The sequence below is a fragment of the Lolium rigidum genome, chromosome 1 (genome assembly GCF_022539505.1).
Source record: "Lolium rigidum isolate FL_2022 chromosome 1, APGP_CSIRO_Lrig_0.1, whole genome shotgun sequence".
NCBI classification, from domain to species: domain Eukaryota; kingdom Viridiplantae; phylum Streptophyta; class Magnoliopsida; order Poales; family Poaceae; genus Lolium; species Lolium rigidum.
The window spans coordinates 183,690,291-183,762,379 of NC_061508.1; the positions used below are offsets into that span (position 1 = coordinate 183,690,291).

The 72,089-nt window shown below is 47.1% G+C and overlaps 1 protein-coding gene across 1 annotated transcript; it reads left to right on the forward strand.

The window, feature by feature from the left end:
* Positions 1-52,748: 52,748 nt before the first annotated feature.
* On the forward strand, positions 52,749-55,251 carry LOC124653631. Its single transcript, XM_047192701.1, has one exon. It carries the CDS (start codon positions 52,991-52,993, stop codon positions 54,233-54,235), a length of 1,245 nt encoding a protein of 414 aa, XP_047048657.1. The 5' UTR covers positions 52,749-52,990; the 3' UTR covers positions 54,236-55,251.
* Positions 55,252-72,089: the final 16,838 nt, after the last annotated feature.

Sequence of the window (72,089 nt, forward strand, 5' to 3'; positions counted from 1 at the left end):
CCGGTCCGTTTTGTTTTTTGTTTTTCTTTTTCTTTTCTCTATTACTTGTTTCTTTTATAAAATGAGTTTCGTAATTCCGATTTGAGTGAAACGAAATTCTGCGAGTTTGTAAAATTATATTGCTCAGTATAGGACAATAAAAGGATTTATATTTTATAAATTGTTATTTTATATTATTTTATTACTATTATGTCATTATGGCTATGTGTGAATAGTTTCAACATACACATACCAAACAAGTTTATAAAAATTTGTAAAAATCAAAATAGTGTTTTAGGATAACAAGGAACCTATTTAAAAACCATTTACGAAAAATAAATTAATAATTATTTGCACTTGGCCTAAATGGCAACTTGGCAATATTTTGCAAATAGAGTTTTCTAACGTTTTGTTTTCTCAAATAAGAATGCATTAAGGATTTTGAAAACCTTGAAACAAAGATATATTTGATTTTGAATACTTTGAAACCAAAGTTTTTTTTTGAAAACACTATTTTGAAATTAATTAGTAAATAACTTTAAAAAGTTTTAATTCTTTGTGAATTTTCAATCAAGTTCAATCAATCAAGCATTAAATTAAATTTTATTTTACATTCCGAAATTTAGAAAATTCCGGGATGTGACAAGAACAATAAAGGGAAGCTCGGTAAATTTGAAACTAGAACTATTGAGGGTACATTTGTTGGATATGCGGAGAACTCCCATGCCTATAGATACTACAACAAGTCCACTGGGGCTATTGAAGTATCTTGTGACGTGGTGTTCTTGGAGGATAATGGCTCCCAAGTGGAGCAAGTTGTTCCATGCGTTGCAGGTGATGATGATCCTTCTAATGCCATCAAGCTTATGGGCATTGGACACATACGGCCCACTGAAGTTCATACTGATGATCAAAGTGATGAAATAGAAGTATCAAGCTCAGCCCAAGTGGAGCCTAGCTCAACTCAAGCTGAACCATCAAGTGCAACTCAAGAACCATCCTCCACTCAAGATGAGTCACATTCTGAAGAACAAGAAGAAATTCCTCATCCCACTGAGCAAGACCATGATGATGATCAAGAAACATCCTCAACTCATGATCAAGCTCAAGTGGCCCGTCATGATCAAGTACTAGCAAGAGATGAATTCATTGATCATGAAGGAACCATTCGGAAGATTAAGGATGCTACAAGGGCAAGTGACATGAAAGTAGATCAAGTCCTTGGTAGCATCTCAAACGGAGTGGTAACTCGTAGACACCATGCATTACTTATCACTTATTGTCAACACCATGCCTTCGTGTCTAGTTTTGAGCCACTCAAGGTACATGAAGCCTTGGTTGATCCGGATTGGGTAATTGCCATGCAAGAAGAATTGGAGTGTTTCACTCGTAATGAAGTATGGTCTCTAGTTGAGAGACCCAAGGATCATCGCACCAATGTTATTGGGACCAAATGGGTATTCAAGAACAAGCAAGATGAGAATGGAATTGTTATAAGAAATAAAGCAAGGTTAGTGGCGCAAGGGTTTTCCCAAATAGAAGGTATGGATTTTGAGGATACCTTTGCGCCGGTACCCCGTCTTGAAGCTATTCGTCTTTTGATTGCATTTTCATCTTTCCACAATTTCAAATTATATCAAATGGATGTGAAAAGTTCATTTTTGAATGGTCCCCTAAAAGAAACTGCATATGTAGCTCAACCCCCGGGTTTCGAAGACCCATGCCGACCCAACCATGTATACTTACTCCATAAGGCACTCTACAGTCTCAAGTAAGCTCCACGTGCTTGGTATGAGTTCCTTAGGGATTTCTTACTACATGATGGGTGTTGCATGGGAATGGTCGATTCCACCCTTTTCACCAAACGGGTTAAAGGGGGTGGCTTATTTTATATGTCAAATATATGTTGATGATATTATATTTGGTGGAACTAACCCCAATCATAACAAAGCTTTTGAGCTATTGATGACTAGGAAATTTGAGATGTCCATGATGGGAGAGTTGAAGTTCTTCCTAGGCTTCCAAGTGAGGCAACTTGCACAAGGCACCTTCATCTCTCAAGAAAAATATGTGAAGGACATGCTCAAGAAGTTTGACATGACCAATCCAAACCCAATGAAGACACCCATGCCCGTAAAGGGGAAACTTGGATCATGTGATGGTGAGAAGGATGTGGATATAAAGGTATACCGTTCCATGATAGGATCCTTGCTCTGCCTGTGTGCCTCTAGGACGGATATCATGCTAAGTGTAGGGATGTGTGCTTGTTTTCAATCCGCTCCTAAGGAGAGCCATTTGATGGCGGTCAAACGGATTCTAAGATACCTTGTTCTTACTCCTACTCTCAGGCTATGGTATCCAAAGGGGTCAACCTTTGAACTCATTGGCTATTCGGATTCTGATTGGGCCGGTGATAAGGTTGACCGGAACTCTACCTCTGGGGCTTGCCAATTTATTGACCCGTCATTGGTGAGTTGGTCATCCAAGAAACAAAACTCCACCGCTTTATCCACCGATGAATACATATCCGCGACATCTTGTTGCACTCAGTTGTTGTGGATGAAGCAAACCTTGAAAGACTATGGTGTGTCTCTTGGTACGGTGCCTCTTCTATGCGACAACGAAAGTGCAATAAAGATCGCCAATAACCCAGTTCAACATTGTCGCACCAAACACATTGACATTCGCCATCACTTCCTACGTGACCATGTTGCTAATAGGGACATTGTTCTCACTCATGTGGGGACAGCGTACCAATTGGCGGATATTTTCACTAAGCCTTTGGATGAAGCCCGATTTGTGAACTTGAGAGGAGAACTTGGTATTCTTGATCCTAAAAACTTAGATTGAATAACTTCTTGCAGTATATTCTTGCATTTATCTTGCTATCTAGCTTAGAGGTGCATCACATATGGGGATAGTCATCCTACCATGTCTTGGTATGATGCATACCTATGTGTGCAACATTAATATGTCAAAATATGGACCCAAGCATGTCTCTTCGAGGTCTCATGACATTTGCACTTTCACATAAGGGGGAGAAATTCCCCGCCCTGTTATTTGCCTCTTATGCATCTTAGCCTACTCATCCTTTGAGGCCATTTGATCTTAAATGCCATATCTTATCTCCTTGGTTTATGCTCAATTCGAAACCATGCTCATTGTTGCTATTTGATTCTCTCTTGTTGAGCAATGAGCGTGTATAGAATCTAAAACCTCCTCTAATAAAACCTACTCTATTCTTCATCTATGTATGTGCATGCCCATGTTGAAAATTTATCAAAAGAAGGTCATTTCATATTTCGTTATTTGACCCGGTACACCGGGTGCTATGTAACATCCCTGTTTTGCTAAACCTAGATTAGGGTTTGATTGTGCATCATGAGCATCATGATTTTGTTTCTAAGAAAATTGCATCAATGAATTGTTTTGGAAAAAAAACCCTAATGTTGGTTTGAATCTCTCTCAAATTCAAATTCTCCAAAGTGTTTTCAAAAGTTTTCAAACAAAATACATGGCCATAAGTATATTTTGAAGGCCATGGATAGTTTCCAAAGTTTAAAGAAGTTTCAAACGGTTTTCAATATAAAAAAACAGTTTTTAGAAAAAGAGAAGAGAGAAGAAAACCTCCCTCTTTCTGTTTTGGGCCGCAGCCCATCTCTCCTCTCTTCTTCTCTCTCTGCGCGGCCCACAGGCCGGCCCAGCAGCAGCCAACTCAGCCCAGGGAAACCCCCAGGGGGGTTTTTGCAAAACCGCCGTCGTCCCCGCGGCTCCAAGCAGCTGCCTGGCAGCGCTGCGGCCGCCCGATGGCCGGCGTGCGCCAAGATCGCCGCCGCCCCCAGAGGCCTACAAGACCCCCTCCGCCGCCGCACTGGGAACCCTAGGCCGTCCAGTTCGTCTTCTCTCTCGCTCTCACTCGCAATCCCGCGTGAAACCCTAACCAGAGCTCGCAGATGTCGCCGTCCCCCGCCGCTCCGGCCACCCCCGAGCTCGGCCAGGCCACGCCATCCTCTCCGCCTCGTCGCCACGACCCTCCCCGTCGAAGGAATTGACGCGAGGTGCCCCGAATCGGCCCCGCCGCGCCCTTCTTCTCCGAGTCCGGCCGCCGGCCAACGGCTTATCACCGGCGCTACGGACCTCCCCCGAGCTCGCCGACCCTACCATGGGCTTCCTGGTGAGCTAGTGGTCCTCCTGGACCCCATCTCCGTCTCCCTCTCGCCCTGTACCGCCTCCGCCACGAGCGCCTGCCCCGGCTGCCGGTGCAACTCGCTGCCGGCGATGCTCCGACATGCAATCGACGCCGGCGCCGCTCTCTTCTGGCTCCCCGCGGTGACGCGCGTCCAACACGCTCATCGGCGCGTCCGGGGCGCGCTCTAGCGCCGCCTCTGCGTGGTCATCGGTGCGGTCCGCCGGAGTTGACCACGGCGGTTGGCCAGTCGTGGGACCCGCACCCTTTTTCCTTTTCTAATTCTTTTATTTTACGTAAATGAAAATATATTGACAAGTGGGTCCTCTTGTCGGATATTTAATCTTTTCTAAATTATTAAAACCCTGACATGTGGGTCTAGTACTGTCGAGGCTTTTATTATTTTCCGGGATTTTTCGAAATGATTTAAAATGAATAAAACTTGTAAAATTCATAACTTATTCATTTTGAATCGAGAAAAATATGTATAATATATCAAAATTTTCAGAAAAATGAGATCTACATTTTGGTTACACAATCATGCATTGTTAAACAACTTTGAATCCTAGTTGTTTTAGAAGAACTAATTGTACCCCTACGAGGGCTCAGGAGCAGCTAACCCTAGTTACGTCGAACCTCAATTAAATTGATGACGTCTTAGGGTTATTCAGTACCTAATTAACATGGCATATCATCATACTTGTATGCGCATTGCATCGATACCATGTGTTGATTGTTTTTCTACATTTCTGGTGTTTGCTTCTTCGCGATCGATAGAGCAAGTGCCCGAGACGATGAAGATCGACAACGACGAAGATCAATATTTTTCCATCGACGAACAAGTCAAGCATGGGATCATCGAAGATCCACATTGGTTTGTCAGGGACAAAGGCAAGCCCTAGCCTGGTTCATATTATGATTTCGAAATGTTTTTACTTCTGGTTCCTACATATTGCATTCCATTCCAATATGTTTTATCGGCGAGATATAGTTATCCTATGTGTTGTATTTACCATCCTTGTAGCCTAAATTACCTGATCTCATTGCTCCCAGCAAAACTAGGTTTGAGCTCGTGTGCATCGCTAGAGCCATTATATCGAATATGCTTAGCCATGCATAGTTAACGAATTCTGATCCATCCGGTTGATGAATCAGAGCTGCGAATGAACCTAGTATGGCAGGATGACGTGGTAAGATCAGTGATGATAATTAAACATGCTTAAAGGCTTGGATGGGCCACCACATGGGGATGTGGTGATTTGACTCGTTCTCGCTGATACTAGGGCCTGAGTTCTCGCCTTCGGAACCAAGACTAAGCGTACAGCCACACGGGGCCCATGGGAACCCCTTGGCCCGAACTTGCCTAGCTTACCCATGAGTCAATTAGTTTGCGAGTTCCATTTGGCATTCTGCATGGCGAAGGCGTGGAAAAGGTTTTCAAAGGTGCATCATACAGGGAAGTGGCTAGGGTGAAGGATGTTGTAGGCATTGAACTGGATCCCCCGCGCACAATGACCGGGACCGCCTCGGAGAATGGCTACCTACGATGACGGAGTTCCCCAGTTAGATTGACTCATGGAATAGGCGAAGCAAGGGAAAGGTTTTGGTCGACCACCCTCTGCCGGCACACCAAGGAAGTGTGTAACGTACGGCGCTAAGAGTCGGTCGGTGCGTGCGGGTAAAGTTGTACACCCCTGCAGGGTAAATCTTTTCGAAAAGCCGTGTCCACGGTTACGGACGACTTGGTGATGGATTCTGTGATCATAGACAACTTGAACCTAATCGTAAAACTTCGAATCAATGTGTGATAAGGATCCCTCCTTAGGGTATCGAGGGGGTGCTCCTAGTTGATAGGTTCAACTGATGATGAAGATTCGGTGGATTCAATATGATGATCAGTAGAGCTAGAGATATCGCTCTCTTATCCCTTTTTAAAATGGTCCGAATAGACGAGCTTCACGCTCTCTCTTGTTTTACAAAGGAAAACTGGCTTTCTGCAAAATAAGCTCCACATAAAGCCTTGCATACCAGCTTTGCTAACAGGTTGTACTAAGTCTTGCTGAGTCCCTGTACTCAGCTTCGCATGCTTTGTTTCAGACGAAGACGCTCCAACAAATGGTGGTTTCTAGGTCGACATCGACGAGTAGCTTGGGATTCCCAGGTGGCAGCCTGGAATCTATGGGCTGGGACGTCGCCGTTATGCTACTGGCCTCTTAGACCTTTTGCTATCTTGCTATTTAGAATAGCATAACTTTGCTTCCGTTGATTGATGAAATGTCAGGTCAGTGACCTCTACTTGTAATACTTTGGTTTTTCGCTCAGTTATGAGCTTGTATTACTCTTTGAGTCATAGAGTCACTGTTATGTTACCGATTCTCACCCTGTAGGCCCTAGAGATCTAGGTTAGGCTTATGCCAGATGCAGATCTGGGTTTGTCTAGCCTACGACCTCCGGGGTCGCCACAGGTTTTGGTATCAGAGCAGGACTGTCTGTAGGAAACCCTTTCTACTGGTCGATGTTGAGTCTAGTGTTTGTGAAAACTATTTGAAAGCTAAAAATATTTGCGAAAGTCTGATTAGGATTCTTTTTTCTCCTTATCTGGTATCGCTCTAATTCAAAGTCACACCTTACCTTGTGTTGATTTGAATAAGTTTTACAATCTCTTCTGGTCTTTCAAAACTTAGATGCCTCAAGGGCAGGTCGTTTCTTAACCAGTTGACCTAGTGTTGAGTTCTCTAAACTCTTATGTGTTCTTTGTTATCTATTTGTTTCGTTTCAATCGAGAGATTTCCTTCCATCATAATCTCTCTTCTTTGTGGGTTCCACATCATTCTGTTCTAGGCTTCGAGGTTTCCTTTCACCTTGAATGCCTCCTTTCATTTTTATTGGCTACTTCTGAAGCTATCTATGGCTTCTTGAAGCTACACCATGATTACTACCTCGTAGTGCCCTTTGTTTCACTTAGTTAGTAGTTACTCCTTTCTCTGTGTGTTTAACCCTTGGACTTGAACCGAAGGTCCCGGATTGTGCTGGGTTCTTTTGAACCTCAGTACATGATGCTGACCTTTAACCCAAGATCCATTCTGTTGATTCCTGTTGTTGATGGTTGAACCTTACATTAGGATGTCCAACTTGAAAGTTATCCTTCAAACTTGTGGTCCTTTGTCGTGATTGAATTACGACAACAACACATCTTTCCTACCATTAGCTATGGCAGAGGTTCTTCCCTAGAACCAAATGGATCACGACAACAGTGCTCTTTGTGAGTCTCACATATATGTCTGTGACTCTGCTGCACCTCTCTTTTCAGCATGAGTTTCACAAGAGTGCTATCTTGTGCACCTACATCTCAGGATTTCCATCCTATTCATGTTTCTCCTCTGTTCATGTTCTTTCTCTTAGTTGCTTTCCGACCTTTGTTTGCTAGTTAGCAGCCAAGTTGTAATTGTGCATTGGAATCTTCTAGTGCATGTTACCCTTGTGGTCCGTCAAGACATTTCACTTCGAGATGTCAGGAGAAACAAACTCCAGTACCTCGTCCCTTTCTAGGACTTGGTCAAAGCGTTGTAATCCACAGATTAAAAGGCTTATGTAGCTTCTAGTATGTTCTACCTTTGAGTATCACACTCTTCTATATCTATAGGTCGTGCTGAGTTTCATGGCCTTATCGATGAAGTGATGTTCTTACATATCTGTACTTGCCCTTCCTCCGAGCTATCCGTGCTTCGAAATGTTGGGATGTTTGTATTGATGTGGCCATCCGAGATTCTAAGTAATTCTTATTGCTTTGAAATCCAAGGACGTTTGTGTCATTCTTAGCATGATTGTTAACCAATCACTAAGCAAAGTTTGACTGTGCTCCCAAGTCCGTTGTTCAGGTGCACCTTCTTCGGTCAAAGAGTTAGGTTCGTGACGAAGCTCTCAAGACCATATCTCTTTCCTTATAAAGCAAGTTCTCTCTCGAACTCAGTGACATATCGGTGGTTCGTGATATTCTGGATGTCTTTCTAGAAGTATCGCCATGCTGACACATGACCGTGTTGTCAAGTTCATGAGTAAGTTGGTTCTCTGAATCACTATTCTCCAGGAAACTGTACTAGATACCCTGGAATAGTTGGTTGAGCTTAAACAACCACTTGGAGAGTTGTAAGACAAGAGCTCTATCCGACTTGGTTCTTCTCAAAGGGATGTCTAGTTTTGTTCGTATTGAAGTTAGGAAGTATCTCCTTTATGGAAATGCTGACATCTCAATCTTGGATTTGAGCTTGGGCTATCGTCAAATCAAACTCAGTCCTAAGCACTATCTTGATGGTGTATTTACTAATGGTGTTTCACACGAGTACATCTTCATATCCTTTGGTCTGACCAATATTTTTGCCTTGTTCATGCAACACATGAGTCTCTCATTGGAGTATCTTAATAAGTTTGTTGTTGAGCCCATCAATGACCTTCTTATTTTCTCCATGTCTAAAGAGGTTCATATTGAACAGTTCACACTAATGTTGGAAACTTTTAAGAACCATCTTTGTGTTATCACGAAGTATGCGTTCTGGATGCTAGAAGTGATCTTCTCTAGTTCACGTGCATTTGCTGAAAGATGTCGCCGTGGATCCGAGAAGGGTTCCCTTTTCTTTCCTCGGGAATCATCGCAAGTCGGTCATGCTTGTGCAAAATATTCTTGAGATGGAAGGTCGTTACCTCCATTTGCTTGAAAATTTCCTTTGTACACACCAAGCCACTGATTGGTTTGTTCAAGAAAGAGAAGAAGATTAATAACTTCATTATCTTCTTTGATGTCTCCACAAGGACTCAATCGTATTACATTGCAAGTTCATGTGCACGCAATTTCCTTTGGCAGTCGCAACCACATGGTTTACGCAATCTGGTTCAATCTTTTGGAGCTTAGCATTGTAGTCTATATCTTGAGAATCTATCAGCTTTACCTTGGTGGTAGTTGTTCCAAATTTCTATCTGGACATGCTGGATCTCAAATATCTTTACACCTAACCTAAGCTGAATCTCAAGCAGCAGTGATGGTTAGTGTTTCTCAAGGATCATGACATAGGTCTCTTTGTAATTCCGGCAGGATTGATGTTGTAGTTAACATAATTAGTCGGAAGACTTAATGCCATAATCTCCTGAAACAGCAAGAATAACCACTCTCCATAAGGATCTTATGTGACTTATTCTAGGAGTTGCTCTTATGATGTCTTTCTAATCCTGAAGTCTGACCTTCACTTGATGACGTGTTGAAGGCTATTTAGAAGCCTGATATTGGTGTCTAGAACATCAAGGAGAATATTAGAAGTAGAGTAACTAAATGTCTGTTGGTCAATCCCTTGAAACCATTTCTCCCGTGACAACAAATCCATCAGGAGAAAATTCACTCCCCGGTGATCCTGCTACGTCGTTCAACAATGCTTTCTCCCTTACTTTGGATTTTTACTTCAAGTTCTCTTTAATTCACACATTGTGTGAATTCGTCAACCTTATGTGACCCCAGTACTTCTGAGCAAGCTTTAACCGAATGACAATCCTCTTGTCCTACTCAAAGCTGAAATCCTGGGAGAAGTATCCTTTCTTAGGGTGCTAAATATCCGTTGTCTATTCGTTCAAGTAGCATGAAGTAATATCATGATCCTTGGCATTTCAGTAGCCAATGCTCTTCCCCGTCTTATGTTGGTACCTGAAGTTCCAATCAATTCACACGTTGTGTGAATTCGTCAGTCATCTAGGGCCCAGTCTCCTGAATACATTTCAATCGTTTCATGTATCCTTACCCGAAGAGTGACTATGAATTTGAAACCCAAAGTTGCTCTCGTTGTATAATCCTTTGTGCTTCTACGAGTCACCCTCTCTAAGAGTGCCTCGTCATGGTATAAAGGCAGTTTAACTCCTCGCTACCTTGTCCCTTTGTATTCTTGTCAAGCGTGGATCAATTGTCTACCAAAATTTGAAACTTCTTCCGTCTCCTTCGTTACCTTGATGTGTTTCATGTTTGTCAGCTCAAGAGTTGTTGCTAAGCACTCCTTCTATGAGTTACCCATGAGATACTCGATCTTTGTAAAGATCCACCGTCCAGTGTCATTCTCTCTTTCCTTTAGGGTGAAGAAAGCCAAATGATGAGCTCTTCATGGTGTTATGGATCAACTTCTTCATGATGTTGTGCATCAACCTCATCAAGAAGGAAGACCGTCGTGGTATCGACAAGATTATTGAAGACCGGTGTAGTCCTTGTTACTTTCTCTATTCCTACCTTGGAATCTCGGGACGAGATTCTTTTAAGGGGGGTAGATCTGTAACATCCCTGTTTTGGTAAACCTAGATTAGGGTTTGATTGTGCATCATGAGCATCATGATTTTGTTTCTAAGAAAATTGCATCAATGAATTGTTTTGGAAAAAAACCCTAATGTTGGTTTGAATCTCTCTCAAATTCAAATTCTCCAAAGTGTTTTCAAAAGTTTTCAAACAAAATACATGGCCATAAGTATATTTTGAAGGCCATGGATAGTTTCCAAAGTTTAAAGAAGTTTCAAACGGTTTTAAATATAAAAAAACAGTTTTTAGAAAAAGAGAAGAGAGAAGAAAACCTCCCTCTCTCTGTTTTGGGCCGCAGCCCATCTCTCCTCTCTTCTTCTCTCTCTGCGCGGCCCACAGGCCGGCCCAGCAGCAGCCAACTCAGCCCAGGGAAACCCCCAGGGGGGTTTTTGCAAAACCGCCGTCGTCCCCGCGGCTCCAAGCAGCTGCCTGGCAGCGCTGCGGCCGCCCGATGGCCGGAGTGCGCCAAGATCGCCGCCGCCACCCCCAGAGGCCTACAAGACCCCCTCCGCCGCCGCACTGGGAACCCTAGGCCGTCCAGTTCGTCTTCTCTCTCGCTCTCGCTCGCAATCCCGCGTGAAACCCTAAGCAGAGCTCGCAGATGTCGCCGTCCCCCGCCGCTCCGGCCACCCCCGAGCTCGACCGACCACGCCATCCTCTCCGCCTCGTCGCCACGACCCTCCCCGTCGAAGGAATCGACGCGAGGTGCCCCGAATCGGCCCCGCCGCGCCCTTCTTCTCCGAGTCCGGCCGCCGGCCAACGGCTTATCGCCGGCGCTACGGACCTCCCCCGAGCTCGCCGACCCTACCATGGGCATCCTGGTGAGCTAGTGGTCCTCCTGGACCCCATCTCCCTCTCCCTCTCGCCCTGTACCGCCTCCGCCACGAGCGCCTGCCCCGGCCGCCGCTGCAACTCGCTGCCGGCGATGCTCCGGCATGCAATCGACGGCGGCGCCGCTCTCTTCTGGCTCCCCGTGGTGACGCGCGTCCAACGCGCTCATCAGCGCGTCCAGGGGCGCGCTCTAGCGCCGCCTCTGCGTGGTCACCGGCGCGGTCCGCCGGAGTTGACCACCGGCGGTTGACCGTCGTGGGACCCACACCCTTTTTCCTTTTCTAATTCTTTTATTTTCTGTAAATGAAAATATATTGACAGGTGGGTCCTCTTGTCAGATATTTAATATTTTCTAAATGATTAAAACCCTGACATGTGGGTCTAGTCTGTCAGGCTTTTATTATTTTCCAGGATTTTTCAGAAATGATTTAAAATGAATAAAACTTGTAAAATTCATAACTTATTCATTTTAAATCAGAAAAATATGTATAATATATCAAAATTTTCAGAAAAATGAGATCTACATTTTGGTTACACAATCATGCATTGTTAAACAACTTTGAATCCTAGTTGTTTTAGAAGAACTAATTGTACCCCTCTGAGGGCTCCGGAACGGCTAACCCTAGTTCCGTCGAACCTCAATTAAATTGATGACGTCTTAGGGTTATTTCAGTACCTAATTAACATGGCATATCATCATACTTGTATGCGCATTGCATCGATACCATGTGTTGATTGTTGTTCTACATTTCTAGTGTTTGCTTCTTCGCGATCGATAGAGCAAGTGCCCGAGACGATGAAGATCGACAACGACGAAGATCAATATTTGTCCATCGACGAACAAGTCAAGCATGGGATCATCGAAGATCCACATTGGTTTGTCAGGGACAAAGGCAAGCCCTAGCCTGGTTCATATTATGATTTCGAAATGTTTTTACTTCTGGTTCCTACATATTGCATTCGATTCCAATATGTTTTATCGGCAGATATAGTTATCCTATGTGTTGTATTTACCATCCTTGTAGCCTAAATTACCTGATCTACTGCTCCCAGCAAAACTAGGTTTGAGCTCGTGTGCATCGCTAGAGCCATTATATCGAATATGCTTAGCCATGCATAGTTAACGAATTCTGATCCATCCGGTTGATGAATCAGAGCTGCGAATGAACCTAGTATGGCAGGATGACGTGGTAAGATCAGTGATGATAATTAAACACGCTTAAAGGCTTGGATGGGCCGCCACATGGGGATGTGGTGATTTGACTCGTTCTCGCCGATACTAGGACCTGAGTTCTCGCCTTCGGAACCAAGACTAAGCGTACAGCCACACGGGGCAATGGGAACCCCTTGGCCCGAACTTGCCTAGCTTACCCATGAGTCAATTAGTTTGCGAGTTCCATTTGGCATTCTGCATGGCGAAGGCGTGGAAAAGGTTTTCAAAGGTGCATCATACAGGGAAGTGGCTCGGGTGAAGGATGTTGTAGGCATTGAACTGGATCCCCCGCGCACAATGACCGGGACCGCCTCGGAGAATGGCTACCTACGATGACGGAGTTCCCCAGTTAGATTGACTCATGGAATAGGCGAAGCAAGGGAAAGGTTTTGGTCGACCACCCTCTGCCGGCACACCAAGGAAGTGTGTAACGTATGGCGCTAAGAGTCGGTCGGTGCGTGCGGGTAAAGTTGTACACCCCTGCAGGGTAAATCATTTCGAAAAGCCGTGTCCACGGTTACGGACGACTTGGTGATGGATTCTGTGATCATAGACAACTTGAACCTAATCGTAAAACTTGGAATCAATGTGTGATAAGGATCCCTCCTCGGGGTATCGAGGGGTGCTCCTAGTTGATAGGTTCAGCTGATGATGAAGATTCGGTGGATTCAATATGATGATCGGTAGAGCTAGAGATATCGCTCTCTTATCCCTTTTAAAATGATCTGAATAGACGAGCTTCTGCTCTCTCTTGTTTTACAAAGGAAAACTGGCTTTCTGCAAAATAAGCTCCACATAAAGCCTTGCATACCAGCTTTGCTAACAGGTTGTACTAAGTCTTGCTGAGTCCTGTACTCAGCTTTGCATGGTTTGTTTCAGACGAAGACGCTCCAACAAATGGTGGTTTCTAGGTCGACATCGACGAGTAGCTTGGGATTCCCAGGTGGCAGCCTGGAATCTATGGGCTGGGACGTCGCCGTTATGCTCCTGGCCTCTTAGGCCTTTTGCTATCTTGCTATTTAGAATAGCATAACTTTGCTTCCGTTGATTGATGAAATGTCGGGTCAGTGACCTCTGCTTGTAATACTTTGGTTCTTTTGCTCAGTTATGAGCTTGTATTACTCTTTGAGTCATAGAGTCACTGTTATGTTACCGATTCTCACCCTGTAGGCCCTAGAGATCTAGGTTAGGCTTATGCCAGATGCAGATCTGGGTTTGTCTAGCCTACGACCTCCGGGGTCGCCACATGCTACTACCGGAATTTCCGGTAGTCAGCCCGGTCGACCGGGATGGGTACCGACCTGGTCGGTAGGTGGTCCGGTACTACCGGGCTGTGTACCGGGTTCATGCGGGAAAAGGGTATTTACCAACCCTAGGGAGTTAGGGATACCCTTTGGATCCCCTTTCTTCCCCATCTCATCTCTCCACCATAGCCACCATTGCCACACCTTCCCCACCTCCAAGTGGTTGATTCAACCCTAGGATCTCCAGATCCATCCACTCCACTTGCTCCTATCTTCATCTGGAGCATCTCCACCGAAGGGATTCAAGATTGGTCAAGCCATTTGGGAGGACTTTGGATTTCCACCCACCAAAGCTTTCTCCATTAGAAGATCTTCTCCGCCAAGTTAGGGCAAGGAGATCATGTCTTCGGGTAAACTCATCTTGGCTTCATCCCCCTCCTCAAGTGTTCTTCCTTCTTGTTACCCAATATGTGAACTTGAGGATTTAGGGTTAGAACTTATGCCATCAGAGAGTCAACCACGTGCCATTAGAGAGTCAACCACGTCTATTCATGACTCTCACTTCATCATAAGTTAGTTTTGCAAAAGTACTTGCGAAATTTTTGGAGAAAACAAGGGAGAGAAAAATTGGGGATTTTCTCTCGAATTTTCCGGTAGGGGACCCGGTACACCGGATTACCTGCCGAGCTGCCCGGTACCTGACCCGGTACACCGGGTGCTGCTACCGGGTAACCCGGTATCTGGTCCGGTGTACCGATCTCTCTACTGAGTCATTCTTGTTACCTCCAAAACTTCACTTTTGCAAAAATTTCTTCACCTTTACATCTATTTTTTGGGCATGTACACTTATCCTTGCTGCTCCTCTATGCTCTCTTATTCACATGTGATGAGGGAAGTGACTCAGATTTTGTTCCTCCAGAAACTAATAGGGGCAAAGGTCCCATGAGTGAGACAGGTGGCAGTCGTGGTACTGGCCGTATCAAAAGGAAAGCCAAGAGAAAGAAGGCCTCATCCTCTAGACATGGTTCCGAGGAGGATGCATATGCAGAGTTTGCCCACGAAGTTGAGCATCATGATCCAAACTATGTTCCCAGTTATGATCTGAAGACATGTGAGCTGGTGATTTGGACAAACCTGTGGCAGGACAACCCATATGTGAATGACGAACAACCATTCACCGAAGATAGGCGCTTTTGGACAAAAGCCCAATTTGCCATGTGGGAGCAGTTTTATGAGCCAGCTGTGCCAGAACCAGCGGTGAAGCCCAGACGTCTCAATGTTGAATTTCATGATATGTATAAGCATGATGACTTCAAGTATGCCAAGAATCTCATGTCAGCAAGGCGGTGCACTATTGTCAGCAAGGCGGGTGACTTTCAGGCTTGTCGTCGGTATGCCAAGAATCTCATGTTCTACACTCATCCTAACAATCAGCAGAAGATTGATGTGCCTGATTATTGAGTTGAAGAGAGCTGTGGAGAAAAGGATGTTACCGAATTATGCTCCCTACGTCATGTGTTTGCTCTATAAGGCCGCTCCTGCCTCTGCGTTGGCCGGGCGTCGTGAGCGGCATGCACTTCTTGACTTGCCACTTCGCGGTGACACACCTGAGCCTCCATATATGCACCCTGCTGCAGGTTCCTCGGGGCCCGCCAACAGGCACCGTCCTGATCCCTTGATGGCCTCTAGCTCCAGCTCTGTGCAACCCAAGAAGGGGGCTGCCAAGTTCTTCAAGTCTCTCGTTCAGATGTGCAAGCGCTCCTATGATGTGAACTCCAAGGCTCTTCGGTTGGCTCAAAGCAACCATGAGCTTATTAGAGAGGATTTCCGTGCTCGTGGACTTGAGTTGCCAGAGGATCCACCTGAGATGGCACCTATTGCTCACTTCAACTATCATATGCCACCTCTTGATGATGCCATGTTTGCCGGATATAGTGGAGCTAACATTCAAGAAGAAGAAGAGGAGGAAACGTCCGAGGAGTCCTAGTCTCTATCTTGGTCACAGGCGCAGCTGTTCTTCATTTGGGATGCGCTAGTACCCATCTCACTCCGTCTTCCTTTTTGGTGTTCCGATGCCAAAGGGGAGAACTGAGTAGAGTCTTAGTAGGTTCATGGTTCCTTGCCGGGGTTTTCCGGGGTTTCCGTATGCACAAGCCCTTGGTTATTTCATTTGGTTCTTCTTGGCTTGTGCTACTATTTGCTACTTTTCATTTGGAACAATTTATGCTTTAAAATTTGTGTGATGGACATGTATGACTTATGCTATGTATCTTGGATATCTATCTATGCTATCTACGTTATGCTATATCTCTATATCATAGATATCTTAGCTTTATCTTGTCCATACCATGCTTGTTTCATAAGATATTGGGGGAGCTTCTCATATGCTATATTGTTGCACCTTGTATTCAAATGCAAATTCTCCAAGTGCATACATTATGGGGGAGCTTGCCTAATATCTTACATGGAAACAATTGTTTAACTCCATCATAATATTTTTGTATGCTCTAGCTCGGTTTGTCATCGTTAACCAAAAATGGGGAGATTGTCAGGGTATTTTACCCTTAACCATCATTTTGGTTAACAATGACACCGGTGCTATTGTGTGGACTAATAGTATGTATAAGTATGTACACAGGTTTTAGTCCACATATGGGAATGCAGGGCGGCAAGAAAGCTCTTGTAGTCGGACACAAGGATGCGAGGTGAAGAGAGACCCCCCAATTGTTTCTTTCAACTTATAATGGTGTGTTGACCGCTTGTCTCTAAAAGAAGTGCTTGCCAAAGCCACATATACACATAATCTGCACACCAAAAATACTAAGAGGAAGAAGTGCCGAGAAGACAAAGTCATTTTGAAGCTCCAGGAAAAGTCGGTAGCCAGCCCGGTACACCTGGTGCTGCTACCGGAAAGTTCGGTAGTCAGCCCCGTACACCGGGTGCTGCTACCGGACTGAGAGGAGAAGCTGAAGCGAGGAGTTTCCGGTAGCCAGCCCGGTACACCGGGTGCTGCTACTGGAAATGTCGGTAGCCAGCCCGGTACACCGGGTGCTGCTACCGGACTGACAGAAGATGCCGAAGAGAAGGGAACCCGGCAGCCAGCCCGGTCTACCGGATGCTGCTACCGGGCAGTGCGGTACGTGGCCCGGTATTACCGGGTCAGCTACCGGGTGGCTCGAGTCTGAAGTGGAAAACGGCTAGAAACGTCTACTTTTCCGGGACACCTATATAATGTTGGAGATATTCCCAAGAGGCAATAATAAAGTGGTTATTATAATATATCTTTGTGTTTATGATAAATGTTTGCATACCATGCTATAATTGTATTAACCGAAACATTGATACATGTGTGTTATGTAAACAACAAGGAGTCCCTAGTAAGCCTCTTGTATAACTAGCTTGTTGATTAATATATAACCATAGTTTCGTGATCATGAACATTGGATGTTATTAATAACAAGGTTATGTCATTAGATGAATGATATAATGGACACACACCCAAATAAGCGTAGCATAAGATCACTTCATTAAGTTCAACTTGCTATTAGCTTCCGATACATAGTTATCTAGTCCTTCGACCATGAGATCATGTAAATCACTTATGCCGGAAGGGTAATTTGATTACATCAAACGCCACTGCGTAAATGGGTGGTTATAAAGATGGGATTAAGTATTTGGAAAGTATGAGTTGAGGCATATGGATCAAGAGTGGGATTTGTCCATCCCGATGACGGATAGATATACTCTGGGCCCTCTCGGTGGAATGTCGTTTGATTAGCTTGCAAGCATGTGACTAGGTCACAAGAGATGACATGCCACGGTACGAGTAAAGAGTACTTGTCGGTGACGAGGTTAAACAAGGTATCGTGATACCGATGATCGAACCTCGGACAAGTAGAGTATCGCGTGACAAAGGGAATCAGTATCGTATGTAAATGGTTCAATCGATCACTAAGTAATCGTTGAATGTGTGGGAGACATTATGGATCTCCAGATCCCGCTATTGGTAATTTGTCGGAGAGAAGTCTCAACCATGTCTGCATAGTTCACGAACCGTAGGGTGACACACTTAAGGTTTGATGTCGTTTTAAGTAAATATGGAATATGGAATGGAGTTCGAATTTTGTTCGGAGTCTCGGATGGGATCCAGGACATCATGAGGAGGTCCGGAATGGTCAGGAGAATAAGATTCATATATAGGAAGTTACTTTCCAAGTTTGGAAATGATCCGGTGCATTTATGGAAGGCGCTAGAATGTTCTAGAACCTTCCGGAAGAAATCACCATGGAAGGTGGAGTCCCGGTCGGACTCCACCAACCCTAACCAGCCAACCAAGAGGGAAGGTGGAGTCCATGGTGGACTCGACCATCTTGGTCGGCCAAGAAAGGGGGAAAGGGAGGAGTCCCTGTACCTCTAGGTTTTGTCCATATGGAAGTTTTTGAATTGGGGTCTTATTCGAACACTTTGGGCAAACCCTAGGGATTCCACCTATATAAAGAGGAGGAGAGGGAGGGGGCCGGACACACCAATCCAGCCGCACCCCCCAAGGGCTCCCAGGCTGGCGCCCCCTGTCCCCAAACCCTAGCCGCCTCCCTCCTCCCAATTCTCCCGTAGAGCTTAGGCGAAGCCCTGCCGGAGATCTCCACCGCCACCGACACCACACCGTCGTGCTGTCGGGATTCCGAGGAGGATCTACTACTTCCGCTGCCCGCTGGAACGGGGAGAAGGACGTCGTCATCAACACCGAACGTGTGACCGAGTACGGAGGTGCTGCCCGACTGTGGCACCGTCAAGATCTTCTACGCGCTTTTGAAAGCGGCAAGTGATCATCTTCAGCAACAACGAGATCTAATCTCGTAAGCTTTGGAAATCTTCGAGGGTTAGTCTCATGATCTTCTCGTTGCTACCATCTTCTAGATTGGATCTTGGCTTGTTGTTTGTTCTTGCGGTAGGAATTTTTTCTTTTCTATACTACGAATCCCATTAGTGGTATCAGAGCCTTGTCTATGCATAGATTGGTTGCACGAGTAGAACACACTGGTTTTATGGGCGTTCATGCTTTTGTTGTCTTTAGTTCGTGTACTTTGCATCTTGCGGGATGGTGGGATGAAGCGGCTCGGGCTAACTTTACATGACCGCGTTCATGAGATTTGCTCCACGCTTGACATGCAACTTGTATTGCATAAGTGGCTTTGCGGGTGTCTGTCTCTCCCACCATAGTGAAGATTCAATCTACTCTTTCTATTGACAACACTAGTATCACCGTTGTGGTTCATGTTCGTAGGTAGATTGGATCTTACTCTAAAACCCTAAACCACGTAAAATATGCAAACCAAATTAGAGGCGTCTAACTTGTTTTTGCAGGGGTTTGGTGATGTGATATGGCCATGATATGATGATGAATATGTATGAGATGATCATTATTGTATTGTGGCAATCGGCAGGAGCCTTATGGTTGTCTTAAAATTTCATGTTGAAGTATTATTTCAAAGTAGTTGTAATAGTTGCTACATGGGAGAACAACCATGAAGACGGCGCCATTGACCTTGACGCTACGCCGACGATGATAGAGATCATGCCCGTTGATGATGGAGATCATGTTCGTGCTTTGGAGATGAAGATCAAAGGCGCAAAGACAAAAGGGCCTTATATCATATCACATATGAATTGCATGTGATGTTAATCCTTTTATGCATCTTGTATTGCTTAGATCGCGACGGTAGCATTATAAGATGACCCCTCTCACTAAATATCAAGATAATAAAGTGTTCATCCTTAGTATGCACCGTTGCTAAGACTTGTCGTTTCGAAGCATCACGTGATGATTGATACGTCCAATTTGCATCACTATTTTATATCATAATTTGCTGTTATTCATTGATATATTTCATATTTGGAGATGATACTTATGTTATTTCATCTATTTTGCATGTTTCATGATTATTGGAGGATCGCGCACCGGAGCCAGGATTCTGCTGGAAAAAGCACCGTCAGAATGCAATATTTCGGAAGATCAACAATTGACGGGAATTATACGAAAAATCCTATTTTTCCGGATGACGAAGGGAGCCAGAAGGGGGAGCCGAGGAGGGCCGCCATGGGCCCCCCTCACAGGCCGGCGCGGGCCCTGCCCTGGCTGCACCGCCCTGTGAGGAAGGGGCCCACAGCCCCCTCTCGCCTCCTTTTCTTCGCGTACTCCTTCGTCCCGAAAACCTAAGCTCCAGGGGTACGTCGTGAAGAGCCACAGCTGCCTCTGTGGGGCGGAGAACACCAGAGAGAAAAGAGCTCTCCCAGCAGGCTGAGATCTCGCGGGGAAATTCCCTCCCGGAGGGGGAAATCGACGCCATCGTCACCGTCATCGAGCTGGACATCATCTCCATCACCATCATCATCATCTTCATCATCATCACCGCCGTCTCCACCGCTGCACCTCGTCACCGCTGTAACAATTTGGGTTTGATCTTGATTGTTTGATAGGGGAAACTCTCCCGGTGTTGATTTCTACTTGTTATTGATGCTATTGAGTGAAACCGTTGAACCAAGGTTTATGTTCAGATTGTTATTCATTATCATATCACCTCTGATCATGTTCCATATGATGTCTCGTGAGTAGTTCGTTTAGTTCTTGAGGACATGGGTGAAGTCTAAATGTTAGTAGTGAAGTATGGTTGAGTAATATTCAATGTTATGATATTTAAGTTGTGGTGTTATTCTTCTAGTGGTGTCGTGTGAACGTCGACTACACGACACTTCACCTTTATGGGCCTAGGGGAATGCATCTTGTACTCGTTTGCCAATTGCGGGGTTGCCGGAGTGACGAAACCCGAGCCCCCGTTGGTATATCGATGCAGGGAGGGATAGCAGGATCTCGCAGTTTAAGGTCTGTGGTTAGATTTATCTTAATTACTTTCTTGTAGTTGCGGATGCTTGCAAGGGGTATAATCACAACTATGTATTAGTCCTAGGAAGGGCGGTACATTAGCATAGGTTCACCCACACAACACTTATCAAAACAATGAAGATTAATTAGCCGTATGTAGCGAAAGCACTAGACTAAAATCCCGTGTGTCCTCGAGAACGTTTGGTCATTATAAGTAAACAAACCGGCTTGTCCTTTGTGCTAAAAAGTTTGGGCCACTCGCTGCAATTGTTACTCTCGCACTTTACTTACTCGTACTTAATTCATCTGTTACATCAAAACCCCCTGAATACTTGTATGTGAGCATTTATAGTGAATCATTCATCGAAACTGCTTGTAAACACCTTCTGCTCCTCGTTGGGATCGACATTCTTACTTATCGAAGATACTACGATACACCCCCTATACTTGTGGGTCATCAAGACTATTTTCTGGCGCCGTTGCCGGGGGGAGTGAAGCGCTATTGGTAAGGGAAATTTCTACTGTTCGTACTGATTTTATTTCTGCCTGCTGTTATAACTCATTATGGAGAGATCTTCTCTTGAGTGTTTATTTGGGAAATCTACTACTACTGCAAAGGTAGTGGATGAGGCGCCAGGTAAGGAAGAAATACCATACAAAATACTTATGAAAATTATTGAACGTGTAGTGGGTAACCGTTATACGTGGGATGGAACTGTCCACCCTGGAGATCATTTATTGTTCTTACATGAATTATGCGGTTTATTCAAGTGTGCAGGTATTGCTATGGATGAAGTGAGGAAGAAACTATTCTCTGTATCGTTGTCTGGTAAAGCGGCGCATTGGTATAAATTACTGGATAATGGGGATTCTCTTGAATGGAATGATATTGTGCCCCGGTTTTATTCTAAGTTCTATCCTCCAAGTGAGATTCACAAAGATCGGAATCGCATATATAATTTTCGGCCTCATGAAGGTGAGAGTATTTCCCAAGCGTGGGGGAGATTGAAGTCTTTAATGCTCAAATGCCCCATTCATGAGCTTCCTGGTAATATTATTATTGATAATTTCTATGCAAGACTTTCTTTTCAAGACAAGACCTTGCTGGATACTTCTTGTTCTAGATCATTTACACGCAACAAGGAAGAGTTTAAAAGGGACCTTCTTAATCGGATCCAAGAAAATACCGAAGGATGGGAGAACGACAAGGATAGAGAATCAGGTATAAATTATGATTATAAATGCATTGAAGCTTTTATGGATACTGATAAATTTTGTAATATGAGTGATACTTATGGTCTTGATTCTCAAGTTGCTGCAAATCTTTATAAAGCTTTTGCTTCTCATTATGAATTGCCTAAGAAGAACTTTGATAAGTATCATGAACCGTATAAAGATAAAATTGATTCATCTATAAATAAATGTGTTGTAGTTGAAACTGTTGATCATGTTATTCCTGAAGCTTATATTGAAAAACTCCTTTCCCTGCTAAAATGAAGGAGTACTCTGTTATAAATAGTGCGGTTCATAAAAGTGAAAAGAAACCTATAGAACCTGAAGAATAAATAAAAGTTGAACCTGCTATTGCAATTGTTAAAGATCTTGTAACTGAAAATGTGGAGGATGGTCATATTATTTTCTGTGAAGATGCCTCTAATATTGTTTCGCATCCTAATAAGTCTAGGAAAGCTAGTGTTCCTATGCTATCTCGTTAGAATTGGTGATCATTGTTATTATGGTTTATGTGATATTGGTGCAAGTATTAGTGCTATTCCTTATGAGCTTTACACGGAGATTATGCACGAAATTGGGTCTTGTGAACTTGAAGATATTGATGTGGTTATTCGGCTGGCTAATAGAGAAACTATCTCTCCAATTGGTATTATTCGAGATGTGGAAGTTCTATGTGGTAAGATTAAATATCCTGCTGACTTTTTGGTACTTGGTTCTGCTGCTAGTAAATATTGTCCTATCATTTTTGGTAGACCTTTTCTAAATACCTGTGGAGCTATTATAGATTGCAAGAAAGAGAAAATTTTGACCGAATTTGCTGGTGAATCTTATGAGTTTAACTTCTCTAAATTTACCAAAACTCCTTATAAAATTGATTCGCCTAATAGTGATTTTAAAGTTGAACAGTGTGCATCTATTGCTCTTGCTCCTAGTAATCCTTTGCAAGCAACATTTGGAGAATAGTGAGAGTGAAGTTTTTAGGGAAGAAAGAGATGAGCTTGATGAAATTTTCCTTCATCAACCTATTCTTAAGCATGATTTACCGGTGGAAGATTTGGGTACAACACCACCACCAAAGGAAGATCCTGTCTTTGATTTAAAACCATTGTCTGATAATCTTAAATATGCTCATATTGATGATAAGAAAATATATCCTGTTATTATTAGTTCTAAGATTTCGGAGTTTGAAGAAGAAAGGTTATTGGAAATACTGAAGAAACACCGAGGTGCTATTGGCTACACTCTTGATGACTTGAAGGGGATTTCTCCCTCTATTTGCCAACACGCCATTAATATGGAAGATGATGCGAAGCCTCGTTGTTGAACCTCAGCGTCGTCTAATTCCTAAGATGAAGGATGTGGTAAGAAATGAGGTATTAAGACTCCTTGAAGCTGGTATTATATATCCTATTGCTGATAGTAGATGGGTTAGTCCTGTGCATTGTGTTCCTAAGAAAGGAGGAATGACTGTTGTGCCTAATGATAATGATGAGCTCATACCTCAAAGAGTAGTTGTAGGTTATAGAATGTGCATTGATTATCGAAAAGTTAATAAGGTTACTAAGAAAGATCATTACCCTTTGCCTTTTATTGATCAAATGTTAGAAAGGTTATCTAAAAATACTCATTTTTGCTTTCTTGATGGTTATTACGGGTTTTCACAAATTGCTCGTTAAAACTAAAGATCAAGAGAAAACCACTTTCACTTGTCCCTATGGAACTTATGCTTATAGGCGTATGCCTTTTGGTTTATGTAATGCTCCTTCTACTTTTCAAAGATGCATGTCTGCTATTTTTCATGGCTTTTGTGAGAGTATTGTAGAGGTATTCATGGATGATTTTTCTGTCTATGGGAATTCTTTTGATAGTTGCTTGCGGAACCTTGATAAAGTTTTGCAGAGATGTGAAGAAACTAACCTTGTTCTTAATTGGGAGAAATGCCACTTTATGGTTTATGAAGGAATTGTATTGGGACATAAAATTTCCGAGAGAGGTATTGAAGTTGATAGAGCTAAAGTTGAAGCCATTGAGAAGATGCCCTATCCAAGGGATGTTAAAGGTATTCGTAGTGTTCTTGGTCATGTCTGGGTTTTATAGGAGATTTATTAAAGACTTCTCTAAGATTTCAAAGCCTCTTACTAATCTTCTTCAAAAAGATGTACCTTTTGTTTTTGATGATGATTGTAAGGAAGCTTTTGAAACTCTAAAGAAAGCCTTAACAAGCTGCCCCTATAGTTGAACCTCCTGATTGGAACTTACCATTTGAAATTATGTGTGATGCTAGTGATTTTGTCTGTAGGCGCTGTTCTTGGACAGCGAGTAGATAAAAAACTGAATGTTATTCATTATGCTAGTAAAACTCTTGATGCTTGCTCAAAGAAATTATGCTACTACTGAAAAAGAATTGTTAGCTGTAGTCTTTGCTTGTGATAAATTTAGATCTTATATTGTTGATTCAAAAGTTACAATTCATACTGATCATGCTGCAATTAGATACCTTATGACAAAGAAAGATGCTAAGCCGAGGCTTATTAGATGGGTACTTCTTTTGCAAGAATTTGATTTACATATTGTAGATAGGAAAGGTGCTGATAATCCTATCGCTGATAATTTGTCTAGATTGGAAAATATTGCTTATGATCCTGTTCTTGTTAATGATAGTTTTCCAAATGAGCAATTGGCTGTAATAAAGGTGAGCTCGCGAGACAGTCCTTGGTATGCTGATTATGCTAACTTTATTGTTTCCAAGTACTTGCCTCCAACCTTTTCAGCTCAGCAAAGGAGGAAATTCTTTTATGACTTGAGGCATTATTTTTGGGATGATCCACACTTATATAAAGAAGGAGTGGATGGTATTCTGCGAAGGTGTGTTCCCGAATATGAACAACAAGAGATATTGAGTAAATTTCATGGTAGTGCTTATGGAGGACATCACGCCGGAGATAGAACTGCGCAAAAGGTTCTACAATCAGGTTTTTATCGGCCAACTCTCTTCAAAGATGCAAGGAAGTTTATTTTATATTGTGATGAATGTCAAAGGGTTGGTAGTATCTCCAGACGCAATGAAATGCCTATGAATTATACTCTTGTTATCGAACCATTTGATTGTTGGGGATTTGACTTCATGGGACCTTTTCCCTCTTCAGAAGGTAACACTCATATACATGTTGCTGTTGATTATGTTACTAAATGGGTGGAAGCCATACCTACAAAAAGTGCTGATGGTGAGACCTCTTTAAGAATGCTTTTAGACATTATTTTTCCTAGATTTGGAGTTCCTAGATATATTATGACAGATGGAGGTTCTCATTTTATTCATGGTGGTTTTAGAAAAACTCTTGCTAAATATGGTATTAATCATAGAATTGCTTCCGCTTATCATCCTCAAACTAGTGGGCAAGTAGAACTATCAAATAGAGAAATTAAATCTATCTTGCAAAAGACTGTTAATAAAACTAGAAAGAATTGGGCTAGTAAATTGAAGGAAGCACTATGGGCTTATAGAACTGCTTATAAAAACCCCATGGGAATGTCACCTTATAAAATGGTTTATGGAAAAGCTTGTCATTTACCTTTAGAACTAGAGCACAAAGCTTATTGGGCTGTTAGAGAACTAAATAAAGATCCTAAACTAGCTGGTAATAAGAGGTTGCTGCAATTAAGTTCTTTAGATGAATGGAGAAGTGAAGCTGGTGAAAATGCTAAACTCTTTAAAGAGAAAGTTAAGAAATGGCATGGTAGAAGGATTATCAAAAGAGAGTTTAATATTGGGGATAAAGTCCTATTGTATCGGTCTCGTCTCAGATTCTTTGCAGGGAAATTACTCTCGAAATGGGAAGGACCATATGTTGTTGAGGAGGTGTATCGTTCAGGAGCAATTAAAATTAGTTCTCTCCAAGGCAATGCCACACAAGTGGTGAATGGACAAAGACTCAAGCATTATATCTCAGGTGATTCTTATAATGTAGATGTTGATGTTATTCGAGTGGAAACAGCGGAGGCTTTCATCAAAGGTCAAATTGACAGTCCGCCAGAACTCGACTTTGAATAGGTAACAGTACAGGTAATAAAAAGTTCACGATTTACTTTCCGAACAATGTTTTTGCTGTTTTTGGAAAATATGAAAAATTACGAGATCGAAACGGAGTGGAGGAGGTGCACGAGGAGGTGCCCCCACATGCCGGCGCGGGTCCCAGCCTGGCCGCGCCGCCCTATGAGGACACCGCCTCGTTGTCCCTCTCCGACTCTGGTTCGACCTGGTACTTTCCGTTTGTTGTGAAAAATTTTGCTATATAATCCCCCGGACCCCTGGAGGTCCGTATATCGTTTTCTCGTCGTGTTTTGTTTTGAGCTGTTTCTGCCAGGATTTGCTTCGGATCTAGAGGTATCATGTCTTCGTCAGAAACTCCGAAGGACAGCTCCTGCAAGGACGTTGACAACTTGTACATGAACGAGCTGAGGATGCATCCCAAGGAGTTGCTGCTTGTTGATGGGGAGCTGCAGATCAAAGATGTCCAGGGTCCTAAAGGAGAAGGAAGCTTGGAAGACAGGATGGAGAAGCTAGAACAAGAGGTCTTCAACTACAAGAAGATGGCTGAGCGTGATGTGGATATCTTCCACAAGATTGTGTCTGAACTCATTGCTGATCACGAGAAGGAAACTGCAAGGCTATGGGGCGACATCCTCTCACTTCACGACACCACCAACAAACTCCAAGCTCAACTCTATGACGTTCAGAATCAGAACTGTGAGTATGAAAACAGGTTTAAACATATAAGCCATGTTGCTAGTTTCAGGATTCCCGAGACCAAGATGTCGTTTGTTGATGGAGAGCCTCTTCCTTGGAAGTCTGATGAGAGGAATTCATCACCACCATCGCCAAAGGAGTAATTCATCATCGGTATTGGCATCCCCTTGGTTTGTTCCAAGCTTGGGGGAGTGCCGCGGTATCACATCATCAGTACCTTTTACTTTTTACTATCAAGTAGTGTCATATCATGAGTAGGGAAGTTATCATATAAGATGGGTTGCAGTGTGGAAGTATCTCTCCTTTAGTTTGTCTATGTATCCCTTGGTGTGAGTTATCGTTATGAAATATTAATGAGAAGTCTTATCATTTACATATTGCACACCTTATTTTAGTTTGCAATTTCTATTATATGATTGATCTTGATTTTAGTATTGGTACCACTTTGGGAGCATTGAGTAAATCTATTTGGTTTTGGCAAACTTAGCATTGGTCAATAGCAACAACACCTTGAGGTTTAAGTAGAAAAGAGAAATACATATAGTTGTTTCATTGTCTTCCTCTTGTTAGCTCATAGCTTATTATTCTGAAGTTAAAATTGTTTGTGCTTGCAAGAAAGATGCATGATTGTTTCTATCACATGTATATTCGTTTGTTTCCCTCAAATCTTATGCTTGCTAATTAACCTTGCAAGCCAAAGACCTGTACTGAGAGGGAATGCTTCACGTGCATCCAAACGTGAACCCAAACCTATGCCATTTGTGTCCAGCATATCTACCTACTGCATGGTATTTCCTGCCATTCCAAGTAAATACTTCATGTGCTACCTTTAAACAATTCAAAATTTATTACTTCTTATTTATGTCAATGTTTTATAGCTCATGAGGAAGTATGTGGTGTTTTATCTTTCAGTCTTGTTAGGCAGCTTCCACTAATGGACTAGTGGCTTCATCCACTTATCCTATAATTTTGCAATAAGAGGCGGCAACGGGGTTCCCAACCCCAATTAATCAACTTTCATTAATAATTCTCTTCACATGTTTTGCTCTGATTCATCAGTAAGCAACTTAATTTTGCAATAGACACTCCTCCATGGTATGAGATTGTTGGAAGGCACCCGAGGATTCGGTTAGCCATGGCTTGTGTAAGCAAAGGTTGGGTGGAGTGTCATCCGTAATTAAACTAAAGTACATGTGTAAACAAAAGAGAAGAGGGATGATCTACCTTGCTGGTAGAGATAACGTCCTTCATGGGAGCCGCTCTTTGGAGGTCTGTTTGGCAAGGGGGTTAGAGTACCCGCTACCAGTCGTTGACAACAACAAACACCTCTCAAAATATTACTTTTATTCTCTTTATATGATTGCAAAATTGAAAAAAGCTCTAGCACATGATTTAATCCCTGCTTCCCTCTGCGAAGGGCCTGTCTTTTACTTTATGTTGAGTCAGTAAACCTATTTCCCTCCATCTCAAGCAAGCATTTGAGTTGTTGTGATCAAACTATTATATTGTGATTTATTTCATCATGTCTTTTATTCTTCCTTGTTTAGTACAAGTTTTATCTGAATGAATATAGCTTTGAAAGTTATCAATGATTACTATGATTGAGTATGCAAAATGAGCCATATAAACTTTAACATGAGAGCGCTGCTCAATAGATAAGTATAATCTGTTAACTGTTCTCTGACCAAGAACAAAGTTTGCCATCACCAATTATGATTCCTTATGCACCTTTATTTGTGATTACCTTATACTTATTTCAAGTTGAGTTATATGAGGAAGTTGTTTACTAGAATGTCTTGTGTGAATGAATATGATGCTTCTTGTCCGTATTTGATTTATCGACTCTTCACTCCATAAACATGTGGTCCTGTTTACCGAGTTCAGTTTCGCTTGGGGAAAAGCGAAGTCTAAGCTTGGGGGAGTTGATACGTCCAATTTGCATCACTATTTTATATCATAATTTGCTGTTATTCATTGATATATTTCATATTTGGAGATGATACTTATGTTATTTCATCTATTTTGCATGTTTCATGATTATTGGAGGATCGCGCACCGGAGCCAGGATTCTGCTGGAAAAAGCACCGTCAGAATGCAATATTTCGGAAGATCAACAATTGACGGGAATTATACGAAAAATCCTATTTTTCCAGATGACGAAGGGAGCCGGAAGGGGAGCCGAGGAGGGCCGCCATGGGCCCCCTCACGAGGCCGGCGCGGGCCCCGCCCGGCCGCGCCGCCCTGTGAGGAGGGGGCCCACAGCCCCTCTCGCCTCCTTTTCTTCGCGTACTCCTTCGTCCCGAAAACCTAAGCTCCAGGGGTACGTCGTGAAGAGCCACGGCCGCCTCGCGGGGCGGAGAACACCAGAGAGAAAAGAGCTCTCCGGCAGGCTCAGATCTGCCGGGGAAATTCCCTCTCGGAGGGGGAAATCGATGCCATCGTCACCGTCATCGAGCTGGACATCATCTCCATCACCAATCATCATCTTCATCATCATCACCGCCGTCTCCACCGCTGCACCTCGTCACCGCTGTAACAATTTGGGTTTGATCTTGATTGTTTGATAGGGGAAACTCTCCCGGTGTTGATTTCTACTTGTTATTGATGCTATTGAGTGAAACCGTTGAACCAAGGTTTATGTTCAGATTGTTATTCATTATCATATCACCTCTGATCATGTTCCATATGATGTCTCGTGAGTAGTTCGTTTAGTTCTTGAGGACATGGGTGAAGTCTAAATGTTAGTAGTGAAGTATGGTTGAGTAATATTCAATGTTATGATATTTAAGTTGTGGTGTTATTCTTCTAGTGGTGTCGTGTGAACTTCGACTACACGACACTTCACCTTTATGGGCCTAGGGGAATGCATCTTGTACTCGTTTGCCAATTGCGGGGTTGCCGGAGTGACGAAACCCGAGCCCCCGTTGGTATATCGATGCAGGAGGGATAGCAGGATCTCAGAGTTTAAGGATGTGGTTAGATTTATCTTAATTACTTTCTTGTAGTTGCGGATGCTTACAAGGGGTATAATCACAAGTATGTACTAGTCCTAGGAAGGGCGGTACATTAGCATAGGTTCACCCACACAACACTTATCAAAACAATGAAGATTAATTAGCCGTATGTAGCGAAAGCACTAGACTAAAATCCCGTGTGTCCTCGAGAACGTTTGGTCATTATAAGTAAACAAACCGGCTTGTCCTTTGTGCTAAAAAGGATTGGGCCACTCGCTGCAATTGTTACTCTCGCACTTTACTTACTCGTACTTAATTCATCTGTTACATCAAAACCCCCTGAATACTTGTCTGTGAGCATTTACAGTGAATCCTTCATCGAAACTGCTTGTCAACACCTTCTGCTCCTCGTTGGGATCGACATTCTTACTTATCGAAGATACTACGATACACCCCCTATACTTGTGGGTCATCAATGATCGGGTGTGATAGATTCTACATGTGCATACAACGGGTGCAAGCCAGTTTTGCACACGCGGATACTAAGGTTGCCTTGACGAGCCTAGCATGTACAGACATGGTCTCGGAACACGGGATACCGAAAGGTAGAGCATGAGTCATATGAATGATATGATGAACACTTTGAGTGTTCGCCTTTGAAGTTACATCTTGTCTCATGATGATCGGACTTGGTGTAGTGGATTTGGTTCGTGTGATCACTAAGACAATGCGAGGGATGTTGTTTTGAGTGGGAGTTCATACACATGTTCATAACATTGATGCTAAGCGAATTAAATTTAATGATAATTCTACTTATGTGGCACTGTCGTCTTGGTCATATTGGAGTGAAGCGCATGAAGAAACTCCATTCTGATGGACTTCTTGAGTCACTTGACTTTGAGTCACTTGATAGATGCGAAGCATGTCAAATGGGAAAAATGACTAAGACTCCATTCTCTGGTACAATGGAGCGAGCTATAGACTTGTTGGAAATCATACATACCGATGTGTGCGGAATAATGAGTGTAGCATCGCGCGGTGGTTATCATTATGTTCTAACCTTCACGGATGATCTGAGTAGATATGGGTATATTTACTTTATGAAACATAAGTCCAAAACTTTCGAGAAATTTAAGGAATTCCAAAGTGAAGTAGAAAATCAATGTAACAAGAAGATTAAGTTTCTGCGTTCTGATCGCGGAGGCGAATATCTGAGTTATGAGTTTGGCATGCATTTAAAGAAATGCGGAGTACTTTCACAGTTGACACCGCCGGAAACACCATAGCGCAATGGTGTGTCCGAACGTCATAATCGAATTCTCTTAGATATGGTTCGTTCTATGATGTCTCTTACTGATTTGCCGTTATCGTTTTGGGGTTATGCATTAGAGACAACCGCATTCACTTTAAATAGGGCACCATCGAAATCCGTTGAAACGACACCGTATGAATTATGGTTTGGGAAGAAACCTAAGTTGTCGTTCCTTAAAGTTTGGGGTTGCGAAGCTTATGTAAAAAAGTTACAACCTGACAAGCTAGAACCCAAAGCGGAGAAATGCGTCTTCATAGGATACCCTAAAGAAACAATTGGGTACGCTTTCTATCACAGATCCGAAGGCAAAATCTTTGTTGCCAAGAACGGATCCTTTCTTGAGAAGGAGTTTCTCACTAAAGAAGTGACTGGAAGGAAAGTAGAACTCGACGAGGTTAATGAACCTTCTCTTGTAGATCAGAGTAGCGCAGTACCGGAAGATGTTCCTGTGCAGCCTGCACCGATAGGAGAGGAAGCAAATGATAATGATCATGAAACTTCGAACGAGGAAGCTACTGAACCTCGCAGATCGACGAGGGAGCGTACCACTCCTGATTGGTATGATCCCTGTCTAAATGTCATGATTGTGGATAACAATGATGAAGACCCTGCGACGTATGAGGAAGCAATGATGAGCCTAGATTCCAACAAATGGCAAGAAGCCATGAAATCCGAAATGGGATCCATGTATGATAACCAAGTATGGACTTTGATAGACTTACCTGATAGCCGCAAGGCTGTTGAGAATAAATGAATCTTCAAGAGAAAAACAGATGCTGATGGTAATATTACTGTCTATAAAGCTCGACTTGTCGCAAAGGGTTTCAGACAAATTCAAGGAGTTGACTACGATGAGACTTTCTCACCTGTAGCGAAGCTAAAGTCCGTGAGGATTTTGTTAGCAATAGCTGCATTTTTCGATTATGAGATTTGGCAGATGGATGTCAAAACTGTCGGGGGGAAGACCCCGGGTAGGGCAATGGACGCGGAGCAACCGGCTGACCACTGGCCGGCTCGCGGCAAAGGCCGGCTGAGGAGCAGCCGGCTGGCGCCGTGGCCGGCTGGTCGGGAAGCCGGCTGGCTCTAGGTCCTAGTCGGCCTGGCTACGGCCGCCAATGCTGTAGCTGGGCCGGCTTCTACAAGCCATATCCGAGCGGGGGTCCGTACCTCGGACCGACTCGAGGCCGGCGAGTCTTGCACTCGGAAGGAACCGGGTTGGTGATCCGGGTTCCCAAAGTCCACGCTGACTTCATCTTCCGTAAGCGCGGGGCACGCGTGGAGCAATAGTGCCACGCGCCGGACAGGCCATCATGGCTTACGACGCGCCGTACGAGGCTACGGTGGCCGACGGCGACAGGGACGCTTCCTCTCCATACCGGCTGACCGTGGCAGCCGGATGGGACAGGCCATGACGCCTCAACGGCTCCCGACGTCACCACCTCGGGAAGGAGCGGAAGCCGAAGCCGGCCCGGCCGGCTAGTAGACTATAGGGTCTTATATGTAAAGTGCCGGTGCCTATATAAGCCGCACTACCCCCTCTCGTGCGGGGACGATCGATCACTTATTGCTTTCACCTACCTACGGCGCTGCCCGTGAGAGAGACCTTCGTCTCCCTTAGCCTCCCGGGGCCAGCCGGACACGGCTCTAGGAGCACCATTGTACTCGTGTGATATCATATACACTCTAGCGAGGAGTAGGGGTTTTACCTCCACCGGAGGGCCTCGAACCCGGGTACGTCGCCGTGTCGCTCGTGCCCATACCCGCTTCCGGATACCGCCGTGAGATCTCTCGAGGAGCCCCTTCGATTAGCCACCCTATGGCATATGCCGTGACGATACCACGACATTTGGCGCCCACCGTGGGGCCTTCGAGCATCCTCGGCCGGTGTCTTCATCCGGACGGGCCTCACCATCACCACCGGCGAGCGAGTCGCTTCGAGGCTTGATCCGGAGATTCGGCTCCCTCGACCGCGTCGGCCGACAACGCTGGCTGCTTCGCCGACCGGCCCTTCCCGGCCGGCGGCGGCGTCATCTCCTTCGGCGGCCACGACGTCTACGTCGCCACCGTCGCACCGCCGCGCTACCCGCGGCGGGTGCTGCGCTGCGCCAGCCCTCCTCCGCGAGCCGGCAGCGGCGCTCCCGTCGGCCCCGCCGTCGTGCAAGTCATGATGGCCGGTGAGGAGCTCCCCTCCAAGAACCCGCGCACCCGCGGCCCCAACCTCGGAGCGCAACGTCGACCCCAACGCCTCCGGCTCGGGCCCAAAGGCGCCACCACCACCGTCCCGGCTGGAGCAAGTCCGGGCAAGCCGAGCACCCCGCTCACCACCGGCGCCGGCACCGACGCCGCCGCCGTCGAGGCAGACACGGAGGCGCACCGCGTGCTCCTCCTCAAGCAGACCGAGGAGCTGGCTGCTGCTAAGCGCCAGTGGGACATCACCCAGCGCGAGTACAACTGCGCCCACGGCCTCACCCCAGGCGGCGATAACCCCAGTCGAGCCGGCCAGATCCGCCGCCGAGGCCGCGACCTAGGCGCCGAGATCGACCGCGACGGCGCGGACGAGCCGGCTCCATCCATGGAGCTGCCCATCTACAACACCCCCGACAAGAACATGCTCGCGGCCGAAGCCGCCGCAGAAGAGCTGCACCGCCTCGAAGGCGAAGAGCTACGCCGCCAGACGGCGCGGGTGGCTGATTTGGTGAAGGCTGCCAACAGGCAGTCGAAAGACCCCAGGTACGCCCGAGACCCTAGGGCTCCTCACGCTCGTGGTGCCGCAGGCAATGCCGGGGACACGGCCGAATCCGCCTCCCCAGCACCAAGCCGGCGCAACGACTCCCGCGCCACGCACGCAGCCTCAAGCCGGCCGAGCCACCAACCGGGCGGCGGCAGCAGCCGCGGCCGGGCCCCACCAAGCGGGAACCGGGAGCAAGACTCCGAGCCTCGACGCCCACATCGGCCGGCTCCGGAAGCCGGCGGCGCTCGCCGGCCGGCCCACTCCCGGCTGGGCCCGCGCATCGAGCCCGCCGACGCCAGAGACCGCCTCGACCGGCTGATCGAATCCCGCATCGCGGAAGAGGAGGCGCCGGCTTGCCCCAAGTGCTTCGGGCCCCGCATCGCCAACGAGCCCGTGCTCGACGGCTTTCGGCTCCCGCGCGACACGCCCAAGTACGACGGCACCGCCAAGCCGGAGGACCGGCTGCCTGGACTACTCCACCGCAGCCGGCATCTCTCGGGGCAACAAGCGCCGGGCTGTGCGCTACTCCCCTCATGCTGCTCGGCTCCGCCCGCACGTGGCTCAACAACCTCGCCGGCCGGCAGCATAAACGGCTGGCTGGACTTCGAGGCCGCCTTCATCGACAACTTCACCGGCACCTATCGCCGGCCGGGTCGCCCTCAACAGCTTGAGATGTGCAAGCGGGGCCCGGACGAGACGGATCGCGCGTACCTAACGCGCCGGTGCGAGATGCGCAACTCCTGCGAGGGCGTGCACGAGATGCAAGCCATCGGCTTCTTCATGGGAGGCTGCCGGCCCAACACCATGCCGTGGCACAAGCTACGCCGCAGCGAGCCCAAGACGATGGCCGCCTTGATGGCCATCGCCGACAAGTACGCGCTGGCTGAGGAAGCCGGCAAGGCGCCGGCCGACGCTTCACCAGCCCCAGCAAGACGAGACAACAACAAGCCGGCTGAGCACAAGCCGGCCGAGGGCGGCTCGCATGGCAGCCGGCGGGACAACTACCGCGGCAAGCGTCACAGCGACCAGCCGGACCGCCGGTACGGTTCCGCCCATGTGGCAGCCGTGTCGGACAACGCGGCAGGCGGCAGCCGCCGCCAGAAGCAAACAGACCGGCAATGGAAGCCGAAGTACACCTTCGAGCAGATGCTCGACTCGCCGTGCAAGTACCACAGCGGCAAGAACCCCTCCAACCACACCACCCGCGACTGCCACTTCATGAAGCGGCTGACAAGCGGCGAGCCCCTCCCCCCTCCACCCCCGCCCCCTCCAGCCGGCGGGCCGGGTGGTCAAGGCGGCGCAGAGAACGCCAACCTCGAGCACCACGAGGCTAACCAAGTGCACCATGGCCGATATCTGGCCGAAGATGCTACCTACATCATCTTCACCTCCGAGCCCGAGGACAAGACGAGCCAGCAGAGCCGTTCCCTTGAGGTCAACGCGGTCATACCGCCGGTCCCCCAGTACCTAAACTGGTCAGAGCAGGCCATCACATTCGATCGCCGCGACACACCGGCTGTCCTGCCGAAGCCGGGCAGCTACGCCATGGTCCTCGACCCCACCATCGGCACGACTCGGCGCAGCATGCGATTTTCGCGCGTCCTCATCGACGGCGGCAGCAGCATCAACATCCTCTACCGCGACACCGCCCGCAAGCTGGGCATCCAAGAGGCCGAGTTGCGCCCCACCCCCACCGTCTTCCATGGCATCGTGCCGGGCCACCGCTGCCAGCCCGATCGGCCGGATCACGCTCGGAGGTGATGTTTGGGAAGCCGGACCACTTCCGCACCGAGAGAATCGAGTTCGAGGTGGTGGACCTCGTGAGTCCCTACCACGCGCTCCTCGGGCAGGCCGGCCCCGACCAAGTTCATGGCGGTGCCCCACTATGGGTACCCGAAGATGAAGTTGCCCGGCCCAAAGGGGGTCATCACCATAGCCGGCGACTATCGCCGCTCCATGGACTGCGCCACGCGAGCTCCAAGATGGCCCGGACGCCGGTCATCGCCACCGAGAAGCAGCTCATCCACGACGCCGTCGCCCTCGCCAAGGCCGCGCAGACGGATATGCCGGCTGCGAGCAACCCGGCCGGGGACGACTCACTTCCAGCCGGCCGACAACACCAAGAAGATCCTCGCTGGACCCGGCGCAGCCGGACAAGTACGTCACCATCGGTGCCGGCTTGAGCAAGAAATAGGAAAGCGAGCTCACCAGCCTTCCTCCGTGAGAATCGGGACATCTTCGCATGGACTCCAAGAGACATGCCGGGTGTACCGAGGGAGTTGGCCGAGCACCACCTCCACGTCCGGCCCGACGCCAAGCCGGTGAAGCAGCCTCTCGGGCGCTTCGCCGAAGAACGAAGGAAGGCCATCGGTGAAGAAATCGCCCGGCTCCTAGCTGCCGGCTTCATCATGGAAGTACCGCACCCGGACCGGTTGGCGAACCCGGTCCTGGTCTTGAAGAAGAACGGCTCCCGGCGCATGTGTATCGACTACACCAGCCTGAACAAGGCGTGCCCGAAGGACCCCTTCCCCCTGCCGCGCATAGATCAAGTCATAGACTCGACTGCCGGCTGTGAATTGTTGTCTTTTCTAGATGCCTATTCAGGCTACCACCGCATTCCTTTGAATCCGGATGATCAAATAAAGACTTCGTTCATTACCCCGTACGGGCTTATCGCTACACGACTATGCCGTTCGGCTTGAAAAATGCAGGCGCCACTTACCAAAGGTGCATGCAAAAGTGTTTGCAGGATCAAATCGGCAGAAATGTTCACGCATATGTGGATGATGTCGTTGTAAAAACCAAGGAGATGCCTACCCTCCTTGATGACCTGAGAGAAACCTTCACCAATCTGCGAAGATTCCGGATGAAGCTCAACCCGGCCAAGTGCACTTTCGGCGTGCCAGCCGGCCAACTCCTGGGCTACCTCGTCTCTCAGCGAGGAATCGAAGCCAACCCAGAGAAGATCAGTGCCATTGAGAAGATGGAGCTGCCGCAGTGCCTCAAGGACGTCCATGGTTCGCCGGCCGTCCGGCTTCCTTGAGCCGCTTCGTCGACCGGCTGGGGAGAAGGCACCGCCCCTATATCGCTTGATGAGGAAGGCGGACAAGTTCGTCTCGGTCACCGCAGCGGATGAAGCCTTCCGTGACTTAAAGCGCGTGCTCTCAACCGCACCAATCCTTGCAACGCCGGGTTCAATGGAGCCGATGCTGTTGTACATCGTAGCCACCAACCGAGTGGTTAGCGTTGTCCTGGTGGTGGAGCGCAAAGAAGCCGAAAACAGAGAGCAGCTGGTCCAGCGCCCAGTCTACTACCTCAGCGAAGTGCTCTCCCAGTCGAAGCAAAACTACCCCCACTACCAGAAGGTCACCTACGGTGTCTACATGGCGGCCAAGAAGCTCAAGCACTACTTCCAAGAGCATCCCATCATGGTGGTTGCCACAGCCGCCTTGGCGGAAATCATCGGCAGCAAGGATGCCAACGGCCGGGTTGCCAAATGGGCCCTGGAGCTAGCCGCCCACACCATCCTCTACGAGCCACGCACAGCCATCAAGTCGCAGATCCTCGCGGACTTCTTCGTCGACTGGGCTGAGATGCAATATCTGCCGCCCGTGCCGGATTCCACACATTGGAAGATGCACTTCGACGGCTCGAAGATGCGCAACGGCTTGGGAGCCGGCATCGCCATCACCTCTCCCAAGGGAGACCGGCTGGACTACGTCCCGCAGATCCACTTCGCCGCATCCAACAATGTGGCGGAGTATGAAGCGCTCATACATGGGCTGAAGCTGGCCAAGGAGATTGGCGTGCGTCGCATACTTTGCTTCGGCGACTCCGACTTGGTTATACGAGCAAGCATCCGGCGACCGGGACGCGAAGGACGCCAACATGGCCTCATACCGCTTCCATGTCCAGCAGCCTATCCGGCTTCTTCGAAGGCTGCGAATTCCACCATGTGCCACGAGCAAACAACGAGGCGGCCGACGCCTTGTCCAAGATTGGCTCAACCCGGCAAGCCATTCCGCCGGGCATCGCCTTGGCGGTTATCAAGAAGCCGTCCATCATACCGTCACCGGATTCGGATTCAATATTCGTGCCGGTTGACCGGGGGCTGCTCAGCCGAACCCGGGGGCTTCATCGCCCAAGTCGGGGGCTAACAAGCCGAACCCGCCGGCTACCACGCCGAACCCGGGGACTTCTCAGTCCAACCCGGGGGCTTCATCGCCACACTCGGGGGCTAGCAAGCCGAACCCGCCGGCTAGCAAGCCGAACCCGGCGACCATGCGGTCGAAGCCGGAAGCTCCCACGCGGGAGACCCTGTTGGTCAGCGTATTCGAGATAAGATGCGTACCTTCATGGGCACAAGAATTCCTCTCCTACCTCACCGACGGTGTGCTGCCTGATGACGTGAGTCCGGGCCGAGCAGATTGAGAGAAGGGCCAAGGCCTATACAATCATCAACCACGAGCTGTACAAACGCAGCGTAAGTGGGGTGCTCCAGCGGTGCGTCGAGCCGGCTGAAGGGATTGAACTCCTAAGGGAAATCCATCAGGGTGAGTGCGGCCACCACGCCTCCTCCCGAGCCATAGTGGCCAAAGCCTTCCGGCACGGCTTTATCGGCCGACTGCGCTCGGAGACGCGAAGAACCGGTGAAGAAGTGTAACGGCTGCCAACGCTTCGCCAAGCAAAGGAACACGCCGGCTTCCGCTTTGAAGACCATCCCCATTACCTGGCCATTTGCCGTATGGGGCTTGGATATGGTGGGCCCATTCAAAACAGCCCGAGGCGGCATGACTCATCTCTTGGTGATGATTGACAAGTTCACTAAGTGGATCGAAGCCAAGCCAATCAAGAAGCTGGACGGCTCCACAGCCGTCACATTCCTCAAGGAAATAATCGTGAGATATGGCTACCCGCATAGCATCATCACCGACAATGGCAGCAACTTCGCCGAAGGCATCTTCAAACGCTACTGCGGAGAAATGGGGATCCGGATGGACCTATCGTCCGTGGCGCACCCGGAAACCAACGGCCAAGTGGAGAAGGCTAATGGCTTGATCCTAGCCGGCATCCGGCCCCGGCTGGTGGAGCCGCTTGAGCGCTCAGCCGGCTGCTGGATTGAAGAGCTGCCCGGCGTCGCCGTGGAGCTCGCGCACGACGCCAAACCGTTCGGTCGGCTTCACACCCTTCTTCCTCGTATACGGGCCGAAGCCGTCCCGCCGACCGATATCGAGCACGACGCGCCAAGGATCAAGCTCTACACGGAAGTCTGAAGCCAAAGAAGCTCGCGAAGATGGAGTCGACCTGGTTGAAGAGGTCCGGCGATGGCCGAGTCCAGGTCAACCGTATATCAGCAAAGCCTCCGTCGCTACCACAGCCGGAAGGTCAAGACCTTAGTATTCCGAGAAGGAGACCTAGTGCTCCGGCTGATCCAACGGACAGCCGGACAGCATAAACTAGCATCCCCATGGGAGGGTCCCTTCATCGTGAGCAAGGCGGTAGGCAATGATTCCTACTATCTCATAGATGCCCAAGAGGCTAAGAAAAACAAGCCGGACAAGGCTGACGAGGAGACTAAACGTCCCCGGAATGTCGAGTTACTCCGCCCATTTTACACATGAGAACAGGAATGTATGTATCCCTTGTATCCCTTTTGTGAGTTATGAAAAAGCTTGCGCCAAGAGCGCCGTTTCCGACAAGTTTTTCGCGTACTTTACCTTGTTTCGCCAATTGGCTTGAACCCTCTCACGCGGTCGGCTCAGTAACGTGATCCGGTTTCCGATAGCCGGCTTCCGATCCAGCTACAGACCGCAACCCGGCTGTCCGGCTGGCGGGAGTAAGGCCTAGGGAGCCGACACGCGAAAAACGACTAAGGGAAAGAGTAAAAGCGAGTTGACTTGCAACTTTTCATAAAAGTGCCGGATTGCCGAATTCAGCTCGTTCGACCGAAATACTCGTCGGCCTCACCCGGCGGCCCGCTCTTGATCCGGCGACGGATCGCAAGTCGGACGTACGACCGGCAAGGGCACAGCCAAAGAGTGGGGCGGATGGGAAAAAGCGAACGAGTCGAAAGAAAGCAACTCGGCACACAAATGATTAACAAACACACTAAAGTGCGACATAATTAAAGGGCGATAATATTCATACATCTGCACCCGGCATCCCGGGGATTTAATAAATTGTCTTGGCAAAAGAACAACTGGAAAGCAGGAAATCTAAGCCGGAGGGGCATCAGTGGAGCCGGCTGCCGGGTCGTCCTCAGGCACGTCCTCCGCCTCCTCATCGTCCATGTAATCTCCATCGGACGGAGGAGGGTTCGGGTCCGCGACGAAGAGGGTCTTGTCGACGAACTCGGCGATGGTACTGGCTCGAGCAAGACGGGCGGCCTTGAGATCGGCTGGGAGCTTGTCCTCCACGCCGGCTCGCCGAACTCAAGCTGCCCCAGGTCCACCTCGTTGTACCAGGAGAGGACGAAGGACAGCGCCATGTCGGCACCGGCGCGCGTGGCCGACTCCTTCCAGTCGAGGAAACGGTCCGGCGCCCGCTCCATCGCAGAGATGAGGCCAGAGATATCTTGCGGCGTCGCTTCTTCAGGCCACAGCATGGGCACCAGCTCTTCAGCCGCCTTCCGAAGCTCCCAGCCGAGCTTGGTGATGGGCTCGATGCGGGCAGCCATGGACGCCAGGTGGTCCTCCATGGAGAAATACTCCGAGCTGCCTTCGCCGGTCTCCCGCCTCCTGGAGTCGCGCGCGACGCCAACGGCTGTCAAAGCCGCCTCCTGCGTCTCCGGGAAGGCCGCTGCAGGAAGAAGAAACATGTCAGGAGCTGTCAAAACCGAAATAAGCTGAAAAATGCAAATTTTCGAAGTCCTAAAGTAGGCCTGGCGGCAGCCGGCAAGAACCGACGGCCCCCAGCCCGAAGATGGAGATTCCGAAGCTCTAAAGTAAGCCTGGCGGCAGCCGGCAAGAACCGACTGCCCCCAGCCCGAAGATGGAGATTTCGAAGTAAAAGAAAAGCCTGGCGGCAGCCGGCAAGAACCGACTGCCCCCAGCCCGAAGATGGAGATTTCGAAGTAAAAAAGAAAAAAGCCTGGCGGCAGCCGGCAAGAACCGACTGCCCCCAGCCCGAAGATGGAGATATCGAAAAAATCAAGTTTCTGCCGCCGGCTGCCAACCTAAGCCGGCAGCCGACGGCCGAAAGCCGGCAAAGGGAAAGGAACATAAAGATGCACTCACCCGACAAGCCGCGATCAAGCGCGCCAAAATCGTCGGTCCAGCGTTTGGCGGTAGCCGTCAGCTCTGTGGACTTGGCGGTGACCTCCTCCTGCAGCGCAAGCCGCTCTTCTCCACCTCCGTCGGCCGCCGGCTCAGGATCATCCACCTTCTCCTTCTCCGCCGTCCCGAGGGAGTTGAGCTCGGTGAGGTGGTTCTGCTCCAGCAGGCGCAGCCGCGTCAGCTCCTGCTCAGCCAGCTTAAGCTTGCGGGCGGCGGATCGGCCCGCCTCCTCGCTCACGGCGCACTGGTCGCGAGCGGCTCGGAGATCCGACTCCAGCTGCGGGACCTTGGCGGCTTCAACTGCGAGGCGGCCAGAAAGAAATGTCAGCCAACCAAGATTAGAAAGAAAACAAGACATCAAGTCGAAAGAAGCATAGAGCTTACCCTTGACGGCTTCCAGCTCGCGGGCCAAGTCGGCCCGGTCCAGCTTGGCCTTGTGGTAATGGGTGACGGCGCGATTATACAAAGTGGTGCGCCGATCCATCACAGCCTGAGGAAAAGAAAAAGTTAGTCGATCAGGCGAAACCCGTGCCGGCTCCAAGCAGCCGGCCCATGCCTCGGAGGGCTACCAGGATAATAATCAGATCAAAAACAGTCGAAGCTTACCTTGCTGGCTTCCTCCACCTTGGCGACGTTAGCCGCGGCCTCGGTTGCCCCGGCCTTGAGATTGGCCTCGCAGGCTGGAGAAGAACATCTCCACCGATGCTTGGCCGGGGTTCCCCTCCCGGCTGTTCACCTCGTAGGAGTCGGCGCGGAGCCACGCCCGCTCCATGGTGGCAGCCGAGCCAAGGCCGGAGTCGGAGGCGGACGGCACCCGAAGAAGAAGTGCGCCCTTGGCCACGTGCGGGCCTTGCGGTGATGCCGATGAGGTTCCCGTCCTCACCGGCGCGCGCGAGTCGGCGCCCTCCGTGCGCGCCGGCTCGTCTCTCGCCGGCTCTGTCGGGCCGGCTCCTCCGTCGTCGGCTGCGGTGGCGGCGTCGCTCCGGCGCAGCGGATGGCCCGGCCGGCCCGGTCGCCTCCGGCGCACGGGCGCCTCCTCCGGACTCCCGTCCAGCTCCACCACGGTGGGCCCGGCGCCGGCTCCGGCCGCGGGCGGCACGGCCCTGCCGGCGCCGGTTCCGGGAGCAGCGCCTGCCGGCTCCGACTCCGGCCGAAGGCGGCATTCCCGGACCAGCCCCGGCGAGCTCGGGCCCGGAGGACGAGTCCGGCCCGGGAACATGTCGTCCGGCGTCGCTCGGCGAGTCGGCTCAACCCGCGTGCCGCGATCAGGCGCCGAGGCCGGCGGCACGGCGAAGGAAGGCGCCCCTGCGGCGGGCGGCGGCGGTGTAGATGCGCGCGAGGAAGGCCGCGGCGTCTCGCTCCCTCCTCCGGCGGGGAAGCGGCGACACAACGCGCGGAGCTTGCCGGGAGCCGCCGCCCTGGGCAAACTTGATAGGGGCCCTAGCCGGATAAACAGAGAGATAATAAGTATAAAAGTAAGGAAAGAAAAGGAATCAAACAAGAAAAGGAGAAAAAGAGCTCACCCGCCCGCTCCGGGACCATCTTCGGCTCGCTGCCGGCGCCGTTTCTTCGCCTTCGCCTCCAAGGCGGCGGTGGAGCCGGCTCGCTCCGTGCCCTTGGGCGCCGAAGTCGCCGTGGTGCTTGGCGGCCTCGTCCGCGAGGCACGGCGGGGATGGGCCCCGTGCCGGACGTCGCCGGCTCCTCCTCCTCTTGCTGCTCCGGTGAAGGGGGCGGATTGTGCTCCCCCGGCCGCCTAGATCAGGCGCTCGCGGCAGGTCGTCGTCGCCGGCATGTTCGCCGGCTTGGTCAGCCGGATCGACGTGATCCGGCGTCCACCTCTTCGTCGCCAGGTCGCCGTCCTCGGCGTTCGGCGCTAAAAAGCTAGAAAAACAGAAAAAACATGAACATATGACAAGCCGGAAGTCAGCAGAAGAAAAAGGAAGCCGACCTCGCAGCCGCAAGCCGGAAAATGGCAAAGACATGAGACTTACCCGCGCCGGCGGATGCTCCCTGTCGCAAGGCACCAGCCCGTAGCTCCAGTTCTCCGTTAGGTTCGCCTTGGTGATGTGGTTCACCCGGCTGGCCACCTGGGCCTTGTTGAGCGGCGCCTTGGACGTGCGGTTCGGATCGAACCGGCCGGACATGTGCCCGATCTTGTGGGTGCGCATCCGGAGCGGCAGCACCGGCGCTCGGCGATGGTGCAGAGGAGATCCTCGACGGTCAGCCCGCCATCGGTGGCCGTCGCCGGAAGTCCCACGGCAGGTTCACCTCGGCGTTCGGATCCGTCGAGCGGGCGTTGTGGCTCCAGGTTGATCCGGCCGACCGGAGGAGCCGGGTTGAACTCCGGCAAGTTGATCCGGTCGACGAGCGCCCCGTCGTTGCGCACGTAGAAGAATGACATCCGCGGTTCTTCACCGAGTCGACGGTGGGGATTTTGGGGAAAGGCGTGCCGGGCCGAGTGTAGATCGAGGCGGCGCCGCAGGCCCGCGGCGGCCCTCGGTGGTTTGGGCCTTCAAGTAGAAGAGCCGGCTCCGAAGTCGATGTCGGGCCACAAGCCGGCGTAAGCCTCCATGAACGCTACGAAGCAGCTCGGGAGGACGCACGCGTTGGCCGGCAGTGATGCGGCTGAAGGCCGAAGTGGTCGAGGAATTGCCGGAAGAATGTCGAAGCCGGCAGGCCCGGCCCGCGATCGAGGTGCGCGCCGAAAACGACGCGCTCGCCGGGCTCCGGCTTGGGCTCCACCTCCCCGCCGGGCGCCCGCGTGATCACCAACCGCGGGATCCGCCGGAGGCGCACTGGGCGCTCGATGTCATCCTCCCGCATGTAGGAGCCCCTCCACGATCCGCTGGGGGACGCCATTGACGAGGCCGAAGAAGAAGATGACCAGGAGAGGCGGAACGGCGAGGAAGAACCTTGCGACCGCGGCGGCGACAACGGCGGCTGAGGACGCTCCGTCGAGACGCGCGGCCCCGTGGCGCCGGATTGACGGAGTGGCGGCGACGGATCGGTGGAGGTTCGCCCGCCGGAGTTCGCCAGCGGGAGACGTTCGCCGGAGCAACAGCGAGCTCGAGCGCGCAGAGAGCGATGGAAGCAGGAGCGCGAGGAGGAAGAGAATGGCAAGTGGCCGCCTCGATGCCTCCCCCACGGCATTTATAGCCTCCTGCCGCGGGCGGTTGGCCTCCAAGTGGCGGTCGTGGGCCACGTCCCCGGATTTATTGCGCCGTAACTCCGCCCACGTCCACAGCGGTTATCGGAAACGGCCACACCACGTCGCCCACTACCGCACCGGATCCGGAGGGACATTGATGTGACCAGACGAACCGACCGCCGAGCCGAGGCGTCAGACCGGTCAAGTCGGGCGCAGGACCCGAGGCGGCGGAGACCCCGGCGCGCAGCAAGCCGGAGCCGGACAAAAAGTTCCACTCGAACCAAAATTCATCAGCAAGGCGGAGGCGCCATCAAATCTTGCGAGAAAGCAAAAACTATACAAGTGTAAAAAGCGGCCGGCTGGGAGCAGCCGGCAGGAACAAGCCGGATGAGGGCGCAGCCGGCTGAAAGGAAATCCTCAGTCGGCCCCTCCAAGTGCCGTCAAATATATTCAAGAAGCCAGGAAAACCTGCCTAGGTCCTTCTAAACGCAGGACCTTGCCAGCTTCGGGGGCTAATGTCGGGGGAAGACCCCGGGTAGGGCAATGGACGCGGAGCAACCGGCTGACCACCGGCCGGCTCGCGGCAAAGGCCGGCTGAGGAGCAGCCGGCCGGCGCCGTGGCCGGCTGGTCGGGAAGCCGGGCTGGCTCTAGGTCCTAGTCGGCCCGGCTACGGCCGCCAATGCTATAGGCTGGGCCGGCTTCTACAAGCCATATCCGACCGGGGGTCCGTACCTCGGACCGACTCGAGGCTGGCGAGTCTTGCACTCGGAAGGAACCGGGTTGGTGATCCGGGTTCCCAAAGTCCACGCCGACTTCATCTTCCGTAAAGCGCGGGGCACCGTGGAGCAATAGTGCCACGCGCCGGACAGGCCATCATGGCTTACGACGCGCCGTACGGGCTACGGTGGGCGACGGCGACAGGGACGCTTCCTCTCCATACCGTTGACCGTGGCAGCCGGATGGGACAGGCCATGACGCCTCAACGGCTCCTGACGTCACCACCTCGGGAAGGAGCGGAAGCCGAAGCCGGCCCAGCCGGCTAGTAGACTATAGGGTCTTATATGTAAAGTGCCGGTGCCTATATAAGCCGCACTACCCCCTCTCGTGTAGGGACGATCGATCACTTATTGCTTTCACCTACCTACAGCGCTGCCCTGTGAGAGAGACCTTCGTCTCCCTTAGCCTCCCAGGGCCAGCCGGACACAGCTCTAGGAGCACCATTGTACTGTGTGATATCATATACACTCTAGCAGGAGTAGGGGTTTTACCTCCACCGGAGGGCCTCGAACCTGGGTACGTCGCCGTGTCGCTCGTGCCCATACCCGCTTCCGGATACCGCCGTGAGATCTCTCAGGAGCCCCTTCGATTAGCCACCCTATGGCATATGCCGTGACGATACCACGACAAAAACGGCGTTCCTTAATGGTGACATTGAGGAAGAGTTGTATATGGTACAACCCAAGGGTTTTGTCGATCCTAAAAATGCTGACAAGGTATGCAAACTTCAGCGTTCCATTTATGGACTAAAGCAAGCATCCCAGAGTTGGAACCGACGCTTTGATAAGGTGATCAAAGACTTCGGGTTTATACAGAACTCATGGTGAGGCCTGTATTTACAAGAAAGTGAGTGGGAGCTCTGTGCATTCCTGATATTATATGTAGATGGCATATTATTGATTGGGAATGATATAGAACTACTAAGCAGTGTTAAAAGTTATTTGAATAAGTGTTTTTCAATGAAAGACCATGGTGAATCAGCGTACATTTTAGGCATCAAGATTTATAGAGATAGATCAAGACACCTAATAGGGCTTTCACAAAGTACATATCTGGACAAGATTCTAAAGAAGTTTAGAATGGATGAAAGCAAGAAAGGGTTCTTGCCTATGTTGCCAGGTAAGGTCTTGAGTAAGACTCAAGGTCCGGCTACGACAGAAGAAAGAGAGAGGATGAACAAGATCCCCTATGCCTCGGCAGTAGGCTCTATCATGTATGTCATGCTGTGTACTAGACCGGATATCGCATATGATGTTAGTTTGGCCAGCAGATATCAAAGTGATCCAAGAATGGAACACTGGACATGAGTCAACAATATCCTGAAGTACTTGAAAAGAACTAAGGATATGTTTCTTTGTTATGGCGGTGACCAAGAGCTCGTTGTAACCAGTTACACCGACGCAAGTTGGAACACTGATCCTGATGAATCTAAGTCTCAGTCTGGGTACGTGTTTATATTGAATGGTGCTGCAGATAAGTCTGGATGAGTTCCAAGCGAGTGCACGGTGGCGAAGTCTTCAACTCGAATCGGAATACATAGCGGCTTCGGAGGCTTCATCAGAAGCGGTATGGATGAAGAGGTTCATTGTTGAGCTTGGTGTGGTTCCTAGTGCATTGGACCCATTATTCATCTATTGTGACAGCATGGGTGCCATCGCCAATGCACAAGAACCAAGGTCACACAAGAAGCTGAAGCATATCAAGCTGCGTTTTCATTCGATTCGCGAGTACATCGAAGATGGTGAAGTAAAGATTTACAAAGTACACACAGATCTGAATGTGGAAGATCTGTTGACTAAAGCTCTCCCTAGGGCAAACCATGACCAACACCAGAATGCCATGGGTGTTAGGTACCTTACAATGTAATCTAGATTATTGACTCTAGTGCAAGTGGGAGACTATTGGAGATATGCCCAAGAGGCAATAAAAAAGTGGTTATTATAATATATCTTTGTGTTTATGATAAATGTTTGCATACCATGCTATAATTGTATTAACCGAAACATTGATACATGTGTGTTATGTAAACAACAAGGAGTCCCTAGTAAGCCTCTTGTATAACTAGCTTGTTGATTAATAGATGATCATAGTTTCGTGATCATGAACATTGGATGTTATTAATAACAAGGTTATGTCATTAGATGAATGAGGACACACACCCAAATAAGCGTAGCATAAGATCACTTCATTAAGTTCAACTTGCTATTAGCTTCCGATACATAGTTACCTAGTCCTTCGACCATGAGATCATGTAAATCACTTATACCGGAAGGGTACTTTGATTACATCAAACGCCACTGCGTAAATGGGTGGTTATAAAGATGGGATTAAGTATTCGGAAAGTATGAGTTGAGGCATATGGATCAAATGTGGGATTCGTCCATCCCGATGACGGATAGATATACTCTGGGCCCTCTCGGTGGAATGTCGTCTGATTAGCTTGCAAGCATGTGACTAGGTCACAAGAGATGACATGCCACGGTACGAGTAAAGATTACTTGTCGGTGACGAGGTTGAACAAGGTATCGTGATACCGATGATCGAACCTCGGACAAGTAGAGTATCCCGTCACAAAGGGAATCGATATCGTATGTAAATGGTTCAATCGATCACTAAGTTATCGTTGAATGTGTGGGAGCCATTATGGATCTCCAGATCCCGCTATTGGTTATTGGTCGGAGAGAAGTCTCAACCATGTGCATGGTTCACGAACCGTAGGGTGACACACTTAAGGTTTGATGTCGTTTTAAGTAGATATGGAATATGGAATGGAGTTCGAATTTTGTTCGGAGTCTCGGATGGGATCCAGGACATCACGAGGAGGTCCGGAATGGTCCGGAGAATAAGATTCATATATAGGAAGTTACTTTCCAAGTTTGGAAATGATCCGGTGCATTTATGAAAGGAGCTAGAATGTTCTAGAACCTTTCGGAATAAATCACCATGGAAGGTGGAGTCCCGGTTGGACTCCACCAACCCTAACCAGCCAACCAAGAGGGAAGGTGGAGTCCATGGTGGACTCCACCATCTTGGCCGGCCAATAAAGGGGGAAAGGGAGGAGTCCCTGTCCCTCTAGGATTCGTCCATATGGAAGTTTTTGAATTGGGGTCTTATTCGAACACTTTGGGCAAACCCTAGGGATTCCACCTATATAAAGAGGAGGAGATGGAGGGGGCGGACACACCAATGCAGCTGCACCCCCCAAGGGCTCCTAGGCCAACGCCCCCTCTCCCCAAACCCTAGCCGCCTCCCTCCTCCCACTTCTCCCGTAGAGCTTAGGCGAAGCCCTGCCGGAGATCTCCACCGCCACCGACACCACGCCGTCGTGCTGTCGGGATTCCGAAGAGGATCTACTACTTCCGCTGCCCACTGGTACGGGGAGAAGGACGTCGTCATCAACACCGAACGTGTGACCTAGTACGGAGGTGCTGCCCGACTGTGGCACCGTCAAGATCTTCTACGCGCTTTTGAAAGCGGCAAGTGATCATCTTCAGCAACAACGAGATCTAATCTCGTAGGCTTTGGAAATCTTCGAGGGTTAGTATCATGATCTTCTCGTTGCTACCATCTTCTAGATTGGATCTTGGCTTGTTGTTCGTTCTTGCGGTAGGAAATTTTTTGTTTTCTATGCTACGAATCCCATCATATAAGCCCCTTCTTCCAGCTTGAAGGGGTAAGGAACACAGTGCAAAAGCTCAAGACATCTCTTTCTCTCTCATACTCCATTGTTGAGCTCCAAATCCTTCAAATCTCCCTCTTCCTCCACCCAAACTCAAATCCCTCCGGGGGAAAGATAGAGGAGGCCTTGATCTACCATTCCACCAAGCAGAATCTTGTTCCCCCTTGTATTCATCAAGAAGCTTGCTCTCTAGGGTTCCTTGGAAACCCTAGGTGGGCAAGAGTGGTCCGGAAGCATCCGGGCTGTGGATTTGCTCCTGACAAGATTGTGAAGGTTTGGAGGCTACTTCAAAGTCTACCACAAGTGAGTGAGCTATTCCTTCGTGGGATAGGCTCTGGAGAATAAGGTGAGCCTTCGTGGTGTGGAGAATCCTTCGTGGGACCTCCACCCCTCCAAACGTGACGTACCTTCTTGCAAAGGAAGGGAACACGGGAATAAACCCTCGTCTCCGCGTGCTATCGGTTATCTCTAACCGAACTCCTTATTTGTGATATAACTGCTTGTGATAGCCTTCGTGCTCGAGTTACTTGTATCCTCATATAGGTTGTCTCACCTAGTTTGCATTAGGCTCACCTTTATATGCCGCAAAGCCTCATATTGCAAAGAAATAATTAAAATCTGTAGAACCTATTCACCCCCCTCTAGGTTTACCATCTCTGAACTTTCACGATGACATATTCATACTCAGGACCAACCTTGATGTCATAAAATAGGTCAAACAGTTCATGTCTTGTTACTTTGTGATGAAGGACCTATGAGTATATTATGTAATCTTAAATATCAAGCTGTTGAAGGATGACAATGGTGGAATTACGTAGTTTCAATCCCACTATATGGAAAAGATATTGAGTAATTTTGGGTATAGCGGCAACAATTTTTCTCCAACACCTTATGATCCCAGTGTGCTACTTCGAAAGAATTGATGGATTGCCAGAGATCGATTGAGATATTCTCAAATCACTAGCTCGCTTATGTATTAGGAAATGCTATGAGGTCTGCCATTTCTTCCGCTATAAGCAAACTTATCCAATTTCTATCAACTCATGGAAATGCTCATTGGTACGCTCTTGAGGTAGTTTTGCACTATTAAAATGTACTGGGAGTTCTGGTATTCATTATACTGGGTATCCAAAGGAACTTGAGGGTTATAGTGACTCAAATTGGATAACAAATTCTCATGAGATTAAGGCCATAAGTGGTTATTGGTATACACTTGGTGGTGGCATTGTTTTTTGAAAGTCTTGCAAGTAACAAGGTCAACAATGAAAGCATAACTCAAAACACTAAACACGACCACTGTTGAGTGGCTTCATGAGCTATTGATGGAAGTACATGTGGTTGACAAATAAATACTTGTGATGAACAATGAAAAACAAACTGTGATCATCAAAGTTAACAATTCTAAGGATATTATGTAGTCATCAAGGACTTTGAAGAGGAGATTGAAATCTGTCAAAGAAAAAGAGAAACTCCGGAATTACGTCTAAGAATTTGACTTGTCCATTCACAAAGGGTTTATCACGTAATGTGATAGATAATGCATCGAGGGAGATGGATTTGAGACCCACGCTATGAGTTGTCCACTATGATAACCCACTATATGTGACCGACGATTCCATAAATTAGAGTTAGTGGACAAACTGTTGGTCGGCTAGGAGGAGAGTATCCCTACATTAAATTTACCACTCTATAAAGATGCAATACTCCCTAATATGCATGGTAGGTTGATATTTATCTTAATGTGTTTTATTGGCTTATTTGAGCAGAGACGTCCTACAAAAAAATATTTCGAAGAAGAGCTTAATTGTGAAACGTGAAGTTCACGAGATCTAGGTGCTCTCTAATAAAATCATGAAAGTCATTGGAGTATGATTTATAAGCTCCAAACCGTGGGGAAACCCTACGACAATCCAGTATTGGCTTAGACTTTGTGCGAAATTAGTGTGCAGAGAACTTGTAGTTCAAGGAACAGTCCACTACTCAAGTTTTGAACTAGCGTAATATAAAGTATCCAGTGAAAGTTCAACTTAACAGTCTCCATCACGCATCGGTGTATGAACACTATTCTCAAATAAGATTTTCCGTTGGGCCTTATACCCATAGCCAATACAAATTTTGAAACTCTCATTGACCCATTCATGCATGGCTGCACTAGGTGGGAGTTTAGCTAGTTGAGAGAGTGTTAGAATGGTTTGTAAGGTAAGCTTTTCTACTCCCTCTAAGGTGTGAGTAGATAAGAAGCCCTCGTGGACTCCTCCTCCTTCTCCGTCTGCCTCGCACGAATGAGCTGAGCTCGTACCTATGCATGTTGTTCATATTTTTTTTGTTTGGAATTAATTTGTGAGTGATTAGCAAACACGTTATCAGCCGTTTCAATATTTTCTGGATTGTGGGTTGTGTTGACTTGGAATACGGTTGCGTCCCACGATCTACCCGACCTGCACTATACAAACTCAGACGCGAACCATAGCTGGTATGCTACATGAGATTGCATATCTCCAGGACCTTGCATTGCCACCCACGTCTTCTTCATCCTATCTTTTGGAGTACATCGAAGGACTGGACAGTAGGCTTCCTAAACCCCACCTCTTTTAGACATCTATGTGTGGAAGCGCTCCGGCGCGAGTACTGGCATCACCACGTTGTCCGACGGCTTCTTCCCGGACAGCAACAACCTCTTCGGCGAGAAGGGTGTCAACACAGACACAAACGTTGCTGCTGCTGCTCTATCTTCATCGTATTAGATCATGTCTTCTCTCTTTCAGATCTTGCTAGAATTATCTATTCTAGTGTTTGGAGGTGCCGTGATCGGTTTATCCTATTTAATATAATCTATTCATCTATATATTATGTTAGTCTGCACGGTTAGTTTAATTACTATTTTTATGTAATGTTTATTCTATTGTTTATTCAGATTATATCATATGGCCATTTGCTTATATATTCAATACTTCATATGTGGCCAAGCAAAATGGCCTTTGATGTGGTCATATGTCTCTTGAACACCTGAGTGCCCGCCAATTCGCGCATAGTGCATAGCTTGGAGTATGTGTTGTAGTGGTGCCTACCTAGATCCTCCATTTATAATGAATGACTCCATCAAAACTTAGGACTGAATTTAATTCGGAGCTTGAATGGCGAGTTCTAAAAGTAGAGGCGAAGTGGTGTTGCAACTACCGCATCAACGACGACAGGTCTTGACGGCATGGCGCAATATAGTCTTGGTGATGGATGTGACATGATGGACTCGTGCATGGCTAGGGTGTCTGGTACCATGGCGACCCCGACGACATGACTGGTAAAAACCATGCAGATCAATGCCTTGAAGATAGCTCGGTGGTTCGACGGCGGCGACGACCTCTAGAGCATGTGCATGAGGTACTCGCTGAAGGTTTGATGGACTCGGATGTGTGCCCCGCTTTGCCGTAGGGTGTCTCATTGATGCCCCAAATACCTAGCTAGGGCAGTGTTTTTTTATGTTTTAAGGCATAAAGTCCTGATAGCATAATCTTCCCTCATTGCTGGGTTGGTAGATGTTGCATGGTGGCTTCGAATTGTTTCATGTATGCCAGTGCCAGACTTTTGTTAAATAAATTATATACCCTCTTTTCGAGTAAAAATAAAATGATCTGAGATTCCACGTGTCTGTTCTTGGCTGGGCTGTCGGCGCCTCCACTCTACCCTCTTTTCGAGTAAAAATAAAACTGGCATTCTCCGCGTCCAAGAAACGAAGCCTATCACAACTCACGAGACACTGAGTTGTGGACCATGCTGGCCAAAGCGTGTCCACTTTTCAGGTTGACTTGGATTGCTCCCTTACTTTTGTCGACAAGTCGGCAGATCATGGGATGAACTAATTCAACTGAATTAAATAATGGAAGAATCAAACTGGATAGGAAGATGGTTGATGCACAAACTATGTAGGACTACCCAATGGATGGAGGATACTCTTTCGCCCTACGGTTTTCCTGTTGATGATAACGACAGCTAGCTTTCCTTACTCTTTAAAGTTGCCCATTACTGAGCCTTTAACCTTTGAGAGAAATGGACGTTGTGGCTCCAAGAAGATCCCTCTGTGTTCTTCATCCTTCATTTCCCCCGTCTCTTCGCTTTCAAGGTGCGCCACTTGTTAATCTTCTTTTTGCCGTCTCTCTTTTCGTGGGATGACCCATTCACATTAAAAAGCAAGATTTGCTAGTATCTAAAAAATATTTAAAAATCCTCTATTATTATCCTCTCCTTTATTTTTCTGCAGATTTGGAAGTAGTTAATTCTCTGAGCTAGGCAAAAGCTGTACTGCTGTCCTTCCCAAAAATTGTAAAACCTTACCAAAAAGCTGTACTGATGGTTTGACATTGCTTGCTGTTCCTGTTCCTGTAGATTTGTCCAGTGTTTTCTGTCATCCCGAGGCTGAAGGAAAGGAAAAACTACATCTTCTTGTAGGTAGGACATAACTGTCGCTTGATTTAAACGCCGTGTGCAATGGCCGGAGTTGATCACGAAGGCGAGATGGCCGCGCTGCGGGAGGCTCTACGGCAGCAGAGTCTTGCCGTCGAGATGCTCAAGGCCGAGCTGGAGGAGGAGAGGCAGGCGGCGTCCTCGGGGGCCGACGAGGCGCTGGCCATGATCCTGCGGCTTCAGGCGGAGAAGGCGGCGGTGCGGATGGAGTTGGACCAGTTCCGGCGGGTGGCGGAGGAGAGGATCCTGCACGATGAAGACTCAATGGCGTTCCTCAAGGCCGTCGTCTTCAGCCAGGAGATGGACATCAGCTCCCTCAAGAAGCGCCTGCTTGCCGTCTGCGTCAGCAACGACCAATACGCAGCGGCCTCTGTCGGGGATGGCGCCTTCGACCTCCCATGGCTGAGGAGACTGGCCAGGAACGGCTTGATGTCGGGGAGGAACGCCTCTCTCCCGGCGGCGCGGCTCGAGGAGTTGTGCTCAGATCTCGGTGCCGCCGCCGGCGGCGAGTATGGCGACACTAGACCGGCGAGGACGGTGTCGGATATAGGGGAGGTGATACGGAGGGAAAAGGAGTGGGTGCGGTCCAACGTGAGCCACAAGGCGCCGCCGCGGCTGCACCGGTCGGCCTCTCACCACCTCCGGCGGGTGCCGAGCTACTCCGCGCAATGTGGCATGCCTTTTCCAGCAGTCAATGTCCACGACAAGTTTGAAGCACCGGAGAGCGTTGCTTCCCACGCCCCTCCGAGATATAGCAGAAGGTCTTCGCCGGAGATAATCTCCGAGGAAGACGAACTGCTCTCGTCGTCCAGGCGGCGCGGTGATCGAGACGGCGTCAAGCCTAGAAACGAGCACGCGACCATTGCTGAATTGGGAGCTGGCATAGAGCAGATGAAATGCAGTGTAAAGAATCTCGCGACCGAGCTCAGCAGAACGAGCGAAACCAGCCTGTCCAGAGGCGACGCGCAGACGCAATTGCTGGCCGAGATCTGCGCAAAGCTTGACGCCATAAGCAAGCATCAGATCAATGGTGTTCATGGAGATGGAGACAAGAGAAACACTAGCAGAGAGCAAGGCAGTTCTTCCAAGGGGGTGAATCTGCCACAGAGTGAGCTTCTGATGAACCATTTCATTGAGGTATGTGCCATCATCTCCTCTGCTCTCCTTGCTAGGCCCTTGCTCGCATCCATGTCATTCTTTAGGTGCGTCCTCATTTTTGTCTTAGCTGTGGTGTTCACAAAAGCTCTGATGAGTTCATATTCACAATGAGTTTCTTTAGGTGCTTCCTCATTTTTGTCTTAGACGCTAAAGTTAATTCCCACCACTTCACATTTTAGTCAGTTACAGTATTGTACTAATAAGAAAACATCTCTCTGAGACAATGCTGAAACAAGAAATTAATATTCTTCAGCATTGTTGTTATTCGGTTCCTCGATAAACATTATATAGTATTTTGCCATGGTCAATTTATTTTTGGGACTGAAATTTGTGTCTGATGATCTGAGGTGTTGTAAACTTGTAATAGAGCATGTTTCTAGGAAAATATTCTACTTCTTCTGACTATTCATTTCCGAGGATAATACTTGATTCTATTTTTTTATCTAGATTAATCAATGTAAAAGTCCTATATGTTTCTCTCTTTTATTTTCCTGGAAATGACAGTGCGCAATGTGTGCTTTGTTATACTACCTGAGCCCGAATTGAATCAAGAAGCACACAACTTTATTTTTCCTTATTCTTAACTTTTATTTTGGTTGTCGTTTTTGTGGTCTTTTCGATAAGTATTTCTTATCAATTATCTTAACAGGCAATGATGTACATAGCGTGAGATCTGAGAAGGGCATTGCCATTTTATTGATTGTGAAGATTGGTGGATTGAGTTAAGGATTGTTGCTTTCTTTTTTGCTTCTTTATCATTCCCGGTGGCTTTTCTCCGCGAAGATGATATGTACATGCCATGAGAGGTGGTGTAATTAATATTGTGGTTTTCTCGTGTGCTGATTTTGTTTAGCGACATGGTGCAGTTGATCTAATCTTACCAAATGATACTTGTGTACAAGAAAAGTAATAACTCATCTAGCTATTCCATTGCGATCTGGGCTTCCAAGAACAGCATCTGGTCATATTTCTGTCAGGAAGAGAACTATTATGTCCTAAGGCGGTAAGGCCCCATCCACTCATCACTATTACCTCATGGCAGGAGAGAACAAGGTCTCCTTCCCTATATGTTGCTCCTAATTATTATATTTGATGAGACGTGACAATAGATCAAGATGAAAGTGGCAATGAAGATTTGAACAATGACGTACTTGATTTACTCAAGTTCATGGAGACAGTTAAGTGTGATGTCTTTGTGAGTTTCAAGGAAATCTACAGTAAGCTCATATCACGTTGTAGCATGCTAGAGAGGACGGAGGACCATGCGGTATAACATAAGGTAGACTTGGACTTCCATGAGGAGAAGCATGAGGAAGGTAAAAATAAGATCGCAAATACTGAAAGTGACCTTGTCAAGGAGAAGAAAAGGTCTTAACAGTTTGTATGAGTTGGTTGAAGGGTTCAAGAAATCAATAGAGGCGCTTGTAGTTGCTCATGAGAAACTTAAGGTGGACTTTGGGTAGCTACAAAATGGCTTCAAGATCACTAAGAATAAACACATGTCTACCACATCTCATAAAGAAATAAAGGTTACTCATGCTAAAACTATTGCAGTGCCTTCTACCAGTTCATCTTTTTGTGCTCATTGCCAATCTTTCCAGTCAACATTTTGTCAGAAGGGGTTCAAGATCAATGATAAAACTAAGTGGGGGCTTGGGATCTTGAGTCCCAAATGCACGGAAATTACCCAAACTTATTCTTTGATGGTACGTTCTGACCCTTGAAATTCTTTCTCTTATATTCTACGCAAGACATCAAACTCATAGAGTCGTATAATGAGAGAAGAACTTGAGAAGAGTTCCAATCAAGGGTGTGAGACTGTAACACCCAGTTTTCTGATTAAGCACTTTTTGACAAATTATGTCATCTTATTCCTTCCACCATGTGAGCTTCTCATCCTCATCTCCAAAACAACCTCTTGGTCCTTCTCACTCGTCTCTCTTATCCACCTGTACACCCTCTTAGATCAACTACCCTCCACCACCTGCAGGGTAAACCTCTGATCTAGTATTGAGGAAGAAGAAGAGGATACAAAGGAAGACCACGAGGAGAAGAACAAGAGAACAAAAGACCTCTCCCACTCTCCCTGCACATGTGGCCTTGTGCTTCTACCACCCTCTTAGACAAGTGCCGTGGTTTCTGTGTATACAACAATGAAAATCTTCAGTTTGGAGTGCCTAGATGGAAAAATCAACGGAACATTAGGGGGAGTGTTATGTAGTATTTGTTTCCACAATTTTTACGAGTGGTCAAAAGTTTTGATCCGTGAGGCGAAGCTCCTATTATGATTTCTTTCAACTGTTCTTTAACATTTCTCTAAATTCATGTTCTATTAACTCATAGCCTATCTGTGATGCATAGTTTCTAATACAAGGGATTTTAATTAACTCACATAAGTATTCTTCTTGCTATGAACTTCCAACGACAACAGCTTATTGTGTTTGAGAGTAGCTTATCACGTATAATCTGTGAAATAATTCACTTTGTATGGTGTATGGCATAGTTAACTACATAATACGAGTTTTCACAGCTGGGTCATTTTTAGAAAAAATTCTTACGAATACACACCCATATTATTTGTTTTTTTTGGAGCTTTCTTGCTCTAGATATGAATTCTTTCGTGAAGAGACAACAAAGAGTTAGTCCCCAGGAATGCGATTAGGACCATTATGTGCTTGCTTTATATGTCATGCCTTGGTGCAATATTTGAGACTTGCATGTGTTTATACACCAGGTTACAGCACCAATCTACGGGATGTGACCTCACACCACCACTCTCGCAAAGGTTGAGTACGGTACGCTAGGAAACAACACATAGATTGCTCTCTTCATATTACTGCTCCATTTTAATGAATGAGGCTTTTTTTTTTCTAAAAGTCAGAGCACGTAAAATTTGATAAAGTTCTTAGAAAAAAATCATTAATACGTACAATCGAAAATCAACACGGCTAGATATATATACACTAGCACAAAACATGTCTTACGTTTGGAGGCCCTGCGAGCAACAGTCCCGGTCACCTTACGAACTGGGACTAATGTGACTATTAGTCCCGGTTCGGATGGTACCTTTAGTTCTGGTTGGAGACACCAACCAGGACTAAAGGAGTTGCGGCGGAGTACGGCACGCCACAACCCTTTTAGTCCCGGTTCGTGTCTCCAACCGGGACTAAATGTCCATCTCTCTCTCTATATATATATATCACCATGCCCTGCCCAAACTTGTGTGTGAGCCATACTTAGCTTTCTCCTCTTTTTTCCCTTCTTATGCACAAGAGGTGTATGTTGGTTTTCTTTCTCTTATTATGCACAACAGGTGCTCGATGAAATACCTGAGAGTATGATGCCACTTAAGTTCACACAAAATAAATATTATATGACGTGTCCGAGCCACACTTAATATTTCTCCTGTTTTTCTCCTTCTCGATTGAGGTTAACAATATTGATAAAATACATGTGTCGATGTACATCGCTTCTCTATTCATGATGTTTTGTAATGATTTTTGATAAACCTAATTATATAATGCAGATGAACCGGCAACGGATGTACGGTGCCGACGCACTGCCGAGTTCGTTACGGGCTGAAACTTTACATCGGTGTGGCTGAGGAAAACAATCGGGATGGTTTTATGTGTTGTCCATATATTGTCTGTCAGAATCAGAAGGATTACTCTTCCTGAAGTACCCTTCACACCCACCTGATTGGATTCGGTTTCATGCTCAGCTATAATTGTTGGACCAAGCATGGAGAAAGAGGGGTTATGATGAAAGATAATGATGAAGAAGAAGATGATATCTATGTTCCCTGAATACAGTGATACTGCAACGGGGGAAGCTAAAGATCAACAGACATCAGATGAGACCGCTGATGATCTTGGTCGGGCATTGCTGATGCAAAGAGAGACCGCGAAACTGAAAAGGAGAGGTTGCAGTTCGAGAAGATGTTAGAGGATCACAAAAAAATATTGTACTCAAATTGCGAAGATGGTCTGAAAAAGCTAGTTAGCACACTCGAATTGTTGCAATGGAAGACAGAGAACGGTCTGAGTGACACGGGATTTGAAAAGTTGCTGAAAATATTGAAGAAACAGCTTCCAAAGGGTAAAGAATTGCCCGCCAGTACATACGAAGCAAATAAGGTTGTCTACCCTCTACGATTAGAGGTGCAGGAGATACATGCATGCATTAATGACTGCGTCCTCTACCGAGGTGAAGACTATGAGAATTTGGATGCATACCCGGTATGCACTCCATTGGCTATAAGACCACACCAGACAATCCTGGTGATGTTGAGGGCAGCGCCCCAGGAAGAAGGTTCCTGCCAAGGTGATGTGATATTCTCCTATAATACCGCGGTTGAAACGTTTGTTCAGAATCAAAGAGCATGGCACATTGTTGCGATGGCACAAAAACGTAAGAACCCCGCTAATGGGTCGCAGTGGAGAAAAATTGAGGGAGAGTTCCCGGACTTTGTAGATGACGCAAGGAACTTAAGGTTTGGTCTAAGTACATATGGCATGAATCTTTTTGGAGAGCAGAGCTGCAATCATAACACCTAGCCTGTGAATCTATGTATCTATAACCTTCCTCTTGGTTGTGCATGAAGAGGAAGTTCATTATGATGCCAATGCTCATCCCAGGCCCGAAGCAACCCGGCAATGACATTGATGTGTACCTAAAGCCATTAGTTGAAGAACTTCTACAGTCATGGGACATAAAAGGTGTACGTGTGTGGGATGAGCACAAATATGAGGAAGTTGACCTACGAGCATTGTTGTTCGTAACCATCAATGATTGGCCTGCTCTTAGTAACCTTTTAGGATAGACAAACAAGGGATACAAGTCATGCACACACTGTTTAAATCAGAGTGAAAGTATATATTTGGATAAATGTAAGAAGGTTGCGTACCTGGGGCATCGTCAATTCCTTCATATCAGGCATCCCGTAAGAAAGAAAGGCAATCATTTCAAAGGTGAGACAGATCACCGGAAGAAGCCTATCCACCGTACTGGTGATGATGTATTTGGTATGGTCAAGGATCTAAAAGTAATCTTTGGAAAGGGTCCCGACGTTCAATCTGTTCCGAATGTCGCTGCTGGACACGCGCCCATGTGGAAGAGAAAAATTATAGTTTGGGAGCTACCCTATTGGGATGTCCTAGAGGCCGCTCTTCAATCGATGTGATGCACGTGACGGAGAATCTTTGCGTGAATCTGCTAGGCTTCCTGGGCGTGTATGGGAATACAAAAGATACATCGAAAGCACAACACGACCAACAACGTATGAAAGAACGAGACAATATGCATCCAGATAATGAGACGGATAAAGGATGTCATTACTCTAGCTACGCTCTTACAAAAGCAGGGAAGGAAATCTTTTTTGAATTCCTGAGCAGTATCAAGGTCCCATATGCCTTCTCAACAATATAAAGGAAATAATAAATATGGTAAAGAAGAAATTCCAAAACCTATAGTCTCATGACTACCACACGATAATGACGTAATTGCTTCCGATTGCATTGAGAGGGCTTCTACCGGAAAATGTTCGATTACCCATTGTGAAGCTATGTGCATTCCTCAATGCAATTTCTCAGGAGGTAATCGATCCAAAAATTCTACCAAGGTTGTAGAATGATGTGGTCCAATGTCTTGTTAGTTTTGAGTTGGTGTTCCCACCATCCTTCTTTAATATTATGACGCATCCCCTGGTTCACCTAGTCGAAGGGATTGCCATTTTCGGTCATGTTTTCTACACAATATGTTCCCATTTGAGAGGTTCATGGAAGTCTTAAAGAAATATGTTCATAATCGTGCTAGGCCGAAAGGAAGCATCTCCGAGGGCTATGGAACAGAGGAGGTCATTGAGTTCTGTGTTGAATTTATTCCTAACCTTAAGCCGATTGGTGTTCCTCAAACGCGGCATGAAGGGGGACTGAGTGGAAAAGGCACGCTAGGAATGAAAGGAATAATAAGTACAAACGGGCATTCTTTCGCTCAAGCACACTACACGGTTCTACAAAAGTTCCACCTTCGTGGCTCCGTATATCAATGAACACAAGAATATTGTATGCTCTCAATACCCAGTGTAGTCTGACGATTGGATTACAAGTGAACACATGGCGACTTCTGATGGTTGGTTGCAAACACATCTCATGAATGACACCACTGTTTGAGATCAGCTGTACTTGTTGGCCAGGACACCATTGTCAACTGTATTGACTTTCCAAGGGTACGGGATAAATGGGATTGCATTTTACACGATCGCCCAAGATAAAAATAGTACCAACCAAAATAGTGGTGTCCGCAGTGATGCAACAAACAACAAAGGGCAAAAGGACACATATTATGGTTACATAGAGGAGATATGGGAACTTGACTATGGACCTTCTTTTAAGGTCCCTTTGTTTCTATGCAAATTGGTCAAGCTGACACGAGGCATGGTTCCATTAGACAAGCTGTACGGAATGACAACAATGGATCTCAACAATCTAAGGTATAGAGACGAACTATTCGTCCTAGCCAATGATGTGGCTCAGGTTTTCTATGTGAAGGACATGTCTGCCAAACCAAAAAAATAAGCAAACGAATAAACCATAAGATGAGCCAAAGCGCCACATAGTTTTTTCAGGGAACAGAAACGTCATGGGAGTGGAGGATAAGACAGACATGTCAGAAGATTATAATAAGTTTGATGAAATTCCGCCCATCACAGTGACCACTGACCCAAGGATGTTGTTGAATGATAACGATGCTCCATGGTTACGGCCTATGCGATCATAAGCAAGGGACATACGCGAATAAGGTTCATGGCCTCCAAGGCATTTTAGGAAAAAAGTTACTATACATATTAAATGAGCCAATGTTTGGCACACATGTGTATCTCAACATGGCAATCAATGTCCCGTTCCTTTTGGTGTAATAATGTAATTGTATGTAATGTATTTAACCCTTACTAGCTCTTGATCCTCTTCTTCTTCCACCTCCTCATCTTCGTTGGCATCATCCACTATGAAGCCATCCTTCTCGTACTAGGAGAACCGACACCCTAAATCCTTGCTAGATCTAGCTTCCTCTTTTTCCTCCTCATCTTCATCCGCATCATCCACTATGAAGCCATCCTTCTCGTACTAGAAGAACCGGCACCCTAAACCCTAAACCATCGATAGCTCTAGCGTCCTCTTTCTCCTCCTCCTCATCTTCATCTGCATCATCCACTATGAAGCCATCCTTCTCGTACTAGGAGAACCGGCACCCCGAACCCTAAACCCTAAACTATCGCAAGCTCCGGCTTCCTCTTCTAACTCCTCCTCATCTTCATCCACATCATCAACTATGAAGCCATCCTTCTCGTACTAGGAGAACCGACACCTTAAACCCTAAACCCTCGCTAGCTCTGGCTTCCTCTTCTTCCTCCTCGTCATCTTCATCTGCATCATCCACTATGAAGCCATCCTTCTTGTAGTAGGAGAACCGACACGCTAAACCCTCGCTAGCTCTGGTATCCTATTCTTTCTCCTCCTCATCTTCATCTGCATCATCTACCATGAAGCCATCCTTCTTGTACTAGGAGAACCGACACCTTAAACCCTAAACCCTCGCTAGCTCTGGCTTCCACTTCTTCCTTCTCATATTCATTCGCATCATCCACTATGAAGCCATCCTTCTCGTACTAGGAGAACCGGCACCCTAAAACCTAACCATAAACCCCAAACCCTCACTAGCTCGGGTTCCTCTTCTTACTCCTCCTCATCTTCATTTGCATCATCCACTATGAAGCCATCCTTCTCATACTAGGAGAACCGGAACCCTAAACCCTAACCCTAAACCCCCAATAGCTATGGCTTCCTCTTCTTACTCCTCCTCATCTTCATATGCATCATCCACTATGAAGCCGTCCTTCTCGTACTAGGAGAACCGACACCCTAAACCCTAACCCTAAACCTTACTAGCTCTAGCTTCCTCTTCTTCCTCCTCCTCATCTTCATCCGCATTATCCACTATGAACCCATCCTTCTTGTACCAGGAGAAGCGGCTCTGGCTCTGGCTTCCTCTTCTTCCTCCTCCTCATCTTCATCCGCATCATCTACTATGAATCCATCCTTCTCGTACTAGGATAACTGACACCTTAAACCTTAAACCCTCGCTAGCTATGGTTTCCTCTTCTTCCTCCTCCTCATCTTCATGTTCATCCGCATCATCCACTATGAAGCCATCCTTCTCCTACTAGGAGAACCGACACCCTAAACCCTAACGCTAAACCATAAAACCCTCACTAGTTCTGACTTCGTCTTCTCCTCCTCATCTTCATTTGCATCATCCACTATGAAGCCATCCTTCTTGTACTAGGAGAATTAGCACCCTAAACCCTAAATCCTCGCTAGCTCTTGCTTCCTTTTCTTGGTCCTCCTCATCTCCATCTGCATCATCCACTATGAAGCCATCCTCCTCGTACTAGGAGAACCGGCAGCTTAAACCAAAAACCCTTGCTAGCTCTGGCTTCCTTTTCTTCCTCCTCATCATCTTCATCCGTATCATCCACTATGAAGCTATCCTTCTCGTACTAGGAGAACTGACACCCTAAACCTTAACCCTAAACCCTTATTAGCTTTTGTTTCCCCTTCTTCCTCCTCCTCATCTTCATCTGCATCATCCACTATGAAGCCATCCTTCTCGTACTAGGAAAATCAACCCCCTAAACCCTAAACCCTCACTAGCTTTGGCTTCCTCTCCTTCCTCCTCCTCTTGTTCATCCGCACCATCCACTATGAAGACATTCTTCTCGTACTAGTAGAACCGACACCCTAAACCCCAACCCTAAACCGTCACTAGCTCTAGCTTCCTCTTCTTCTTCCTCCTCCTCATCTTCATCCGCATCATCCACTATGATGCCATCCTTCTAGTACTAGGAGAACCGACACCCTGAACCCTAAACCTAAACCCATTTAGTCACCTAAATAAGAATAGTAGAAAATCCCCTAAATTTAGGAATATTAGAAAATCCTCTTCATAAGAATTCTTAAATTGAAGTTTTTTTAAAAATATTATATTTTTATTAGATATATACTTCTTTTCTGAACATTTTGATATGCTATATGTATTTTCTGATATGTAACTACTTCACTATGTATTTGGCAAGGTTTATCATAGTTTCACTATGCAATAAGGCGGGAATAACATTTCACACTAAATATTCAAAAAACAACTCCAAAAGACCCTTTAGTCCCGACTGGTAATACCAACCGGGACTAAAGGTGGCCTTTGCACGCACACTACAAGCTGCAGCCAAAAAATCCTTTAGTCTCGGTTGGTGACTCCAACATGGACTAAAGGCCACACCTTTAATCCCTGTTGGAGCCACCAACCAGGACTAAAGACCCTTTATTTCCGGTTCATGGCTCCAACCGAGACTAAAGGCCTCTAGGGACAAGGTATTAACTTGTCAATGCCTACAAGTTGTAGACTAGGGTTTCACGGAAAGTAGAGGGCAAGTAGATCTCGAAGGTTTCAGCCGAAAAGGTGCTCGACTTCTAAAAACTAGGGTTATGTTGACAATGAATCGATCCTTTCTTTCTACCTCGACTCCCCCTTATATAGGAGGCGGAGCCGAGGGTTTCGTGCCGTACAAGTTACACTACAAGAAAAGTTCTGATAGACAACGTCCCAAAATCGTCCGCTAAGGGGTATTTTTCGTCGCCTATGGGCCTAACCCGACGATATGGGTTTTGTTGTCGAAACTGCGTCAGGCAAAGTCCTCCGACGATTTTTCTGGTCCGTCGCGCTTGGGCGCCCTTCCGCCACGGAAAATCGGACCGTTGCAGAAGTGTTTCCGGGAGCCCGTTGACTGCTGACGTCATGCAAACTGACACGTGGCAGACGCCGTTAACTAGCGGCTAACGGCGTTAACCGGCCGAAACCTCGTGGTAGATGGTAGGCCCACACGAGGCTCGCCACGTCTTAAGCGGGCCGGCCCATTAAGTTTGCTGGCCGGGCCAGCCGACTTAGTTTGACCGGTCAACTATATAGTCGGGCTGGTCCATTAGTTACGTGGGCCGGGCCTAACCTCTAAGGTTGACTGGTCAAAACTTTAATGGGTCGGCCCACTAAGCATGTGGGCCGGGCCGAATGCACTCGTTTGACCGGTCAACAGGCAAAAGGGCCGGCCCACAAGACATGTGGGACCCACTTTCCTATTATCGGGCCGGCCCATTTAACAAGTGGGGTCCACCTTAAAGCAACTGGGCCGGCCCAAGAAGTTATTGGGCCGGCCCAATTAGCCCGTGGGTCCCACTTTCCTGCTATCGGGCTGGCCCATTTAGTACGTGGGGTCCACAATAGATCAAATGGGCTGGCCCAACAAGAAAGTGGGCCGGGCCAAAAACACATGTGGGTCCCACTTTCCTGTAAAAGGGCCGGCCCATTTAGTATGTGGGGTCCACCATATAGCAAGTGGGCCGGCCCAACAAGATAGTGGGCCGGGCCAAAAACACAGGTGGGTCCCACTTTCCTGTTAAAGGGCCGACCCATTTAGTATGTGGGGTCCACCATATAGCAAGTGGGTCGGCCCAACAAGAAAGTGGGCCGGGCCAAAAACACAGGTGGGTCCCACTATCCTGTTAAAGGGCCGGCCCATTTAGTATGTGGAGTCCACCATATAGCAAGTGGGCCGGCCCATTTAGTATGTGGGTCCACCATATACCAAGTGGGCCGGCCCAACAAGATAGTGGGCCGGGCCAAAAACACAGGTGGGTCCCACTTTCCTGTTAAAGGGCCGGCCCATTTAGTATGTGGGGTCCACCATATAGCTAGTGGGCCAGCCCAACAAGATAGTGGGCCGGGCCAAAAACACAGGTGGGTCCCACTATCCTGTTAAAGGGCCGGCCCATTTAGTGTGCGGGGTCCACCACAAAATCTTTTGGGCTGGCCCAACAAGTTAGTGGGCCGGCCCAATTAGTATGTGGGCCGGCCCAATTAGTATGTGGGGTCCACGGTAAATCAGGTGGGCTGGCCCGACGAGTTAGCGGGCCGGCCCAATAAGCTTGTGGGGCCCACTTTTCTGTTACTGGGCCGACCCAGTAGTTGGTGGGGTCCACCTTAAAGCAAATGGGCTGGCCCAATAAGTAAGTGGGCCAGCCCGTTTAGTTGGTGTTTATATGCCGACATAATAGGCGCTTTAGGATTTTGCGGGCCGGCACATATGTGATTTCGCTTAATTGGGCCGTTTAAGGGATGGGAATTTGTGATTTAGATACTGAGAATATTTACGCAGCACATGATTTCTGTCGGATAGACTCACTTACCACAAGCACCAAAAGAAAAAATGCGCGAAAGAACTATAAAAACTAACTAAATATTACATCAGCCGCAAGGCTTTGAAAAAATATTACGTAACCCGAGAGAAATTGAATGGTAATTAAACCTAGCAATACAATGAAGCGATCCGGCAATCTTTTAAGTTGTCCATGTAGCACCTATATCGGAAACAAAGACATTACAAGTTAAGACAACAACAATGGAAAGGCAAAGACACTACAATATTGTTTGCCAAAGAATTTGGAACTCATCATTTTGTCGTTATAACAAGATCATTGTAATGCGCACAATAAGCAAACAAAGAGTGCATGCCGCATACCAACAGACCAATATAACGAGCATGTTAGAATGAAACAGACAGACTTACTACTGTCGAGTCCCATGCAAACCAACATGTTCAGGGAGTACAAAATTGGCATGAACAACATAGTAGCAGGCTATAAATTTTGTAACAACGACTGAGCAAGATGAAGTTATGATGGCTACATCTACAGAGCATGGAATGTAAACCAAAAATAGAAGTTATGATGGCAAAAGCTAAAGAGAAGGGAATGTGAACCAACATGTGCCAAGTGCAATTACTTCATATTGGCCGTGAACTAAATAATACTCCTGAACTTATAGTGAAGGGGATGCAAATCAAGATGTTTCGGGATATAAACTTGTAATGAGCAACACATAGAGGATAGTTAATGATGGAGCTTAGGATGGACCAGATACAGAATATAGTGGGATCACCTGTGAACTTGTATAAGAGGGAATGCAAACCAATATGTTCAGCATTCCATATATGAGCGTCATGCCAAGTCAGAGAAACAAATCAATAATGCAGCTTTTGAAGAACAAGATGGCACGCAAAATTATTATCTAGTAGTATGACAAGTTTATTTGTACTACAGGTTAGATAGCAGAGTGATAGCATGCCAAACTAAGTCCTTACTTTGTTAGCTTACAATGAACTAGATACAAAACAATGGCATCACCTGTAGTACAGGGAATGCAAGCCAACATGTTCATGGAGTAAAAAATTGGCACAAACAACATAGTAGCGAGGCCATAATTTTTGTAACAACGACCGAGCAAGATAAAGTTATGATGGCTAGATCTACAGAAGCAGGGAATGTAAACCAAATATAGAAGTTACGATGCCAAAAGCTATAGAGCAGGGAATGCGAACCAACATGTGCAATTACTTAAAATTGGCCATGAACTAAATAATAGAAGGATGTTACTATAATAGCTAGGAATAAAACAGATAGGAGTTATAATGGCATCACTCATAAACTTGTAGATAAGGGAAACAAATCAATTTGTTTCGGGATATAAAGTTGTAATGAGCAACACATATAGGCGATTACTTTGTTAGCTTACGACGAAGTAGATAGAAATAACAATGGAATCACCTGTAGTACAGGGAATGCAAACCAACATGTTCGGGGAGAACAAGATTGGCATGAACAAAATAGTAGCAGACCTATAATTTTTGTAACAACGATCGAGCAAGATAAAAGTTATGATGGCTACATCTACCGAGCAGGGAATGCAAACCAAAATGTTCAATCGCTTAAAGTTAGCAATGAAGTAGAAAATAGCAAGGTGTTACGGTCATAGCTAGGAATGAACTAAAAGAGCTTCAGACAAACAAGCATCTGAACCCAGAACATGGCGCTAAAACAAGGGACTTACATTAGGAGAAGCACTCGTGGGAGTCACAAGCAGATCTTCCTGGGGTTGATAGATCCGGTGATGAAGTCCGGTACATGTGCTACTTGGGGTTGGAGAGACGGCCATTACACTTCATGGTTACTCATCTCATCTGCAAAAACGTAACGGCGCGTCGTTAGCACAAACAGGTTCCCCCAAGATTAAATAAGACCTTGCAGGCAAGCAATAGAAAAGCGACAGTAGAAGAGTTTAGATCATGCACGGCGCCGGTGAAGCAGATCCGGTTCATACACAGCGGTGTCGGTGAGCAAGATCCGATGCGGTGGACGACGGATCCGGCGAAGTGGCTCCGGTGGGGTGGACGATACCGCAGCTGAAGCGACTGCGGTAGACTGCTGGATGAGCATATGGTTTCGAGGTTCGGCGGGGATGATCCGGTCCGGTTGATGACGGCGTCGATGAAGCGCCTCCGGCAGGCAGCCGGATGCCGAGGATCGCGAGGCCTCGGGTAGGCCGGGGAAGTCCGGCGGGGATGTTCCGTGCGGTGTTCGTGGAGGTGGGAGAGAGGGACTTGGGAAGTTCCGGTGGGTGGTCTGAGGGAAATGAATTTTTTTTGGGAGGGTTTCCGGGCTAGGGAGGTGGTGATCCAAAAAATGACGGGCATACCCCCCACCAACCGACTTTGCTGCCATCTCCACAGGGGTAGAATGGGAATTTGGAAGCGTGTGAAATTTTTGTATTTTGTGGGCGGGATGTTTTGCCGCTATGAGATTTTGAATTTGGCTACCGTCCAAGTATAATGATAAAAAATTGTGACACCGTACTAGTACCTCTGTTCAAGGCCGAGTGCAAAATCAAATCATCATCACATTAAATACCGGTTACTATCATCGTGATCTATCTTCTTATCCCATTCAAAAACCCATCTGAAGTATTTCAGGATTGGCGGGAGATTTTGCCGCCCGACTGAGATTTGATTTTGAATATGGCTATGGTCAAGTAATATAATATAATACTAATATAAAGACGGTACACCTAGTTAAGTACTAATTGCTCTGCTCCGGTCGAGTCAAGGCCAGCAGACCACATCAAGCCATCATCATTACAAACAAAATCAGTCAAATCTAGAAGCTAGTATAGGAAAAATTCACAGTAAGCATAATAAATCCAGAAAACTAAGTACGGAGTATAATACATAAGCCGCATACAACAGCCAAAAGCAGCCAATAACAATGTTAATGTTCACGACAAACTAATCTCGAAAATAATACAAGACGCAATGTATGGCCAACATGAAGATTAGGATACCCCGAGATGAATGAATCTGATCTTCATTCAGCATATATTTCTTCGTCACTCCGTTCTATGATCTGAAGGAAATATTCATTGAACTCCTTCCGTCTCGCAATGTGCAACTAATACATCCTCCAAACGGTATGGCCTTTGTTCATTTCTCATACCGTAGTTTCCTAATCTATCCACACGTATTGGCCACTCATCCCAGGCCTTTATATCATCAAAGTACTCTCTGATATAACCCAAATCTGCGCAGTAGTGATACGTCCCCGACGTATCCATAATTTCTGTCGTTCCATGCTTGTTTTATGACAATACTTACATGTTTTGCTTGCACTTTATGATGTTTTCATGCATTTTCCGGAACTAACCTATTAACAAGATGCCACGATGCCGGTTCTCGTTTTCTGCTGTTTTTGCTTCCGGAAAGGCTGTTCGGGCAATATTCTCGGAATTGGACGAAATCAACGCCAAACCTCCTATTTTCTCCGGAAGGCTCCGAACACCGAAGAAGAGTCGGAGAGGGGCCAGAGGGCCACCACACCACATGGCGGCGCGGGCCAGGCCTAGGCCGCGCCGGCCTAGGGTGTGGCGCCCCCAGGTGCCCCCCTGCGCTGCCTCTTCGCCTATAAAACCCCTTTCGACCTAAAAACACCGGACCGATTGATGAAACTCCAGAAAGACTCCAGGGGCGCCGCCACCGTCGCGAAACTCCAATTCGGGGGACAGAACTCTGTCCCGGCACCCTGCCGGGACGGGGAAAAGCCATCTCCATCAACGCCACCGCCTCCGCCATGCTCCGTGAGTAGTTCCCCCATGGACTACGGGTTCTAGCAGTAGCTATGTCGGTATTCTCTCCCCCATGTACTTCAATACAATGGTCTCATGAGCTGCCTTACATGATTGAGATTCATCCGATGTAATCGGTGTTGTGTTTGTTGGGATCCGATGGATGATACATTATGATTAGTCTATCTATAAAGTTTGTGAAGTTATTGTTGCTGCAATCTTGTTATTCTTAATGCTTGTCACTAGGGCCCGAGTGGCATGATCTTAGATTTGAGCTCTATACTTATTGCTTAGATTGTATCTACAAGTTGTATGCACATGTCACTGTCCGGAACCAATGGCCCCGAAGTGACGAAATCGGGACAACCGGAGGGGATGGTAGTGATGTGAGGATCACATGTTTTCACGGTGTGTTAATGCTTTGCTCCGGTGCTCTATTAAAAGGAGTACCTTAATATCCAAGTAGTTTCCCTTGAGGCCCGGCTGCCACCGGCTGGTAGGACAAAAGATGTTGTGCAAGTTTCTCATTGCGAGCACGTACGACTATATACGGAAAACATGCCTACATGATTAATGAATTGATGTTCTTTCTTAATGCTTTATCAATCCTATCAATTGCCCAACTGTAATTTGTTCACCCAACACTTGAAACTTGTTATTGGAGAGTTACCACTAGTGTAGATCGCTGGGAACCCCGGTCCATCTTTCATCATCATATACTTGTTCTACATGTCAACTGTTTTCTGGTGCTATTGCTCTCATATCACTATTACTGCTGCTGTGTTACTATTACTATTGCTCTCATACCACCGCTACTTTCACATCACCCCTGTTGCTAGTGCTTTTCCAGGTGCAGCTGAATTGACAACTCAGTTGTTAAGACTTATAAGTATTCTTTACCTCCCCTTGTGTCGAATCAATAAATTTGGGTTTTTCTTCCCTCGAAGACTGTTATGGGAGAACCTACAACCTACTTGGAGCTTATAGAATGTTATAATTGTTATAGAGAATCAAGAACTGGTAAAATAATGAGTGCTATGATAGAAAAATTGAATACAATTGCTAAAATCTTGCTTGATTGCCATGATATAAACTGTTGCTCTCAACAGGATACTAAACATCTTAAATTTCAATGTGGCTTTAGTGAGGAATTTTTAATTAAGAACTATAATCGGAATTGCTATATTCATTATGGGTTCGAAGAGGTAGAACAATTTGTCTTATTTATGGGAGCCTCCGAGATAGAATCCTTCATGGTTGAGAATTATGAAACTTGTGTTGTTTGTAAGGGCCTTAAAGATTATGTCTCTACTATCCTTAATTCTTGCATAGAATGCTACAGTAGGAATCCTTATATCCTTGATTATAAAGAGAGACACATTAATGCACAAGAATGCACTCACAATTTGCAGGAACCGGTGGAAGAAGAAATTGATGAACCTGAAAGCTCATTGGATGAAAAAGAGGAGGAAATTGATGAACCTGAATGCTCATTGGATGAAAAAGAAGAGGAGAGCGACGAACAAAAGGAGGAAGAATGGATTAGCTACCCATGTCAACCTTCTAATGAGAGTAACTCTTTATCTCTTACACTATTTGATTGTCCTCCATGCTTACCGGAAGAGGTTGAATGTTATGTTCCTGTGGATTCTCTTGAAGTATTGCCTATGAGTAAAACTTGTGAAAATAATTATGCTACTGTTATATATGATAATCCATGCTACTTTGATAAATCTTATGATAATGCTTTGTTTGTGCCTGATGTCGAAATGCATGGTACTAAAGAATTTTGTTTGGCAAATGTTTATGATAAAGCTCTAGATGATGGTCCTATGTTACTTGATAATATTAATTGTGCTACTAATGAAAATGGGATTGGAGAGTTCTTGACTTATTCTATGAGTCCCATATCTCTTGAGATTGATCAACTACCTTGTTATATTATTAATAAAAGTAAGTTTGAAAGTTTTAATTCCACTATTCTTGAACTTGATAAAAATTATGTGTTTGGAAATCATGAAAAGTATGCTGCATGTGATAGTTATATTGTTGAGTTTGTTCATGAAGCTACTGAAAATTATTATGAGAGAGGAAAATATTGTTGTAGAAATTTTCATGGTACTAATACACCTCTCTATGTGCTTGAAATTTTTGAAGTTACTCTTGTTTTATCTTCTTATGCTTGTCACTTTGTTCTTCATGAATTTATTTGTGTACAAGATTCCTTTGCATAGGAAGCATGTGAGACTTAAATGTGTTTTGAATTTGCTTTTTGATGCTCTCTTTTGCTTCAAACACTATTTCTTGCGAGTGCATCATTAAAACTGCTCGAGCCCATCTTAATGGCTATAAAGAAAGCAACTTCTTGGGAGATAACCCATGTGTTATTTTGCTACAGTACTTTGTTTTATATTTGTGTCTTGGAAGTTGTTTACTACTGTAGCAACCTCTTCTTATCTTAGTTTTGTGTTTTGTTGTGCCAAGTGAAGCCTCTAATCGAAGGTTGATACTAGATTTGGATTTCTGCGCAGAAACAGATTTCTTTGCTGTCACGAATCTGGGTCTAATTCTCTGTAGGTAACTCAGAAAATTATGCCAATTTACGTGAGTGATCCTCAGATATGTACGCAACTTTCATTAGTTTTGAGTTTTCTGATTTGAGCAACGGAAGTATTTTATTAAAATTCGTCTTTACTGGCTGTTCTGTTTTGGCAGATTCTGTCTCTGTTTTTTGCATTGTCTCTTGTGGACTTTAAGCGAGGTTTTCTAGACGTAGAGGGCTGTAGATAATGTTTTATTGAGTTCTTGCAATGTGCCACTACAGGACCAAGGTGGATTCAAATTTTTTGAGTACTAACCCCTCTAATGAAGTTTATGAGAAGTTTGGTGTGAAGGAAGTTTTCAAGGG

Bases quoted from the DNA above. Each gene is read 5' to 3' on its own strand.
- LOC124653631 (XM_047192701.1), top strand. From the start codon at position 52,991: ATGGCCGGAGTTGATCACGAAGGCGAGATGGCCGCGCTGCGGGAGGCT.